At 37.7% G+C, this 72,089-nt stretch overlaps 3 protein-coding genes across 5 annotated transcripts; 1 reads left to right on the forward strand and 2 right to left on the reverse strand.

Moving 5' to 3' along the window:
- Positions 1 to 15,277: 15,277 nt before the first annotated feature.
- LOC137731741 (xylose isomerase-like) lies at positions 15,278 to 20,867 on the reverse strand. The gene is made up of 21 exons (XM_068470935.1): positions 20,742 to 20,867; positions 20,124 to 20,209; positions 19,885 to 19,992; positions 19,482 to 19,556; positions 19,276 to 19,405; positions 19,064 to 19,155; positions 18,868 to 18,918; positions 18,452 to 18,528; positions 18,330 to 18,384; positions 18,149 to 18,250; positions 17,855 to 17,906; positions 17,684 to 17,729; positions 17,540 to 17,595; positions 17,185 to 17,236; positions 16,983 to 17,062; positions 16,839 to 16,909; positions 16,683 to 16,723; positions 16,459 to 16,558; positions 16,280 to 16,351; positions 16,120 to 16,197; positions 15,278 to 15,616 (listed from the first exon to the last, which is right to left on the reverse strand). The coding sequence occupies exons 2-21, from the start codon at positions 20,181 to 20,183 to the stop codon at positions 15,581 to 15,583; spliced, it is 1,434 nt and encodes a 477-aa protein (XP_068327036.1). The 5' UTR covers positions 20,184 to 20,209; positions 20,742 to 20,867; the 3' UTR covers positions 15,278 to 15,580.
- Positions 20,868 to 46,645: 25,778 nt separating this feature from the next.
- LOC137731877 (putative lipase YDL109C) lies at positions 46,646 to 51,281 on the reverse strand. Of its 3 annotated transcripts, none has more exons than XR_011068295.1 (10): positions 50,839 to 51,281; positions 49,502 to 49,569; positions 49,093 to 49,166; positions 48,609 to 48,887; positions 48,226 to 48,389; positions 48,071 to 48,126; positions 47,909 to 47,961; positions 47,663 to 47,783; positions 47,377 to 47,507; positions 46,646 to 46,990 (listed from the first exon to the last, which is right to left on the reverse strand). XR_011068295.1 is itself a non-coding variant. In XM_068471121.1 (10 exons), the coding sequence occupies exons 1-10, from the start codon at positions 51,156 to 51,158 to the stop codon at positions 46,919 to 46,921; spliced, it is 1,302 nt and encodes a 433-aa protein (XP_068327222.1). In that variant the 5' UTR covers positions 51,159 to 51,281; the 3' UTR covers positions 46,646 to 46,918. The 3 variants fall into 3 exon arrangements, 2 of the variants coding, with proteins under 2 accessions (XP_068327222.1, XP_068327221.1); XM_068471121.1 differs by having other exon boundaries at positions 47,377 to 47,474; positions 49,093 to 49,163; XM_068471120.1 differs by having other exon boundaries at positions 47,377 to 47,474.
- A 15,264-nt stretch (positions 51,282 to 66,545) lies between these two features.
- Positions 66,546 to 67,226, forward strand: LOC137730615 (pathogenesis-related protein PR-1-like). Its single transcript, XM_068469597.1, has one exon. It carries the CDS (start codon positions 66,546 to 66,548, stop codon positions 67,059 to 67,061), a length of 516 nt encoding a protein of 171 aa, XP_068325698.1. The 3' UTR covers positions 67,062 to 67,226.
- The last annotated feature ends 4,863 nt before the right edge of the window (positions 67,227 to 72,089 follow it).

Below are 72,089 nucleotides of genomic sequence, written 5' to 3' on the forward strand. Positions count from 1 at the left end.
CGACGAAGTGCACCATCCGGACTGGGTAGCCAATGTTGTTTTGGTACATAAGAAGAACAAAAAATGAAAGGTGTGTGTGGACTTCACAGATTTAAATAAGACGTGTCCTAAATATTTGTATCCTTTCCCACGGATCGACGTATTGGTAGATTCAACTGCAACCACGAGCTGCTGAGCTTCATGGACATTTACTCCGGATACAATCAAATAAAAATGCATGAGCCGGACATGAAAGCAACTTCCTTTGTTATTGATTGAGGTACGTATTGTTACAAAGTCATGTCCTCTATTCTTCAAAATGCACAAGTAACCTATCAAAGGCTTGTCAATCGAATTTTCAAAGAAAAGATTAGAGAAACGATGGAAGTTTACATAGAAGACATGGTCATCAAGAGCAAAGAGAAGAAAGACTACTTGACCTGCCTCCAGGACTCGTTCGACCTACTCTGGAAGTACAACTTGAAGTTAAATTTGAAGAAATGCATATTCGGAGTAACATCAGGCTACCTGGTACTAAACACGGAATCGAAGCCAACCTAGATAAGATTAGGGCAATCATGGAGATGAAGTAGCCCAAAACCGTTAAAGAGAAAAAAAGCTTGACAGGAAGAGCGGCAGCCCTCAGTTGATTCCTCTCACAGTCCACCCATAAGTGTAAGCCTTTCTTCTCCATAATAAAGAAAAGTAAAAACCTGCTATGGATAGATGAGTGGGAAGAGGCTTTTACAAAATTAAAAGAATAACTGTTCACCCCCTACTAGTGTCCAAGATGGTCGACAGAGAAGACTTGTACCTGTATTTGGCGGTGTCAAATTGCACAGTTAATGCATCTTTGGTTCGAGAAAACTCGAGGGAGCAGAAACCGATGTACTATCTATCAAAAACTCTTCTCAAACTAGAGCCTAGATACCAGAAGATGGAAAAGTTCATCCTTGCATTGGTTACTGTAGCTTGGAAACTTCAACCGTACTTCCAATTATTCAGAGTAATCTAAATGACGGGGTATCCCTTGGGATTCATCCTGCACAATCTCGATACGTCATCTAGAGTTACCAAATGAGCCATTAAGTTAGGGCAACGCAAGATCAACTATCAACCTAGAGCTTCGATCAGACCCCAGACACTAGCAAACTTCATAGCAGAATTCACTATGGCAGCCCAAGATACATTGAGTATTGCAGATTCCCAAGAAGTGCCCCAGAACTCCCTCTTTGGAACTTTATGTAGATGATTCGTTAAAAATTCATAATAGTTAATGAACAAATTGAAAAATGTGAAGAATATATAAATGTTCATGATTGCATCCTGCGCTTAGACAATAATTACATCGTAGTTTTAGATTTTTAAAACCCTCCAAACCCTCATAAATAGTTTTTTTTTTTTTTTGAGTGCAAAATTTATAAAAATTCATAATTATTAATGTAGATGTGTGAAAAATGTTAAAAAAAAATAATCGCTCTTAATGACAAACTTTACAACTTTGACGAAAGGCTCCACTCCAAAATCTGGCACCATAATCCATGAACCCTAGATTTATATTTAACTGTCGATTGTTGTTTATGCTCTATTTTTATAACCGGATTTCATTTTTCAAATTTTCTTTTTTTGAAAGTATGATCTTTTACCTAATGGAGAAAAATGAACAATTCGGATTGTTGATGTATATCATATTTCTGTGTTTACAATTAACTGAAATGTGAATCGATGTTATCTAGTTTCTAGAGTCTTTATAAATTATGAGCAATATTTTCACTAACCGTAAAAAACTAAACGTGATATCAACGATCCAAACTATTCATTTTTTTGCATCTGCTAAAAGATCATGTTATCAAAAAAGAAAATCTGAAAGAACGAAATTCAGTGAGAAGAATGGAGTGTAAACGTAAACGTAAATGACAATCAATAGTTAAATTTAAATCTAAGGTTTATGGGATTATAGTAGCGAGTTTCAGAGTTGACCTCTTCACAAAACTTGTAGATCTTGTCATTATGAGCGTTTATAATTTTTTTTTTATATATATTTTTACACTTCTAGATTAATTAAAAGACTATTTTGTAGTAATGTACTCATATTTTTTTTTATTAGGCTCTTATTTTGGGGAGTGTAATACTTCAAAGACAAAATGTTTCTACGTTTAGAAATAATATTTATGTGACAATGTGGTATGTGGATACTAATTTAGTATTATGTTGTTCATTTGATTATTTATTGATTTAAAATATATTTTCTTTAGTGGGTAATAGGTCGAGTCATATTATCCCTTATTAATATTAACGGATCGATACAAGTTTGATCATTTTACCCGTTTATTTTAACGGGTGTTACATGACATGACCCGTTAAACTATCATCACGAAAACGACACGAACACATAAAACACAACTGAAATGCCAAATCTACCTGTCTATATGTGTTTGAACAAAGTGACAATTATGGTCACTAGTAAAACCATTTTTCGATAAAACATCAATTTTTTTTTATTCATTTGAATAACTAAATGGTTTCATATTAAATGAATTCTTTGATTTCTATAGATAGCTAAACAGTTTCCATCTCCAATGAACTTTTGTAGAGGTCATTTTTTTAAAAATTGTTGTAGAAATCATCTTTAGATAATAATAATAATAAAAATGAATGGTTATGATTACGAGGTTTATATGATAATATAATGCCACTTCATTCCTGAAAAATGAGTCCACAGATAAGAAGCCAAAGAGTCATAAACATGTATACATAGGAATAATTCAACCGACCGACACCATGTTTAAAACATGCATATTCTACTAGTCAACGATCGTATATGATTACACAATAATGAGTAAATGGCAAGGGATGTTTTGATACATAGACTGACACACCCCGACCGAGATCGGAGCGTGCTGGCCGTCACACGAAGGTGACGTAGCCATGTGCACGTGCGGAAGCTAATAGGGTAGTAATATAAAAGTACGAATAATTAGAAACTAGCATACAAAGTACTAAAATAAGTGCTAGTAAGTGAGATACAATTTCAGAGCAGGTCTATAGCAGCCCAAACAAAAACGACAACAGTAGTACGCCCGAAGGCGACCCTACAATGTGGAGTGTCTGTCAGAACGCCGGAAAGCTCTCAAGGGAAACCACCGCAACGGCTAAGCAACTAGAACCTGGAGGGGCGCAAAACAAAAGCGTGAGTGGGCAAAAACAAAGCTTTTTGAAAACCATTTAGCAAAATACATTCTAACCCCTCGCCGTAAAACCTGTATACTTCCTAGAAAATAAACATATAAACGTATGTATAAATATGCCAAACATGCTCAAGGGTATATCATTCATGCTCAAGAATATGCCATGCCAAAGCCTCATAATGAATGTAAGTGCCCAGGTATACATCATATCCCATCATAACATCTGGCAGCCGGAGTCACCTAACGTGACATGTACGGCTGCATCTAGAGCTCAAATCTCAACTCTATAACTGAACCTGCCCACGAGTCGGAACCACTAAAGGTGGTCTGTACGACAGGCCTGGGTGTAACATATATATACGCTCTAGTTCTACGATCACGTGAAGACTGTTCGAATAATCGCGAGTCACCTACGAGTCGGAACCACCTAATGTGGTCTGTACGACAGGCCTATGCACCTAACTTGGATCCAAGCTGAGCGTGTGGTGCGGGAGGTGAACATCACGTGAAGGACTGTGCCCTACTCTGGGCGGGAGCACTAACACCGGGGGTGCAGGTTATGAGCTCTCTAGGCATCTCAAACCACTACTGAAACATAAACGTGAATAACCCTCACCTGGCACTTACTTGTGCGTCCACGGCACCTAATATGCATATGTATATGTATGCCACTAATAATGCATGCAATGATGCGTAAACGATAATAATAAGGTGCATGGCATAATGTAAATAACCCTTTTTAATCAATTTCTGGGAATATAAATGTATATAGGTATATACGGAAAACAAAAGCCCACTCACTGGTATGTAGAAGGGTCGTAGCCCCCCTGTCTCGCGTGTGCACGCTCGCCCTCGAGGTACGTGTCACCTAAATGCGAAACAACTATAAAAACGTTAACTTTAAAGCACATAACCCATTTCTCGTAATAACTTCTCATACATTGCTCAAAATAGACAAATGAATATACCAACGTGCTCTACACAACCTCAGGATCACAACTATATTTTTAAAATAATTTTTGGACCCCGCACGTGCCCCCACGCGCCAGAACAGGCACGAACCCACGCGCCCCCACGCGCGGCCACGTGCCAGGCACACTGACGGTGTCAACAGACGCCGTCAGGAATATTCCGTTAAACTGACAGAATATTCCGTTAAACTTAACCCCTGCCGTTAGGAATATTCCGTTAAACTTAACGGAATATTCCTGCTTCTTCTCGGCCAGTCCCCGACGCCGTCGCCGGCACCGTCGCCGGAAAACCTGCAAATCGCGATATCTCGCTCGTTTTTCCACCTTTTTCCACGTTTCTTGCACCAAAATCAACCCTAGAGCTAGTAGAACATGTCCCAACAAGTTTTAAGGCCTAAAATTAAGAGATTATACCTATCCAAATCTCCAAAACTCGGCCAACTCCACATCCAACGATCCTGACGTCCAAATTCAACCAACGAGCCACTCCTAAGCTCCTGGGAACCTCACAAACACAACTACAAGCTCAGAAATCCCAAAAACTCAGTGTATAACTTTTGCATGAACAGTACTCGAATCGGCCATTGTCGAAACGACGTGAAAACGAAGGATTTCTCACCTGAAAAGGGTATGGCTGAGCTTGCCTCGACCTCACTAGCTCAAATATGTCCTTGGTTTCCTCGATCTGTGAACATTCGAGTGGGTGTGTGTTGGTCCGTACGTTTTAGGAAGAAGAAGAAGGATAGAGGACTCGGGGGAGAGAGAAAAGACAGAGGGAGAGAGAGAAGGCAGTGTCTGTGTGTGTGTGGGAGTGTGTGAGGTTCCAAACACATGCCACAACACACCAAACAACCCACAACGTGACAAAAACGAACTAGGGGCAATAAAGTAATTTCACACGTGCGTTCTAGTAATCCCGGGACGGGATGTCACAACCTTCCCACCTTAAAAGAATTTCGTCCCGAAATTCAAAACAACTAAGTAACAACCCCTAGTAGTCGAAGAACAATCGAGGATACAAATCCCTCATCCGATCTTCTGTCTCCCACGTAGCTTCCTCAACTGAATGATTCCTCCACAAAACTTTCACCAAATTCACCGTCTTGTTCCTCAGAACCTTCTCTTTCCAATCAATGATCGTCACCGGTTCTTCGTCATACGTCAAATCTGGGTTAATCTCTAACGGTTGAGGAGGTATCACATGAGATGGATCAGCAACATAGTGTCAGAGCATAGACACGTGAAAAACATTATGCACTCTAGCCAACTCCGGAGGCAACTCCAACCTGTAAGCTACCTCACCAACTCGTTCTGTGACCACGTATGGTCCGATGTACCTGGGACTTAATTTCCCCTTCTTTCCGAACCGCACAACACCTCTCCACGGTGAAAGCTTCAGAAATACCCAATCTCCGACCTCATATGTTCTGTCCGTAGCATGCCGATCCGCTAAACTCTTCTGCCTGTCCTGAGCTGCTTTCAGGTTAGACTTGATTACCTGAACATTCAGAGTAGTCTCCTCGACAATCTCTGGACCTACTAAGACTCTCTCGCCAACCTCTGACCAACACAACGGTGTGCGACAAGCTCTGCCATACAAGGCCTCAAATGGCGCCATGCCAATGCTCGAATGAAAACTATTGTTGTAGGCAAATTCCATTAAATCCAACCGCTGGTGCCAAGCGTCACCAAACTGCAACACCGAAGCTCGCAGCATATCCTCCAAAGTCTGAATAGTTCTCTCTGACTGTCCGTCTGTCTGTGGATGATACATCGTACTGTAAAGTAATCTCGTGCCCAAAGCTTCCTGAAAAGGCACCCAAAACTTCGATGTAAATCGTGGATCACGATCCGAGACAATAGTCACAAGGACACCATGATACTTCACAACCTTCGAGATGAATAACTCCGCTAAACGGCTCAAAGAATACTTCTCTCTCACTAGAATAAAATGAGCCGACTTAGTGAGTCGATCAACGATCACCCAAATGCCGTCAAAGCCATTATGTGTACGCGGGAGCTTGTACACAAAATCCATGGTGATATTTTCCCATTTCCACTCCGGAACGGGAAGTGGCTGCAACAACCCAAACGGCTTCTTTCTTTCTGCTTTAACTTGCTGACAAACAGCACATCTGCTCACATACTCGGCTATCTCCCTCTTCATACCCGGCCAATAATAAAACGGTTGAATGGTATGATACATTTTAGTAGCTCCTAGATGCATGGCATAAGCCGAGATATATGCTTCATCGAGAATTTCTTTCTTCAACTCCACACTATTAGGCACGAACATTCTACCCTTTAGCATCAACATGCCATCTGAATCACGAACTCTGAGGTCTCGCCTCCTTCCTTGCTCTCTAGCTTGAATAAGTTCTTGAGTCTCCTGATCAGCTACCTGAACCTCAAGCACCCAATCAACAAGTATTGGCCTAACTTGAAAATTAGCAAGTAGAGCCACATCTCGGTCTTCCGCTTCTAACCTTACTCCCGTAGCACGCAAGTCCGCCAAAAGAGGAATACGACTAGCGTACAATGCATTAATGCGACCCTGAGACTTCCTGCTAAGTGCATCAGCCACTACGTTCGCACGACCAGGATGATAATCAATCGTGCAATCGTAATCGCTGAGCAACTCCAACCACCTCCGCTGGCGAAGATTAAGCTCCTTCTGAGTAAAAAGATATTGGAGGCTCTTGTGATCCGTAAAGATTCTACACTTCTCTCCAAAAAGATAGTGTCTCCACAACTTCAACGCAAAGATGATAGCAGCCAACTCCAAATCATGTGTAGGGTAATTCGACTCATGAGGTTTCAACTGCCGTGAAGCATAAGCAATCACCCTACCATGCTGCATCAATACACATCCCAGACCATTCAAGGAAGCATCGCTAAAAACCTCGAAATCACCACTATCATCTGGGAGTGCCAAAACAGGTGCATGAGTGAGACAATGCTTTAACTGCTGGAAACTCTGCTCACACCTATCATCCCACTCAAATTTAACATACTTCCTCGTTAACCTCGTCAGTGGCAAGGCAATCACTAAAAAATCCTTAACGAATCTCCGATAATACCCCGCCAAGCCAAGAAAACTTCTCACCTCGGTGACGGTTCGCGGTTGCTCCCAACTCTCTACCGCTGCAATCTTCTGAGGATCAACCAAAATACCCTGAGCAGAAATGACGTGCCCCAAGAACGCAACTTGGTCTAACCAGAACTGGCACTTGCTAAACTTAGCATATAGCTGGTGTTCCCTCAACCGCTTCAACACTAAAGTAAGATGTCGAACATGCTCCGCTTTCGACTTAGAATACACCAGAATATCGTCAATGAAGACAATGACAAATCTATCCAAGTAAGGCTGGAATACTCGGTTCATCAAATCCATAAAGGCGGCTAGTGCATTCGTCAACCCAAATGGCATAACCAGAAACTCGTAATGACCATAACGAGTCCTGAACGCCGTCTTAAGGACATCATCCCTACTGATCTTCAGCTGATAGTAACCAGACCTCAAGTCTATCTTAGAGAACACACAAGCATCTCAGCTGATCGAACAAATCATCGATACGAGGTAATGGATAACGGTTTTTAATCGTCACCCGATTGAGTTGCCTGTAGTCGATGCACAGCCTCAAAGTTCCATCCTTTTTCTTCACAAACAACACTGGAGCACCCCAAGGCGAAGTACTAGGCTGGATAAATCCCTTATCCACTAACTCCTGCAGCTGAACCTTCAATTCTCTTAACTCCGCGGGAGCCATACGATAAGGAGTTAAAGAAATGGGATTAGTACCTGGAAGTAATTCAATAGTGAACTCTACGTCTCGATCTGGGGGTAAACCAGGTAAATCCTCGGGAAAAACATCAGGGAAGTGTCTGACCACTCTCACATCCTCCACTCTGCTAGTAACAGCCTCATCTAGCACCACATGTGCTAGGTACCCCTGGCAACCTTTAGACAATAACTTTTTCGCTCGCAAAGCTGAGATAACGCCATGTCTCACCCCACTCTGCTCACCCACGAAAGTAACCACAGGTAGTCCAGGTCGGTGAAACGTAACTACTTTCCCGTAACAGTCAATGTTGGCACGATAGAAGTGCAACCAATCCGTGCCCAGAATCACATTAAAGTCCACAATATCTAACGGGATAAGATCGGCTGACAAGGCAACACCCTCTACGATCACTGGACATCCTGGGTACACACAATCTACAACGCAACTCTCTCCTCTAGGCATAACAAACTCTAAATCATACCCTAGAGGTGTGGGGCGAGGTTGCGTCACTTGAGCAAACGTATGAGAAATTACGGAATGCGTAACTCCACAATCAATTAAGACTCTAGTGAAACAACCAAGAATGTTCAACGTACCCATAATCAAGTCTGGGTTGTTCTGAGCGTCCTGCAGAGAAATATTGTGAAGACGCCCCTATCCCTGCTGACGCCCGCCGCGGCCTCTGCTCGCCTGAACGTCGCGGCCCTGAGCACCACGCCCCTGACTGGGCTGGCCCGACTGTCTAGAAGACCCTGCACTGCTAGTGGCAATCTCCCCCTGCTGATACTGTCCTCCCTGATACCACTGAGAACCACCCGCTGGAGCTGGAGGATACGGCATATAGCCGCCTGAATACTGGGGATAGCCACCCTGGGAATAAGGATCCTGAGGGTACTGATACTGCCCCGGAGCATAAGGGACAGCATCACCCTGATAGTGGTAAGCACCACCTCGACCCGTCTGGCCGTAACTACTAGGACCCTGGATCTGCTGGAGTGGTGCAGGTGGCGGCATAAAGGTCTGCTGTGGTTTCTGCTGCTCCTGACCCTGGGGACAATTCGCCGCTCTATGTCCCACCTGTCCGCATGTGAAGCAACCATTGCTACCACGTCTACACTCGCCGAAATGCCTGTTGTTACACCTGCGGCAAATAGGGGCTCTGCCTCGACCACCATCGCCCTGCCTCTGGCCTCTAGCGCCACCAGAAAATCTACCTCCACGACCCTGTCCAGTGGCACTGAAGCCACCACTCGAAGAACTCGAGCTAGCACCACCCCTCTTGAAGTTCTGAGTTTGACGGGGCCCGAGCGATACCTGACCTTTGCCTTTGTCATCTTTCTTCTGGTTGCTGTCCTTCTCTTCATCAGTGTCGCTCGACATATTCTCAGAATCCTCGATCCTCAGTAATATCTCATAGAAGTCCCGGTAAGTCTCGCTGTGGACAGTAGACGCCATAGAACGCCACTTCTTCCTGGTGCCCAAACGGAAAAGACGGAGCATCTCCGCCGGATTACCAGCGACATCAGGGTGATAACGAGACAAGTCTGTAAACTTCCGGTAGTACTCAGGGGGCACATACCTTCTCCTAAACAACTCCGTAAAAACATTCCAATCAATCCTCTGATCCGGAGTCAACCTACGAAGCTTCTGTTCCCACCAAGCTGCCGACTCCGTATCCAGAAACCACGAGGTCGTCTCGACCCACCTCTCCATAGGTAAGTTCCCCTGATTATGCAGCACACGGAAAGTCTTCTCTAAGTGTTCTAGCCAGCGCTCTGCGCCCTCGTGCCCCTCACTGCCCTTAAACTTATCCAGCTTCAGATTGTACATAGTCTCCAGAGGAGTCCTCTGGGGAGGGCGCATCACTGACTGAAGGGCTGTAGCAAAAGCTTCCCCCAACTGAGTAATATCGGGGAAACTAGGCTCAGAAGAGCGACGGGGTTCCCGACGAGGCGGCATAGTTCTGACAGAAGACACCAAAACCATTAGAATACTCACACAGACACAGGACTGCCAAACCTAGGCTCTGATACCAAACTGACACACCCCGACCGAGATCGGAGCGTGCTGGCCGTCACACGAAGGTGACGTAGCCATGTGCACGTGCGGAAGCTAATAGGGTAGTAATATAAAAGTACGAATAATTAGAAACTAGCATACAAAGTACTAAAATAAGTGTTAGTAAGTGAGATACAATTTCAGAGCAGGTCTATAGCAGCCCAAACAAAAACGACAACAGTAGTACGCCCGAAGGCGACCCTACAATGTGGAGTGTCTGTCAGAACGCCGGAAAGCTCTCAAGGGAAACCACCGCAACGGCTAAGCAACTAGAACCTGGAGGGGCGCAAAACAAAAGCGTGAGTGGGCAAAAACAAAGCTTTTTGAAAACCATTTAGCAAAATACATTCTAACCCCTCGCCGTAAAACCTGTATACTTCCCAGAAAATAAACATATAAACGTATGTATAAATATGCCAAACATGCTCAAGGGTATATCATTCATGCTCAAGAATATGCCATGCCAAAGCCTCATAATGAATGTAAGTGCCCAGGTATACATCATATCCCATCATAACATCTGGCAGCCGGAGTCACCTAACGTGACCTGTACGGCTGCATCTAGAGCTCAAATCTCAACTCTATAACTGAACCTGCCCACGAGTCGGAACCACTCAAGGTGGTCTGTACGACAAGCCTGGGTGTAACATATATATACGCTCTAGTGCTACGATCACGTGAAGACTGTGCGAATAATCGCGAATCACCTACGAGTCGGAACCACCTAATGTGGTCTGTACGACAGGCCTATGCACCTAACTTGGATCCAAGCTGAGCGTATGGTGCGGGAGGTGAACATCACGTGAAGGACTGTGCCCTACTCTGGGCGGGAGCACTAACACCGGGGGTGCAGATTATGAGCTCTCTAGGCATCTCAAACCACTACTGAAACATAAACGTGAATAACCCTCACCTGGCACTTACCTGTGCGTCCACGGCACCTAATATACATATGTATATGTATGCCACTAATAATGCATGCAATGATGCGTAAACGATAATAATAAGGTGCATGGCATAATGTAAATAACCCTTTTTAATCAATTTATGGGAATATAAATGTATATAGGTATATACGGAAAACAAAAGCCCACTCACTGGTATGTAGAAGGGTCGTAGCCCCCCTGTCTCGCGTGTGCACGCTCGCCCTCGGGGTACGTGTCACCTAAATGCGAAACAACTATAAAAACGTTAACTTTAAAGCACATAACCCATTTGTCGTAATAACTTCTCATACATTGCTCAAAATAGACAAATGAATATATCAACGTGCTCTACACAACCTCAGGATCACAACCATATTTTTAAAATAATTTTTGGACCCCGCACGTGCCCCCACGCGCCAGAACAGGCACGGACCCACGCGCCCCCACGCGCGGCCACGTGCCAGGCACACTGACGGTGTCAACATACGCCGTCAGGAATATTCCGTTAAACTGATAGAATATTCCGTTAAACTTAACCCCTGCCGTTAGGAATATTCCGTTAAACTTAACGGAATATTCCTGCTTCTTCTCCGGCCAGTCCCCGACGCCGGCGCCGTCGCCGGAAAACCTGCAAATCGCGATATCTCGCTCGTTTTTCCACCTTTTTCCACGTTTCTTGCACCAAAATCAACCCTAGAGCTAGTAGAACATGTCCCAACAAGTTTTAAGGCCTAAAATTAAGAGATTATACCTGTCCAAATCTCCAAAACTCGGCCAACTCCACATCCAACGATCCTGACGTCCAAATTCAACCAACGAGCCACTCCCAAGCTCCTGGGAACCTCACAAACACAACTACAAGCTCAGACATCCCAAAAACTCAATGTATAACTTTTGCATGAACAGTACTCGAATCGGCCATCGTCGAAACGACGTGAAAACGAAGGATTTCTCACCTGAAAAGGGTATGGCTGAGCTTGCCTCGACCTCACTAGCTCAAATATGTCCTTGGTTTCCTCGATCTGTGAACATTCGAGTGGGTGTGTGTTGGTCCGTACGTTTTAGGAAGAAGAAGATGGATAGAGGACTCGGGGGAGAGAGAGAAGACAGAGGGAGAGAGAGAAGGCAGTGTCTGTGTGTGTGTGGGAGTGTGTGAGGTTCCAAACACATGCCACAACACACCAAACAACCCACAACGTGACAAAAACGAACTAGGGGCAATAAAGTAATTTCACACGTGCGTTCTAGTAATCCCGGGACGGGATGTCACATAGACGCCTCATTTTTAAATATTATGCACTAAATATATATTGTTTTTGCAAATTTGATTAAATATTTTTCCTATAATTTGGGTACTTTAATTTTATTTCATTAGAAGTCTATTCACGTTATCACGTTAGCATTCCTTTTTTTTTTTCCTCCTATTTTTATACATCTCTTATTATGATGATTTAAGATTTTTTTTTAATTTTTTATGAAAATATTTATTTTAGTAAATTAAATAGAATGTAACAAAACTCGTTTTTAAATACGTTTGGTTATATCGATACGTTTGATTATAATGGTACATTTAATTACTTGGTACATTTGAATTTTTGGTCCATTTAGTTTCTTGGTACATTTGGATTTTTGGTACGTTTGTTTTCAAAACATAAGTTCTATTACTTTTTGTCCTAATAACGAGGAATTACTTTAATTAATTATTTTTTTATATAGAAAGAGTCATTAGTCAACAGACAATAGCCTTTTTGTTAACTCAAAATTATATGATTTATTGTTATTATTTAGCATTATCTACAATAATAAGGATTTATCTCCGATCAACTAAAAGTTGTTCTAAAGACTTATCTACCAAAAAACAAGACTATCTAAAGCATTGTGTATGAATCAAACATATTTTTAAACATTCCAAAAAGATGAATATTCATTTTAATATAGTTTATAATTGGGCACACTTTAATTCAGGGTTGATATGTTTTTGTTTGACTTTGTTACGTTTTCATTTAATGTTAGTACGTTTCCATTTGGCGTGGTGTACATTTAGATTTGAAAAGTTTAAATTTTTAGACTTAAATATAGTTGAAAATATATAACAAATTTTTAAATGTAAATTAATTTCAATTAATCTGAAGTAGTTCAAGTCTAAGTATCTTAATCAAATGTTTCAAAAGTTTAATAAAAAACTTAAAAAGCTTAAATGTTTAGTTTAAAAAGGTCTAAAATGAGGCATCGAATTCTAATTTTCTCATATTTGCTTTCAGATTGACAAAGGTTGGCTCACATATCGACATGTCCTGTCCTCCTATCCTCCGCCGCGTCGGAAGTAGGGTAGCGGGAATCCCCTTCGGATCAGAATCTCCCACCATCCCAGATCAACTTTCAAGACCATTCATTAAATTTAATTTTCAGAAATTAACGAAAGAATTAACAAATATAAATAAAATACAAATAAAAGATAAAGATCTCCACAATAAGCTATTACATAACAATTTTGATAAAACTATAAAAATAATATATAAAATCTTTACAAAAGCGTTCTAAACAAAAAAAACAATTCCCAAATGAACTCTTGATTTCTTTCCAGACAATGCTTTGATACGAAGCTTTAGGAGCCAAAAATTGTGTTTCTACGCTAAAATGAAAAGAAGCTTATTACTTGATTCTCCAAAATTAGCGTGGCTGAAAAATGTGTCAATAAGAAAGAAGACATTACTCCACTTTGAAAAACAGGCTAATTGATGAGTATTGAATTTATATTATATGTTGTAACCTATTTTTAGTATGTTTCCTTATTTATTTTCATGAAATTTTGATATCTTGATTTATATTTTTAATGTAGAACATGTGACTTCCTCTTGAGCAAAAGGTGATCGAGCGGACGATTTTTGGAGTGATTCTAATTGGAGGATGTTCGTGAGTCTTTTAACTTGTTTGTATCAAAGTTTCATATTTGTCTACCAAGTGGTTAATCTATGACGATGAAATAAAGAACTAATGCCCAGTGCTATCAAATTGATGTTTTAGGCTTATTTGGGCTTTTTGAAGTCCAAAATGGTGTCTTTTGGTGATGAATCTCTTTTGGAGCTGATTTAGGCCCCGAATTGGACTATTTAGTAAGCTGGCAAATTCTCCATGTTTGACTAGGAGATTGTTTCCTAGTTTCTCTTAATTTAATTTGTTTCTTAGTTTTTAGAAAACCTTTTTCTAGGACGGATTTTAATTGTAGTAGTATAAATAAAGGGGACGGCCCTAAGGATTCGACATAACTTTGAGAGGATTGCTGAAGGCTCTGGCAAATTGAAAATTTCAAACTACAAGGTGTTTTCACTCTTTTTCTATTCAATAAAAATTTCTTTGATTTTAATTATAAATATGCGTAACTAACTTCTTTTTTCTAGGGCAAGGCCCCGAGCCTTAGTATGAATATGTAGTCTTTATTTAATTGCTTATGATATTATGCATGCATACTTTGAATTGTTAATCATTGTGTTTAAATTTTCTTTATATTTTACTGCTTAGCTACCATTAGGGTGTTTTAGATAAGTAATTAGATGCAATTTCTTGAAATGCGGCCCGAAAATTGAAGAATGCTTCTTGTGGTTAATAATTGTAAAGTTCATTTAAGGCGAATGTCATGTTTTAAAGTTGCATGGCTTTTCAAAAGGTTTTCTAAAAGTGGAATGAATCATGCATGTTTACATTTGGTTTGAATGTCACAAACGAATTGCATGTTTGATATACATTATATCTTGAATGCCAAAAATAGAATATGAAGTAGGAAAACTTAACCTTCAAAGTTGCATAGATCATTCATAAGTGATTGGTGAAACTACATACTAGTATTAAGGTGACAAGGAACCCTTGTGTCTTTTTATCTTTGTTTCAAAACCGTGTGTTTTTAAATTGGTTTCTCAAAATTTATTTTCTTGCTAGTTTCTTTAAACTTTATTTTCAATTAATTAATTAAGATTTGATTTTACATAAATTACTTTAAATAATCCTTGTGAAAACAACATTGTACTCTTGCAAGTATTTTATGAGATTTTAATCCTCTTTGTGCAGCTACTAAAAATCTTCTCACTAATCATAATACAAAAAAAGATGCTCGCTTATGATTTTATATCATGTCTTCCATTGGTAATCATTTTGTGAAAAAGTAGGACAAATTCAAAAGAGACGATTTTTACATGCTTTTTTTAGCTTCTCACGCCTCATTTATTTATTATCATCAAAATGAATAAATCAAACAAAAAATAATAAACATGATTAAACATGAACGTGCGAGAGGCAAAACCGAGTGTGTCTATCATTTCATGCCCAAAACAATTAAGACATCTTATTCTAACCAAAACAAATAGACAAAATGATACTTCAAGAAAATACTAAAATGACAAATTCGGCCGCCTTTGCCCTTTCACGATCCATTTCATGCACTACATATTGTTCAAATTTAAAAGCGAAACCTTAAACAGCAAGTTACCAAATCACAGCTCAAAAGCTCAGTGTAAACGCTGTTGTAGATAAGTAATATGTAACTCTACATGGTTACAAGGATCCACATCAACTGGTAACTTGGATGCTCCCAGAACAAAGGAAACACCGTCCTTTATTGCTAAATATTATTACATCCTATTATCTCTACCATACGACACCCAGTATCCTACTCTGCATGCTTACAAAACCGACTGGAAAAGCATCTCCGCAAGTTCCTGAAACGAAGCTCACAACTTGACATTAGAACGTATCTTAAACAAAAATAAAGAATCACTAGGACAGCAGCAAGTGAATGTCATCATCCGTATTTTCATGTTCTCTTCATAACTAGCAGCAAGCATAATGCTACACATGTTCTACGAATCCTTTTATTCGTCCAAAAAGGATGCAAATGAATCTTTTTTTTTTTCCTCTATCGTTTCTCAAGGAAGCTGAAACACTGAGTAAAACTCCAGGAATTTTTTTTTTCTTTTTCGCACTTCTCGGATCTTCCATCCCATATTTAGATTTTCATCACTAGTTATAGAAATATGTATGGTCACTCAGAATGCAGAGCACGAGACAGGCATAACAAGAGCAATTTCATCTTATTATTCCAGAGGCGTCCACTGTTTTGTTTCAATTATTTATACGCATTTGCAGTGCCAGTTTTGAAGCAAAATTATCCGTGATTGTTGGATCTTTGATGCTAGGAGCTCAAATGAACGTTAAGTATTACCTGCTTGGCAGAAGGAACTGTTGGTTCACCCCATTCTATTGCCTTCTTCTCAAGATACTCAAAATCAGCCTTACCAGCCTGTTGAAGGTGCATTACCATGCATTAGACATCTAGACCGTTTAAAACCACGAAACCAGACAAAGTGTTTGAAAGTGGTTACCTCTATAAGGGCCCCAACTTCAGTATCGAAACTCTTGTATCGTTTGCGAACAAGGTCAGGCAGAGAACCATCCTTAATGTTGTAATTCAGAAATGAAGAGACATGGTATCATGATTAGCAAGCAGAAAACAAAATCATAATCTGTTGAGAAGTAAATAGATGAGAGTCGAGCGCACTACCTCAACCAACTTTGCAACATTACGGAGGCCACGGGCCAGGGTATCCATTCCGCCGATATGAGCAATGAACAAATCCTCAACATCTGTGCTTTCTCTTCGTCTATATATCATTAATAAAAAGGGTAAAAAAGAAAAAAACAATATAAGAAAAATTAGCTATCAGCTTAAAAATATGACAATGTATGCATTCACAATAAAATGGAAAGTCAACATAAGGAACTGACAATTTGGCATCAAAGTTGAATCCTCCAGGTGCTATTCCTCCCTGAGATAAAGAGAGGAAAGAAATAGATCAACTCATGAAATTGCATGCCCGACCAATCACAAGTTTTTTTAAATCTTAAAACAAGAAGCCGAAATAGATGTCATTTGTGACATACATTCTTTACTACACTGTGCATAACCAGAGTTGCCTCTGCAATATCTGTGAGAAACTGATCTGTATCCCATCCTGCGACAGTGACAAAATCACAGTATTACAACTTTATTCATATATAGTTTCAGTTCCAAAGAGATAATCCTACCAGTCTGAGGATCTCCAGTGTTTGCATCAACGTTTCCTAGTAGACCATTGAGTCTTGCAGTTTCAAGCTCATGATAACAGCTGCAAAGTTTTACAGGTTTGGTGGAGGAGTTTAAATTTTCTGATGTGCTCACACAAATCGAGGGAGAAATATAAAGTGAGCATTAGCTTAAGAAGAGCTTAAGGCACAAGCTGTGATTTACCTGTGACCAGATAGTGTTGCATGATTGCACTCAATGTTAAGCTTAAATTCTCCTACAAAAGAAATGGGATGACGCTGTTAAGTATGACTCATTAAAAGTAAAGAATACTTTATGAAGTTTATATGATTGAAAAATAGTTCTCAATGTCTCAAAACTTTTGCGTAAGGAATTCAAATAAAGGGAGTACAAAATGACATGTCCACATGAATACAAAAACCAAATATAAAACACTTACTGTATTGTATAAAATTTCACAACTCAACTCATTCATATAACCAACTTTGGAGCTTAACCAAAAACTAATAGTAACAAAGTCAAGTGACTCGTGAATATAGAGGGTACGTGTAAAATTCACCTATAAGGCCATATTTTCGCAGGAAGTTTGCTGATGTTGCAGCATCCCAGTCATACCTAACAAAATCATCTCACAGGTAAACAAACAGATGAGTGAAAACCATATTAAATTACTAATAGTCTAATAATCAAGCAAATAGCTTACTGGTGTTTGGTAGGTTCTTGAGGCTTGGGTTCAATCAACAATGTCCCTGAGTAGTGGGTACCAAAATTGAAAAGAAATGTTGAGAAACTAATCACTCTGGTATAAAAGTCGAAGTCAAAGTTATAAAACTATCTGGTATAAAGCTTAGGTATAAATTTAACGCAAGTATACCATTGTATCCGATTTTCTTCTTGTAGGCAACAGCAGCTTCAAGAAACCTTGCCTATAAATATACCCACAAAAGATCATGCTATGTAATAAGGCAGGCCTCATTATGAAACCGATGGATAGGTTACACTGCTACAGAAATATGGTAGCATAAATACTGCGTATTCCTTGATAGGTTTCAACTACAGTTGCTAAAGGAGGGTTTTTACAAGACAGGAAAAGAAAAAAGAAAACAAAAAAAATGAAATATATCACTGAAAGGAAGCTTATTTTGAAATAACTGCAAACGAAACACACCAGATGATCAAGCTCTCTTCCCATGTCAGTATTCAAGAGACTCTGGTAACCTTCACGGCCACCCCAGAAAACATAATTTTCGCCCCCTAAATAATGTGTAACCTGCAGAATGTGTAAAGAATTACATATACATAAATGCAAACAAGATTATTCGTTTGGGATTACATGTACCAACACCAACCTCAATGGCTTTCTTAACTTGAGCAGCAGCATATGCATATACACCTACTTCAGGGCTGTAAAGCATTTTGAGTATTAGTCCATGCAAAAAGGAGTATATTAATTATTTGTTACAAAGATTACCTAGTCGCACCACCATGCATGTAACGAGGATGCAAAAACAGCTGAGCTGTGCCCCATAAAGGTCGAATTTTGGTTCCCTACAGGGCATACCAAAGAACTTAATAAGAATGTGGTTTCATAAATACTTGGACATTTGACATTTTCCACTTGACTTTGTTGGGATATCAGAAACAACATTGATTAGCATGGGGTTTTGGAGGCTGGGTATGATTGATTGACCTCTTTTTCCTAAAGTGACTGAAAAGAACCATCAGACACCCTATAAGCTACGCCTAAAATGGGAGAACTAAGTATGACTGCATATGTCACATCTTAAACCGATGTAACAGAACTTTTATTTGCATGAAAATAATTGCCTTCACATATTCTATCAACTTATCGTATCATTGTGTGCTGGTAAACTGATGCAAAATTACCTGAAGGTCTTTAGCAAGGGCCACCACTTCATCCAAGTTTTTATTAGATTCCTGCAACAAGCAAAACAAGGTCAATGAACAATTTCCAGCTTCATATGATCTTATACTTTCCTTGAGAGAGCAACGCAATTCCTATCTCCCAATTTGCTTTTCTCATTCTAAGACAATTATATAAGCAAACTGGAAAGTGCATCACCTCCAAGGTTTCGCCATCAGGAGCGATATCCCTGTCATGGAAACACCACCTATCAACTCCAAGCTTGTTTATGAACTCAAAGTTGGCTCGCACTGCATCGTCATTTATACAAGAATATGTATTACATTAGCTCAATAATCATCAACCCATTACATTAACTCAATAATCATCAATCCAAATGCAGAGGGTAGAAGTAACAGTCAAAATCTCACTTCTTCTCTTTGCCATAGCCACAGAATTAGTTCCATCCTCCCATGGCCAATTCTTTGTAGGTGCACCAAATGGGTCACCTCCTGTTCCACGGAATGTGTGCCAAAATGCAACACTAAACCTCATCCAATCCTATGTAGTAAAGAAACATCAGTCACAAGCCATTAACTGCTTGATAATTCAAATTTTATTATACAGAACAACCAACCTTCATTTTTTTCCCAAGAATCTCCTCATCCGCATTATACCACTTGAATGCAAGGGGGTTCTTGGTAGAAGGGCCCTGAAAGAAGGACAATACAAGGTCATATATTTGGGCGAAGATAATCGAGAAAGTTGAACATTTCCATACGAAGATTTTTGTAAAGAAAACTTTCTTCAATTAATAAGAATAAAAAGTTCTGAAATTTTGGCCAAACAGAAACAATAAAGATATTCAAATGCAATCGGTCTTCCAAATCAAATTAACTGAAAGTTTGTTAATCTTAAGAATGCCAAGAGTAACATAGTAGGAGGAAAATATTCCAGAAATTCAATTCTATTCCTACTAGGAATTAAACAATATAAAATGGGAAAGGTCTATCATGATAAGAGAGGTTTTCACCCTTTACCTCATACTTAATTTTGGGAATGCCGGCGAAAAATTCCCCTTCCCATTCATCAGAATCACCACACCCACTTCCAAGATCTGATGCAGGGCATGTTGGCAAATCAGCAATCTGCGTTCAAGACAAAACCAATGATAATAAGAAAAGAAAATCAAAATTTAGCTGGAATTAATTGTTAAACATTATATATATGTATGTACGTATGTATATGGAAATATTGTAGGTAGAGGAAGATTCGTTACCACTCCAAACGTAACCACATTCAAACAAAGAAGAAGCAACAAAATCCTTCCAGCCTTCATTTTCAGTGTCTCAAGCCAGTATTCCCCTGCAATACAACAAAAATTGATCATATACATCAAACCCGTAATCAAATTCCACATGATACCTCTCTCTCACACTCAGCAGCAACATGAGCACTATGAGGAGAGCTCAGCTATAAAATACCTCACAAAGGATCAGTGATCACCGCCATTAAATGAATTCATACACTTTTCATGAGCAATTACAAATAAAGTAACACAGAGACACAGAGAAATACAATTTTAAGCCATACCCAATTACCCATCATCAAAATTTACAAATATAAAAATGGGTTTCCACCAACACATCCAAATATTCAATCATCAAAGAAGGAAGTTCAAAAATTCAAATTAGCCAAAGCTTAATCACCACTCACTTTTACTAATTACAACATCCAAAAAAGATCATCAGCCTCATAAAAAACAAAAACAAAAGCAAAAAATTAGGAAAATAAATAATCAAAAATAAAAAAATGACAACGTATCAAGGACAAAAATTAAATTAAAAAAAAAATCGCAGATAAGATTACAGAAGGGAAGAGATGGAAGGAAACTTACAGAACGAAATGAGCTCTCTCCGGAGGCTGATGATATGAAATTGAGATTCCCAGTGCCTATTTCGAACTAATCAGGTGCGAAATATACAAAAGCGATCAAGGATTATCCGTTTATAAATGATAACATTATGCGCGAGGAGGTAAAGTATCTCACAGGCAGAGTTTTATTGCAAGATGGTGCAGCTTAGAGCCGTTTGATTGTTTGACTCCGTCTTCAGGACAGTGTTATTGGCGGGTGATTCTTTGTTATCTCACTGCGGGAGACGTAAGTGATCTTCCTTAGATAGGAGGACACACGTGGCAATGACTCAGCGGTGACGATTATCAAATGATCAATAACCAACACTTTCACTCACCCAATTGCGTTTAGTTCGGCTGTGAGAGAATTGAAATTGTCTCAATGCTTGAGAGCCTTTCTCACCGTCTTGTGTGAGTAGTTGCAATTTCGTCAATATTCTTTGTCATAGATTTCAGTTCTGGTTGGAGTCAGCGGCAATTTCTTCTTTTTCCGTTCTGCTTTTTCCTTTGTGTTTCTCTTCTGCATTTTCCCTTTCCTCTTAATGATGTTGTAGTTTGTTCTCCACAATCATTTGACATCCCTTTTTTTTGGGTCAATTTCAATTTAATATGTAGCCACTTTTACCTCACCGGTTCGGGGGTTATCAACACCATCACCTTCTCTCTATTTGCCCTTGGCATCGTTGCGTGTAGATTTCCACGGGCTTCATGGCTGGTTTTTTCCAGCTTGAGGTTGCGATTGAAGAGTTGTTCTTAGCTAGTGGGGCTGATCAGAGTGGGATGTGTCATACCTTGGACCCAAGGTCGGCGAAAAAAATAACCTTGAACCCGAAGCGAATATAAATAATAACATAAAAAAAAAAAAAACAAACTTCTCTAATAGAAAATAACTGCAAAATCTTTACAAGGTGTACAAATTAAAATCAAATTCTTAAATCTCTTCTGTAACACAACCTCAGCTCGTCTAACACTAGTCTTGCCAAGTAACTCATCTGAAAAATAACAGGGTGAGGGGTGAGTAACATCTACTGTTGCTCAGTGTGTAAAATATGCAATACGCCAGTCCAGCTTGCCTTTGGCACACACTACAAAATATGATAATAATATCACAGCCTTAGTCACATAATCCCTTCACATGTTGGTTATTCTTCATAATAAGTAGCTCACCACGTGACCCCTAAAATGGCATTTTATCCCTAATGTCCCTATGTGCCATACATTTATCCTTCAGATAACCAAACGCTAAAGTTCTCATGCTTCATGAACATATCTAAATAATCCACATATCACCATATATAATAATTTCGAAAACATTTCAACAAATCTAACATGCTTGACTTGAAATAGAGAAAGATTTGAAAAATAGAGTATATCCTGCAATAACTCATGATTTTCAGTTATCAGAAAATAAGATATTTCAACACATTACATAAACCACTCACCTCAATAATCCAAGCTTCGACAAGACACCCCAGCTAGTACAATTTCTAGTCAAACTCACTAAGCCTAAACTCATTCTTTTGTCTTCTTAACTCTCTCCATGTACATCCATACATTATACCTATACTAAAACCCAACACAAAAATACTGTTCACCAGCAGTAAACTGGCAAAAATTCCCAAAAATTCCTTTGTTATCAACCATTTTTATCACTTTTTACACAGTGAAGGGACATATTTACGCTGCTTGCTCACGCGTTATCATCGTTGCACCTTCTGCTTGGACAAATCGCTGTTCACCTGTTTTGCACGTGTCGACCATCTTGGAGTAGGAGGAGGATTCTCTACCCTCTTAATATCTCTACCCTTCCATCCCGTCCTATTTGAACGGTCACGGTTAAGCCACTTCAACATCTTATATTGATTTTTTTATAAAGATAATAAGACAAAAAATAATGTGTGAGAGAAGAGGATGGAAGAGAATAGGAATAGGAGGGTATAAAATCCTCTTCCCTTGGAGTGGGAATTTTCTTGACTTCTCCTTCTGTTTCCATTTCTCTCTCTCACACAAATCTATTGCTTTCAAACCTTGACTTCGACTACGTTGTCTGGCCTCAAGTAGTCTTGCTAACAAAAAAAGGAACCTCGCATGTAATCCCTTTTCTCTTTTTGCAAGAAATAAAAAACGTGAATCCCGTCCCGGTTAAAAGAAAATTACTGAAGCAGCTTTAATTTCACGGTGAGTCCTCTCTCTTTCTCTAGAATTTTATTTGGGATTCTCTCTTTCTCTTCTCTGCTCAATCTCTATGGTCATATGTTGTTTCAGATATTTGGAATGTTTGAATTTCTTTCTGGGTTTATGTGGCTCTGCCTTTGAGTGAATTTGTTTCTTGCTTCATGAAATCATATGGGTTTATTGATTTGATTGTATTTCATAAAATTAGGGAATTTTGCTTTTTATTTTTTATTTTTTAATTTTTTTGGGGTGTGGGAATTGTTGAGAGCAGCTCCAGCGGGAGCAATTGCTTGATGGACATGCCTCAGCATAGGGTTTGATTGCTCGAGGGAGGAAGTCCAACGTTAGTTGGCGAGGGAGCCCGAGCAAGCCCAAGCGCCAGGCCTGTGGATTCGTGCCAGCCCGAGCGCCTGAGGTGAGTTTGACATCAGCTGACGTCAGACGCTTGTTATATAAAACCACAGATTCAGCAAAGCCCAGTTTCTATTTTTCATTTTTTTTTTGTTGGGTTTTTCAGAAACAAATTCACAAACCCAACAAATTATGAAGAATTGAGAAACAAAACTAGCTTTATCTGTGTGTGTTCAGTAAATTCGATTCAAAAATTCCCTTTTTTTTTTTTTTTTTTTCTTTTTTCTGCTATCTTGTGGAATGATGGAGCTACAGAGATCAGCAGCGCTGAGATTCTTTCTAAGGTTTCTGCTGCTGTCTATGGCGAATGGGAGATTCGTGGTGGAGAAGAACAGCTTGAGGGTCACATCCCCGGATAAAATCGAGGGCACGTACGACAGTGCCATTCATGGTGGAGTTACGTTTTTTGTTGTTTTGGATAATTTGAGAATGGTATTGCGAGTTTTTCGGTTCGAATGTCGTGTTTCGGTTCATTTTGGGGTTAACTTTTTGTAATTCTGACTCCTGTTCTGAGTAGTTTGTGTGCTATTGAAAAATATACGCTTCAATTGGTCTGTTTTGGTTGGATTTGGAGATGTCATTTTTGCCAATTCTGATCAATTTGCCTTGTTTAGTTCTTCTTTTGTTTAGTCAGTGCAGGCAATCGATTCTTAAGTCTGATTAATTTGCTTCTTGTTAGATGTATCTGTAAAAGTTTCGTATATTAAATTTATGATCCTACTTCGGTATTTTTAATATACACGTGTTGCAACGAGAATGATTAAAAATCTTATCCGAAATTATAAATAAAATTATTTTGTATTATTTTATAAATAAAAAAAATAGTAATATTTTATTGCCAATTGCCAGGGTTATTCAAGTGTAGGGATGGAGATGCAAAATGCGATTACTATTCATTAAGGGCGGTTATTGTTCATTGAGTGGATATCATAGTGTATTGCATGGGGGAGGGTTCCTACGTTGGAACTGCTTTGAAAAGAAGAAAGTGAATCCCGTGAGGGAGATCAAGGTCCAGAAGCCAGTCCTCAACATCTACATCGATGAGAGCGGAGATCGACTCACGAGAGCTGCCAAGGTACCCCTTTTGCTATCCTCACCATCCATCTCACACAAATTATGTACTACTATCATATAGTAGAGGAATTTATATTTGTTATTAGGGTATTTTGAGGTATCCAAAATGTGTAATTCACGAGAGCCACCAAGGTACCCCATTTGCTATCCTCACCATCCATCTCACACATCTTGAACATTAATTATTTTTTGTTCGAAGGTGTTGCAGCAACTTAGTGGCCAAACACCTGTTTTCTCCAAAGGTAATAATTTTTTAGCTCTTTGGATCTTTATTGGTAATTCATTTTTTGCATCATTTTATCTGTCTGCTACTAGAAATTCCAAAATGTGTAATTCACAACCAAATTGATGTTCAAGACATGTTCAAGTCCATATGGATTTTGAAGTGTACTCAATTTATAATTTTAGCTAATAAGACAATATTATGTTCATTCGTCTATATTCGAGTTCACATCGTTCTATTTTCAGTTTTGTAAGAGATGACCTTTTACTGATTGTCAAGGTGCTTCCAACCATAAATTGATATATTACGTACCTTTATTTTTTCTCTTAATTTATCAGGAATTTATTTGCATATGTGTAGTGTAGACAATTTTAACCAATGAGTTTTAACTTTAATTGGAATTGATCTTTGTCTTACTTATGGCATATACAATGAAAATATGATATGTGTCTACTTTTTTTTCTTTTCATTTGTCGTTATTTTTCATACATTTGTGTTGATATAGGGAAGCAATGTGATAGCTAACTTTGTGTGTCACATTTTTGTGTAGAATTTTTATTTTTATTTGAGACGTGGATATAAAGAGATGGATTGTGTTTATCCGGTTTATATTAATTCAAAGGAAATTGTGGCTCAAGGGAACAATTAATGATCCACAGGGCATCAAAGTATCTTACTCAATTGTATATTACACGTGTGTACTACATTATGTATGTGCGAATACCTCTTTTCATTGTCAATCTATGTTAGTTTTGAATTCTAAGTTGATTTAACAAATAGGTCTCTTTTTATTTCAAATTAATTTGGTTCTCGCTAAATGAATCAAAGATCACAAGACTAGAACCAATGGTTTCCAAAAATGGTTGGTTCTTGAATATTTTCATTTATGTTTTTTTCAGTTCTTTGAATGGACTTCCTATAATCCAAAATGAGCTATTGAACAGCTCTTTTGCTACATTGTGTTTGCAAATCAATATTTAGACTAATAATTGAAGGCTAATTCTTTTTTGTTGAAAAATGTAATTTGGTTTTGTAGGTAAAGATTGCAAATTTGATGCAGGTATGAATACTTACACTTATTCGTCTTTGCGTTTTCTCCTTCTTTCAAGAAATTACATTTCCTTTCACAACTTCAGCCAAAACCATTCAACAAACAAACATATTCACGAAGGAGGTTGTTAGTTCAAGTGCCAATTTCAGGCATTGATACACTGACTTTATATCAACATTTTTTGGATTGCATAGGTTATTTTTAGGAGTTGACAGAAATGAAAAATTTGTTTAGTTTCATATGTTTCTACTAAATTTTTCGGGCTAAAAAGGATGACAAGAATATTAGTGGTCAATTGTATTCTAGTTTAATGAGGGGAAGAACAAGTAAACTTATTCTACGTTTTCTTTCGTTTTTAGTTGAGCATTTATTTGTATTTTTCAAAAATTTTGGATTGTTTTTGTTCGACATTGATGATTGTGGCATTTTAGAAAAATGTATATCCCAAATAATAATTTTGTTTGGTTTTTTATTCCTTTTCCGCTTCTCTTCTTTTGATTCCCTGTTTATATATTCTGTGTTTTCTTATGGCAGTTTTGAAACCTTATCTTTTCTGAATTTGTATGCTTTATGGGTTGTCATTTAATCTACTTAATTATCATCGTGAGCATAGGAGGATGTTCGTGGCACAATACAAGAAGTTTTCTTTTTGGCAAGTTAATTCATATTCATGATTCCGTTATCAGTTGCATTTGCTTTCCCATGATTTCTCATGAATTGGACGTGAATGTATTTTTATTGAGCAACAGATGCTTCAACCGTATATTATTATAATTGTACGAAGCCTCAGCATTACAAGGTTTTGAAATTATCTCTTTCTTTGTCTAATTTGGTTTTTGACAAATTATATGAAATTTTATTGCTGTTAATTTTGAGGAAGTTCTCAAATTCAAGACCATATATTTTTTCAATTTCTACCATTGGTTTCTGTTGACTTTAACTTTGAGTTGTAGTGGTGTTTGTGTTTTCTAAATTTCTTCCAATAACCTAGTTTTGTTGTAAAATCGATGATGTGTGCAGTGGAATAAAAGAAACAAGACACAAAATTTACGAGGTTCCTCTACAGTCAGTGTGACTGGAGTACGTCCTCGGAGCGGCGGTGATGCTTTCATTATAAATTAGAATAATAGGAGTACAAAAGTAACTCTCTCTATTATCTCCTCTCCTCTTCCTCTCTTTTCTCTCTTCCTCTTCCGTGAACTTCATTTTTCTCATTTTGTGTGTTGTGTTCCACTTGCTTTTGTAGAAGCAAATCACAAGCAACATAGTGATTAGTGGCTAGCCATCTAGTCACCTCTACAACACTCCCCTTTGGATGATTGACTCGTTAAAATTTTGATCTGTTTTTGGATGCTCCCGCGGATGAGTATCTCCCCCTGATTTCAAATCATTTAGGCTGATCGTTGATCATTCCGCTTCAGTATCTTAGCGAGAAGAGTTGCCTAAAGATGTGCTTTACTTGTTAATTTTCCACAGACTTGTTCTTGAACTGGGTTGGAGGGTCTTCTGATTTCCTCCAGAGGTCTGAATTTACTTCTTTTATCTGGAGTTGAATTTGATTCAAGGGTGGTGGACATTTGATCTTGAATTGGACTTGTGATTTCTTCAAGGGTCGTCTAAACTTGATCTTGAATGAAATTGGACCATGAGGAGCTTCACGTGACAAGTGATCTTAGGCTTTGTTGGGGATAAACTGGCAAGTGTTTTGTTGTGCTTGTCTCCACATGTTTCAATGTATCATTTTCACTTGCCTTATTTGTTCCCCTTGCAGAAGTGGTATTTTCCCTATGTAGGTTTGGCATCTTCTCTTATAGTATTTGTCTTCTAATGCAAGAGTGGAATGCAAACCTTGCATTTGGATGGTCCATCACTTCTTGGTGACTCATCCATGCGTGGCAGCTTCAGTGTTAAAAGCCAACGACGAGCCAATTATTCTGCGGTGTTGATGACTTGAGACCCAGCTCCATCAATAGTTGAAGATGAGTACTCGAGAGCAATTCTAGGTAAGCAATCAGGAAAGGTTCTAGGCAATTGGTTCCTTACCAGAAGTTTGAGTAGAAGTTTCGACATATTGCTTTCTTTATCCTTGTCTTTGCAGGTAAAAACAAGGACAAATGAAAGGACAGGGAAATTGCATGATATGAGATACTCTTGCTCTCGTCCTTGATGATATGAGATAATCTTGCTCTGGTGTGACTGGTTTGAAGAGGTATTCTCAGAGAGGAAGAAAATTGAATATTTCGAGATGCTTTGTTGAAGATGCATTCTCGAAGATGAGAAAGAGTTGGGTACTCTTGCAAGTCTGTCTTGTTATGGAGAACGAAGGTTGACATTTATAGAGATTTTTCAATAGCAAGGAGTGATGATGTGCCTTTACACTTGTCAGCAACTGTGGTATAATTAGAACAGTAAGATTTACGCGTTTTCAACTTTGTCAGAGATCTTTGACAAAGTTGCATGCAATATCCAAAAAAACTGAGATTGCGTCTGAAAAATGCCAACGAACTTTATTCAGGAAAATCTGGCTTTCGAAATTCAGAGAGCGGTGCCTCTTCGATTCTGAACAAGTAGCTCTGTTGCCTCTTCTTTTATAGAGACATCAATTGTGTTCAAAAGTATGCTCAGAAAGTTGCTGCCTGTAGAAATTTTCCCTTTCTTGCACTTCTAAGATTTTATTTGACCTCCTTTTTCCTTCATCATTTTTGAAAATGGCTTGCCCATCTAACATTTACTTAGATTTGAGTCTTAGGAGTGATATAGACGAGCTACGTCAAGATAATATATGACGCCCGTCCTTCTTATCTTCTAATGGTCCTCTTACAGTTGGGGGCTCTGTGATGAAGAATAACATTACTGCTACAGTGGTAGTTAGGAATCTTCTCACTCCAATGGATAACAAAATCCTTTCAAAACGATCTGATGAGTCGGTCGTTTAAGACTCCTTGGCTCTCAGCGTTCAATATGCGAGCTCTGTACCCAATATGGGCCAACGCTTACTTGCTCGAACTCACCAAGTTGAATCATTGATGGCTAAGGTGGCAAGCCTTAAACAAGATGTCAGAGGACTCAAGCACAAGAATAGAGTGTTACACATGCTTGCAAATAATTACTCGACGAGCATGAAAAGAGATCTCAACCAGCTACAAGAATCCAAAAGTCGGATTCAAAGTGATCACCAAAGGTTCGTTGCTAGATTCCGAAGGCAACTGATGTCTTCTCCTTCTGGTGTTTTGTCAAGTACTGGGGTGACACATGATCAATCTCCAGTGCCTCCCCCTTCTGGTGTATTGCCGAGTACTGAGGCTTCACATGAGCAACCTTTGTGAAGGCTTCATTCTGTTTGTTTGTTTTAACTCATGTGTATGTACATATCTGTAATTTCTCAGAGATATCAATAGATAAGCTTTATTTCATTCAATGTATTGTGCCAAATACAATAAAGCATATACTTCACTAAGATGTGGTACTTCTGGACCAAATATCAATTTATCTTTACCCTCACGAAGATAAATGATCATTCTTAGTGTCTACATCATTTGAGTATTCAACTTATAATCTTCAATCCATATGATTATTTAATATCATAAATATCATGGGTAAAATTCGTGTTGGTAAATTGTTCGATCTGCAGCTTGAGACAATATTCCTCTCAACACTTTATAATCTTTCTTGACTCTTCAGGAGTCCCAATTTAATATCAACAACTCTTCAGGAGTTCTAATTTAATGGTATTGACTCTTACAAGAGATTTTAGTATGTTGCAACAATATCATAATGAAAGTACTCTCTAAGGCAATTTATACCATCCATTCGTATTGAGTACATATTTTATGATTTACTCTTCTAGGGCTTACTTCAAGCAATTTGAATCCTTCAGGGATTTTCTACACTTTATGACATATTTTTTTTTTCTTTGGAATTTGTACAGAGCAATTTGCTCCCATGTATACTTGAGGGATTTACTTATGGAGATATGATGTGGACGACTCATAGCCCTTCGTATATAATTCTCCATTCATATGAACTTGTTTATAATCTTGTATCATATAATGTGAGTGTATTTCACGGTATTACAAATGCCCATATGTAACCTTCTAGGTTCAACATCTTTTGGCTATTTGTATTGTATTCAAGTACATAGGTCTATTTTTCCACATTCTTACAAAATTGTAATGGAATTGCCTTTCTCCATTTTGGCCAATAATTTTGTTAACGGAAAAAGAACGGGACTCAATATCAACACAGCTCATTGATGAATTTAGTAGCTACTTGTAAAAACCAAAATTACCATTGGTTATCATCAATCTGTGATCCCATATTCTCATGTGCATGCGCATGCATAAAAGCTTTTCATTTCTTTGGATATCCATTGCCTCTTCAAAGGCATTACACCATCTCTTCTAGGATAGTCATAGTTTAGAGAATGAGGATCATAACCTCCTCTTAAGCATTATAGAGCTTGGATTTTAATCTCCACTTTGAGAGTTGAGTCATTGGAACCTATATGTCTATCATGCCTCATGCATGAGACATCAACATTCCCATGTCCATGGATTATCCTTTCTGGGATGTGTATCCATGCAGCGAATGTCATGCTTCCGGCATGTTGCAGTTATGCTTCGGAAATGCAATAGTTCAGTAGTGTCATATTCTTCTTCTTTCAAATGATTAAACCTTTTGAGTCCAAAGGTTTGCCACGCTTCAGGCGTGCAATAGATAAATCATTTACTGCATCATTATTTTTGTCCAACAGGAACATCAATTCATGTAAGCACATTTGCAACAAGTATATGTGATTTCATCACTTTCATTGCATCATTAAATGCATCTGGCATTTGATTTGCGTAATGTTGCATCATTCAATTATTCTCAATTCGTTTTTATATTGATTGCTTCATGAATTAAAATAAGACAAATTCTCTTCGTTCTTCTGGAACGGTATTTTCTCATCATTCTTCTGGAATGATATTTTCTCATCGTTCTTCTGAAACGATGTTATTTTCTCCCCCTCACTATGGGAAAATTGTCTTATCAAAATGACAATCCGCAAACCACGCGGTAAACATATCCTCAGTCAAGGGTTCCAAATATTGAATGATAGATGGTGTTCAACGTCAATGCCCAATCCGCGATGATGCCTCATTTCAGTACGTTGTGGCAGTGCAGTAGGCACAAAGATAATACAACCAAAAACTCGTGGATGTGTAATGTTTGGCTTGTGTCCAAACACGAGTTGTACTAAAAAGTATTGATGGTTGGCAACAGGTCTCAACCGAATTAATATTGCATCATGCAAAATAGCATGTACCCATGTAACAATTGGCAATTTTATTTTCATTAGCAGAGCGCGGGTAATCAATTTCATCCGCTTAATAAATACTTCTGCTAAACCATTTTGAGTATGGACATGAGAAACTTCTAGTCCTTATTTAATAGTCTGTAGACTGAGACTCTTATGGCTTTTATTACAATTAAGTTGAGGCACTTTAGCTCTTCAAACTTAAGGTACTCAACAAGGAACTTCATGTCTTGATCTTGAAGATCTAGGGACTTCATGCCCAATCTTTTTGCATGATGGACCTTCAAGTTTAATCATTTTTATATGATGAGGATCAAGAAATTGCAGGTTTTGATCTGATTAAGGAACTTCAGGTCCTGTTGTAGACATTGAAATTTCAGTCAAATAAATGTTGACTAATGTATTAAAATTACAACCTTTATTCGTTTCACCTACATCACACACTCATTTCACCTACAACTTCCACTTACTTCACCAACCTCACACACTTATTTCACCTACATCACAACACTCATTTCACCTACAACTTCCACTTACTTCACTAACCTCACACACTTACTTCACCTACCAACTCCATTTATTTCACCTACAACATCCACTCACTTCACCAAAAAAATAGATGGTGGTGATTCATTCTCAAAGCCTATAAATAGGCCTCTCCATCAAGAGAAAAAGGGGAGGAATTTACATTACACCAAAACCTTGAAGCCTTGAAACTCTAAAGCTCTCAAGCAAATCCCGAAGGATCAAGAAAGCACTCTTTGTTCTTCGTCAAATCCTTCTTCAAGATCAAGCTCCAACGGCCCTTGAAGAACTTCCACCAACTCAAGATCAAGCCTCGACGACCCTTGAAGAAAATGTTCATCGTTCATCATCCGTTCATCCTAAGATCAAGCCCCAACGGCCCTTTGGATCAACAACCTCAACAAATCCACATATCCAATCGTTCTTCAAGATTAAGCCTAAAAGCCCTTAAAGATCCGCTCATCCATCAACCTTCAAGATCAAGCCCAAAAGCCCTTTGAAGAAATCCGCACAACCATTATTCAAGATCAAGCCCAAAAGCCCCCTTGAAGACCTGTTCAGCAACCTTCAAAGATCAAGCCCTGAAGGGGGCCCTTGAAGAAACTTCCCTCAACCTTCAAGATCAAGCCCCAACGGCCCTTGAAGAAACTTCAAACCATTCATCCAAGATCAAGCCTCGACGGCCCTTGGATCAATCGCACATCCACAAATCAACACCTTACGGAGATCGAATCAAAGGATCAAATTACAAAGAGATTGTAACCCTAAATTCATTAATTAATACAAAATATATTTTTGTACACGTGTTCTTGTTTTAGGAAAATTCGTGTTTAAAAATTTGGCACGCCCGGTGGGACAATCTCTACCTCTTATCTCTTTCTCCGTTCAAGAAAACCAAAGCACACCTCCAAAATCAATGACATCAAGCAAGGGATAAGCCGTTCTTGCAACCACCAAGGGAAGAAGCATGAGCACTTCCGCCACGAATAGAGCATCCATTTGTGCCACAACCACTCCTCAACATGCCGCTGCAAAGTTAATACCGCTAAGCAAGCAAGATGAGCATCAAAGGCGCGAGTCGATCATCAACCTGACCTTGCTGAGGGCACCAAAGCATGCTGCTAAGGCGCACAAGATGACATCCCAAAATGGCCAATGGGGTTCTTCATCAGCACCCTGGATGTCTGAAGGAAAGTCGTGTCTATTGGTTGCACAAGTTATGACCATCGGCGTCACCTCTGTTGAAGAACAATTGGCTCAAATGAGTGAAGCAATTGCAAAGCTCACACGGACTGTGGAAGAGAAGGATTTGCAGATCGTCACACTCATCAACCAACTAGATGCGCGGCTCGACATGAAAGTCGACCCAAATGTTGGTTCATTAAAGAAAGAAGTCGACGAAGAAGAGGAGCCTCCAGCGGAGAAAGTTGAAGAGAAGCTGAAGCTAGACCAAGCAACGGCGTTCATGGGATCTCTCTCTATCCAGCAGCTACAAGAGATGACCGCAAGCACCATCAAGACATAATACGAAGGAAGCTCACATGACTCCGTACTGTACTCAAAGCCTTACTCCAAGAAGATTGATGCTTTGAAGATGCCAAAGGGTTATCAGCCCCCAAAATTCATACAGTTCGATGGAAAAGGCAACCCAAAGCAACATGTCGCCCATTTCATTGAAACTTGCAACAATGCTAGGACAGAGGGAGACTACCTTGTCAAACAGTTCATGCGCTCTTTGAAAGGTAACGCCTTTGACTGGTACACCGACCTCGAACCCGAGTCTATGAACAGTTGGGATTAGCTAGAAAGGGAATTTCTCAACCGCTTCTATAACATTCGTCGCACTGTGAGCATGCTGGAGCTGACCAGTACGAAACAGTGGAATGATGAACTTTTCGTCGACTACATCAATAGGTGGCGTTCATTAAGCTTGGATTGCAAAGATCAGCTTTCTAAAACCTCCGCCATTGAGATGTGTGTTCAAGGCATGCAGTGGGGACTACACTACATCCTTCAAGGCATCAAACCACGAACATTTGAGGAGTTAGCCACCCGCGCCCATGATATGGAGTTAAGCATCGCCCGTCATGGGAAGAAAGAACCGATCCCCGACTACAAGAACGACAAAGTTTTGGGGCCACAGATGGATAAGGCTGCGTGGAAACCCACCAAGGAAGCAATGACGGTCAACACAACTCCAGTCAAAATCCATACACGAGACAAGGCGATTCAAACCGAAGCTTTTCGTGATCAAGAGATGCGTAAACGCACTTTGAAAGAGCTTGAGGAGAAGACTTATCCATTAACCGACTCTGATGTGGTTGCCATGTTGAAAGACTTGCTTGACAAAAAGGTGATCGACCTACCTGAGTGCAAATGGCTGGAAGATATGAATCGTACTGATAGTCCAAGGTATTGTAAATTCCACCGCTTCATCAGTCATTCGACGGAAAAGTGCTTTGTGCTAAAAGATCTCATCATGAAGTTGGCTCAGAAATGGATCATCGAGCTAGATCTTAATGATGTGGTGAAGTCAAACTATACCACCGTTACTTCTGGCTCTTTCAACTCAAAATCTTCACCTCAACCGCTGGGGGCATGCTTCAAAACCATGTCGGTCAAGTCAAGTGAAGTTGAAGGATGGACTTATGTCACTCCAAAGAAAATGCACAAGAAACATACGTCTCCTCCATAAGTTCACCAATCGGAAAGGGGGCAAAGCAGCTACCGTCAACCTTCAAAGCTACATGAAAGTGTTGAGGATGATGAAATTATGACACGAAGATCGTCCGTTGCCATCACGTGCGCGATTTCTTCCCCAAAGACTTCTTCAATCACTCAGTCAAGACTCCTTGCTATGAAGATTGCAAGGAATGCCTCTCTAAGATCGTTTGACAAATTCAAAAAGCTCCTCGTTCGCACGAGCCTAAAAGGCGACAACCAAACGCTCCTGGCCCGCAAGAGCATAAACTGTGTACGGCAAAATCATCATCAAAATCACCATTAAAATCATTAAAAAAAATAAATAAAAAAAACCATCACTCATTTGAACTACGTCATGACTTGATCCCTCCTCAACCAAGGGTACGTAGGCAACTTAAAACTTCAAAACTTCAAGTACAGTCACATCATCAACAAAAACATAAACACTTTGAAGAATAAAGAGCAAATTCAAGAATGCAAACAATTCATTTCTTTAAAGGAAAAAAGTCGGCCCTAAAACCTGATTACAAAAAAAACAGAAGACACTACTTAAAAACTATGTCCCTAAAACTACGGAGGTGATCTTCAAGCAAGCCTTCCAAAGTCTTCAAAGTCTTTACCTCGGTGGGAGACAAGATGGGCAATTCCATAGCCATGCCTTTCTCTTGTTCTAGGCGTCAAATCTCCTCTTAGCATCGAGAAAGTGTAGCTCCCTGCTCCCCGAGAACACTTTCAAGTCGTGATGCTTCGATGCCCAGCTGTTCTTGCTCTCGTATCAACGTATCTAGACACACCTGGACGGAAGCTAAAGAAGTCTCTGTGGCTTGATAATCTCCCGAATCAGCTTGCTGAGAAGACCAGACTTGGGTTAGTGACAAGTCTATTGCTGCAAGTTGGTGAGCTCTAATATATGGACTCAACTTCTTCGAGAAAATAGCATTAAAAAGACACCAGCTGCTGGGTGGCTTTGACTTCAATAAAGGGCTGCCTGATTTAAGTGATGCCTTCTCTCCTTCCTCCACCACAAGACAGCAAATATTGCAGCGACTGTGCAATGGTTGCGCAGCGATGATGCGATCCCATATATATATATATATATATATGTACAAGAACCCAGAGAAGTAGATGGAGTACAGCGACTTTGCAAATAATGGTGCGGTGACTATGCAAACAGCAATTCGCATGTAGTGAAGGATGTAATAAGATGACTGTGCAAATAAATAAAAAAAGAAAAGAAAAAAAAGCTCCGCATGCGGTGCAGCAAGGAACCTAACAGTGCCAATCTACCATACTCGTCATTAGAACAATGTACAAACACACAAAAAGAAGGCGCAAGCTACTGTTAACAAGTCAAGAAGAAAAAGGAAAAGAGATGGTGGCGACAGAATTATTGAAAAGAAGAAAATAGGGGGAAGGATGGTGCACGGCACCAACTTGCAAAAGTATCATTTAAAAAAAAAAAAAAAAAAAGGAAGTAACACATCTTAATATGTTTTGTTTGTACTTAACACAATACGCTGAATGAAATAAAGCATGTCTATTGATATCTTCAAGAAATTACAAATGCGTACAAAAAAAAAAAAAAAAAAAGAAAAAAAGGAGGGAGCCTTCACAAAAGTTGCTCACGTGAAGCCCCACTACTTGGCGAAACCCCAGGAACGGGAGGCATTGAAGATAGATTATTCGAAGCCTCAATACTTGGTTGAACGCTACATGACGAAGAATGTAAGAACCATGTAGGTCTTTTGTTTTTGGTCATATGTAGGTCTTTTGTTTCTTATTTTACCCTGAGTTCCAAATAGAATGTAAGAACCAAAATATTAAAGAAATAAATATGACTTTGAAATCATTGCAAATGATTGGATGATTACTTATGTGTTGATTAACGTGCTTATTTTTTGTTAGTGACACATCATATGATTTGCATATTTGGTTCAAAAAGTTTGTTTACCTAACATTACTCTTAGGTGAGACCCACATGCAATGTACGAGCTCACATCTTCTATGTATAAAGCCAACACAAAGGTGAATGGTGTTTTTGGTGTCATCAAACTTCAACAAAAATATTTGGACAAAAATGGCCCCAAGACAAAAAAAATTTCAAAGGCATCCCAAAATAATGCATCAAATAAGGCAGGGGTATTTTTGTCATTTTAATAGTGTTTTTTAAATAATTAATTTTTTGTGCTGTTTTTGTTTTTTAATTAGCACCTCACAATAGGTTAGCAATATTGTGATTCAATTTCTCTATTTTTTAAATACGTTCAAAACATCTTAAGAGGTGTGTAATCCTGGTTATAAAAAAGGTCTTTCAAATGTGGATAATATTGTGATTAAATTAGTTGTCAAATGATTGTTTTTTTCTTCTAACAAATGATATTATCTACACTAAGGGGGATGAATGGTGGACTTAGCCTCACAATGGACTAGCAATAATGTGATTCAATTAGTTGTTTATTAAATATTATTTTCTTTATTCTTAATGTAAATTCTATAGAGACCGATTTTATTATGTGGATTCAACTGCTTTAATAGGTTTATGATGGGTTTCTTCTAGCATAATCTAAGATTATTCATTTACTTCAAATATTTGACTTTTCTTTTGTCAATTTACACATATAAATACATCTAAAACGTGTAAGTCGCGAATAGCACGCAGTGATTCAAAAAATGCCATCTGCACGTCCATGAGCACTTGCATGAAGGCTAGTATGTTAGAAAATGTGTGAACAAGTATGTTAATTTTTCTGTTCAAATAGTTTTATTGTACTATTATATAATAGAACGATTCTTACATGACACACCCCGACCTAAATCAAGGCGTGCTAGCCGTCACGTGAGAATGACGTAACCATGTGCACAGTGCGGAAGCAAAATGATATAGGGAAATACAAATAAATAAAAATCAAACTGCTAAAAGTACTGGCTAAAATAAGGTGTTACTGCGAGATTAAGTGTGAAATACACAATCAGAGTATAAATAGCCTAAGTGCAGTCAGATTGGACAAGTACTAATTAAACAACACCCAAAGGTGATCCCACATTTGTGAAATCTGTCATAACCACCACTAGAATCCTCGTATGCCACCAACGATAACTCCTACCTAGAACCTGGAGAGGCGCAAAACAGAAAGTGTGAGTGGGCAAAAACAAAGTTTTTCAAAATCATTTCATTTCTCAAAAGTTCTAACCCCTCGCCGTAAAACTTGTATAATTTCCCAGAAAATAGAATATATATATATACACACACACACACACACATACATATACCACAACCATACTCAGAATAGCAAAATTCACCAAAATGTCATGTCAAATATCTCAGCATAACAATATATGTAAGCCAGGTGATATAAATCAATGCAAATGATATGTCAGCTGGAGTCACCTAACGTGACCTGTACGGCTCAAATCCACATCTCAACAAATATACCTGCACACGAGTCGGAACCACCAAAAGTGGTCTGTAAGACTAGACTAGGTGTAAATAAATACGCTCTCAAATGCTACGATCACGTGAAGACTGTGCGAATAATCGAGGGTCACTTACGAGTCGGAACTACCTATAGTGGTCTGTACGATAGGACTGTGCACCTAACTTGGATCCAAGATGAGCGTATGGTGCGGAAGGTGAACATCACGTGAAGGACTATACCCAAACTCTGGGCGGGAGCACTAACACCGGGGTGCAGGTTTATGAGCTCTCAATGCATCACATCGTATCTCGCATAACTAAAGCAATCTCATATATTTAATTTATGAACTTACCTGGCACTTACCTATGCGTCCGCATCACCAATCATAAATATATCCAACTACTAAAGCATAAATAAAATAGGCGGATACTTTGCATAGCATTTCAAGACATATAATCATTCAATTTCATTTTCTGGGAAAAATCTCAAGTATATAGGTATATACAAAAAACCAAAAACCCACTCACTAATATGTGGAAGGGTCGTAGCCCCCAAGCCTCGATTGACTGCGCTCGTATTGAGGATAGGTCTCACCTATATGCGAAACAACTATATAAACGTTAATTTAAAGCACATAAATGAAACTAGCTAATAACTTCTCAAACATTGCTCAAATGGGGTAATTGAATATACCAACGTGATCTACTCAACCCCACGAACATCCCTATATTTTTAGAAAAATTTTCCGACATCCCACGCGGCGCCACGCGCCGGCCAAGGCACTGCCAGACGCACCCCCACGCGCGGCCACGTGTATGGCATGCTTAACGGTAACCATTAACGCTGTTAGGAATATTCCGTTAAAACTAACCTGACGCCGCTAGAATATTCCGTCAAACTTGACGGAATATTCCGTCAAACTTGACGGAATATTCCGTCATCTTTAACCTTGGTTTGCCAGTGACCGTCGCCGTCGCCGAAAACTAGAAAAACTCCAATTCATCATTTCTCTTCCATTTCTCAACCAAAATTCATGAACTTTGCAACAAAATGAAGCTTATCACAAGTAAAAAAAAACCTTACCACTTTCAAGCCCTAAAATTCACAGGATCTCACCGAAGAAGCCTTGATAATCCGGCCAAAACTTGAAACTCGCTAAACTCGACTTCCCGACGTCCAAAACACCTTGTTTTTCTTCTCTGAGCTTCGGGAGAGTGTTCTAAAGCTTTCTAGCATCTTAGAATCTCCCAAAAACTTCACATTTACGTGTGCATGAACAGTACCTCAAACCGGAGATTATGGTTCTTGGGTTTTCCGACGACTTCACGTCCTAAAAATGGTATAGATGTACTTAGGCGCTTGCAAGGAACATGAAATCCACCTTCAAGGTCTCGATCCGTGCAAAAAATGGCTGATTCGAAGGTTGTTCGTACAACTTGTACGGAATTTGCAGAAAAATTTGAGAGGGAGGAGAGATAGAGTCAACAGGGTTGTTTGGGTGTATGAGTCTGTGGTCTAGTTTGCAGCCAATCAAAACAAAGAAAACTTACTTCTAATTGGGTCCAACATAAAAGGAACAAAATGAATTGATCCCAATCCAAAGCTTAAACCGCATAACACCAGACAACGCTCAAGGGTAAATTCGTCATTTCACACCATCGATAATATAATTCAGGATGGGCTATCACATTACATCTTGATGAAAATAAACAAACAAAAATTGAAAGAGTAATATGATTTGGATACACAAAATTAACACATTTGTTGACATTCTCTAATACAGGTGCAGTTCATATACAGTGGTAAGACTTAGGCCTGGCAATTCCTGACATGACCTGATAACCCAACACGACACGACACGACACGAAATTAACAGGTGTTCGGGTCGACACGATAACGAATCGGGTCGTTATCGGGTAACCCGATAAGCACCTGTTAAGATAACGGGTTGGTTCGGGTATACACGTGGGTAACACGATACACGATAAGCAGAATATTAATTTAATAATTTTATAACCCTACAAAAATACTATAATAATTATATATATTAATTTAACAATTTTATACCCCTAAAAACTATAATAAATATATATATATATATTAAATTAACTATAATAATTATACCCCCAAAATATTAACTATAATAATTATATTTATATATATATATATATATATATTAAATTTTAAATTAAATTTTATACCCTAAAAACTATAATAATTAATATGCATCATGTCGTCCTTTGAAGAAAAAGGGAGGGAAAAATGAAAATTATAAGAAAAGCTAAAAAGGAAACAAAAAAGAGAGGGAAATATGGGACCTAGTGGTATTTTCAATTTTGCTTGCTACTAGTAGGGTGGGTTTTTCTACCGTGGTCTCTCAAGTGTGCACTTGTTATTGTTAAGATAAGATCCGACAACTGTATTCCTAACATTTGTACGTCATTTACCTCTCTCTTCCTCCTTTTTTTCTTGAGAAATTTTTCATTGTGACGGGAATACAAATAGTACACCATGTGTTTTAATAGAAGTGGTGAGAACTTTTATTTTTTTAAGTTATTAACTTCTTATCACACATATCCCACTATTTTTATAATGACACGTAATGTACTACTCCGTGTGCCGGTCAATTATACGTACAAAATAAATAGATTTAAATCTACTTAATAAATATATATATACACACACACCATTGAACTTGATGGGATACGCATTCTACGAAACTAGTTTCAATGATCTAACTGTCAAACATGTTTGTATGTACTTCGAGATCGCATACGCCAAAATTTGAAAAAAACAAACATTATGAGATCAAGTAATAGGACAAAATTTTTCGACGGTTATAAAACAAATCACGATTTAACGGTTATTTTAACTCCGATTTTGATGATTTTTTACAGGTACACTCCTTGACCCTATATGAATACAATGATTGAATTCGATCTTCAATTTAAAATATTTACACTAGTGGATACCACAAAATCTTATGTTATACTTAATGAAAGTATAAATAAACTCTTAAGTTTTAGCGAATCTATTGTTTTGATCGGATACACATTCTACGAAGATAGTTTCAATGATCCAACCGTCAAACATGTTTGTATATACTACGAGATTGCATGCACCAAAAATTGCAAAAAACAAACATTCTGAGATCAAGTAACGAGACAAAACTTTTCGACGGTTATAAAAAGAAAAATCACGATTTAACGGTTATTTTAACTCCAATTTTGATGATTTTTTACAGTTACTGTGACAGCCTGTTCCGGATTTTCGAACCGTATGGGGTGAAATGACGATTTTGCCCCTATTATGGTTGTTTCGTTGTGTGGTTGTTTTTGGGTGTTGCTTGGCTGGTTTTGGACCACACACACTCTCCCACACCCCCCTCACCCTTTTCCCTGTCCTGCATCCCTGTCCCGAGCCCTTTCTCTCTCCCATTTCTATCCTTCTTGTACAGACGACAATCAAAACCATTCAAACCTTCGAAGATCGAGGAAACAAATTACATATTCGTGCTCGTGAGGTCCGTAAGAGTTTAACCATACCCATTTCAGGTAAGAATACCTTCGTTTTCACGTCGAACTCGGGATGCCTCGATTTGGTCACTGTACATGCACACGTTAATTCTTGTGTTTTTGGGAATTTCAAGCTTGTAGGAAGCTTGGTGAGGTCCTTAGGAGGCTCGGGATGGTTCGTTTGAAGGTTTTGGACATCGGGATCGTGAGTTACAAGCTTGGCCGGAGTTGGTGGTGTTTTCCTGGTGAGATTCTGTGTGTTTTAGTGCTTGAAAGTGGTATGGATTTGTTCATCTTGTTGTAAGCTTCATTTTGGTACCAATTTTGTGAAATTTGGTTGAAAAACGAGTGAGATACAAGGTTTTAAAGTTTCCCCGATTTTTCGGCGCCGGCGACGGCGCCGGAGCTTCGCCGGAGAAGATGACGGAATATTCCATCATTTTGGACGGAATATTCCTAAAAGCGTTAACGGAATCCGTCAGAGTTAACGGAATATTCCTGACGGCGTTAACTGACGCCGTCAGTGTGCCAGGCACGTGCTTGCGCGTGGGGGGGCGTGCGGCGGTGGAAAATTTTTCTAAAAATATGGGTATGTTCCTGAGGTTGAGTAGATCACGTTGGCATATTCATACACCCCATTTGAGCATTGTATGAGAAGTTATTTCATAAGGTTGGTTATGTGTTTTAAAATTAATGTTTTTATAGTTGTTTCGCATATAGGTGAGACCTATCCCGAGGACGAGCGCGGTCACTCGAGGCAAGGGGGTTACGACCCTTCTACATACCAATGAGTGGGTTTTTGGTTTTCCGTATATACCTATATACTTATGCTTTTCCCAGAAAATGAATTGAAACGTTTATACGTTTTTATGCCATGCATTATGTTTGCCGTTTGTTTATGCATTGTTAGTAGCCTATATATATATATATATATATATATATATATATATATATATGTATGTTGGTGCTGCGGACGCACAGGTAAGTGTCAGGTGAGTATGGTTTATGCTTATGTTCAATAGTGATTTGAGATGCATAGAGAGCTCATAACCTGCACTCCCGGTGTTAGTGCTCCCACCTAGAGTTGGGTATAGTCCTTCACGTGATGTTCACCTCCCGCACCACACACTCATCTTGGATCCAAGTTAGGTGCACAGTCCTGTCGTACATACCACTTTAGGTGGTTCTGACTCGTACGTGACCTGCGATTATTCGCCCAGCCTTCACGTGATCGTAGCAATTGAGCGTACTTATAATACACCCAGTCCTGTCGTACAGACCACTCTAGGTGGTTCCGACTCGTGTGCAGGTATAGTTAGTGAGATGAAGATCTGAGCTCTAGATTCAGCCGTACAGGTCACGTTAGGTGACTCCAGCTGACAGATTCATGGCGTTGATTTTGACATTTTCCTGAACACTTGCATTTATTCGAGGCATTTGGCATGGCATATTTCTGAGCATGACTTATATATATATATATATATATATATATATATATATATATATATATATGTATATTCTACTTTTCTGGGAAGTATACAGGATTTACGGCCAGAGGTTAGAACTTGTTTATGAAATGGTTTTTGAAAAGCTTTGTTTTTGCCCACTCACACTTTTTGTTTTGCGCCCCTCCAGGTTCTAGTTGGATAGCACTTCTGGTGGCTCCCCAGAGGATTTCCTCGGCACATCTGACAGATTATCACCTGTATAGGACCACCTTTGGGTGTGTTTTGTAGTGTTGTTTCTTCCGAACTGCATTAGGTCTTCGTGCTCTGAACTTGTTTTTCACGCTTGCACATGTAGGTTCTTACGTTGTATATAGCTGGTTTTTATTTATTCGTACTTTTATTATTATTTTATTAGCTTCCGCACTGTGCACATGTTTACGTCACTTCCACGTGACGGCCAGCATGCCCTGACCTCGATCGAGGTGTGTCAGTTACACTCCTTGACCTTATATGAATACAATGAATGAACTCGATCTTCAATTTAACATATTTACACTTGTGGATACCACAAAATCTTATGTTATTCTTAATGAAAGTATAAACAAACTCTTAAGTGTTAGTGAATCAATTGTTTTGATGGGATACACATTCTACGAAATTAATTTCAACGATCCAGCTGTCAAACATGTTTGTATATACTTCGAGATCTAATATGCCAAAAATTGCAAAAAACAAGCATTTAGAGATCAAGTAATGGGACAAAACTTTTCGACGGTTATCAATGAAAAATCACAATTTAACGATTATTTTAACTCCGATTTTGATGATTTTTTACAGCTACACTCCTTAACCCTTTACGAATACATTGAATCAACTCAATCTTCAATTTAAAATATTTACACTGGTGGATACCACAAAATCTTATGTTATACTTAATGAAAGTATAAATAAACTCTTAAGTGTTAGTGAATCTATTATTTTGATGGGATACGCATTCTACGAAATTAATTTCAACAATCCAACCGTCAAACATATTTGTATATACTTCGAGATTGCATACACCAAAAATTGAAAAAAAATCAAACATTTAGAGATCAAGTAACAGGACAAAACTTTTCGACGGTTATCAACGAAAAATCACGATTTAACGGTTTTTTTAACTCCGATTTTGATGATTTTTTACAGCTGCACTCCTTGACCCTATATGAATACAATGAATGAATTCGATCTTCAATTTAAAATATTTACGCTAGTGGATACCACAAAATCTTATGTTATACTTAATGAAAGTATAAATAAACTATAAGTGTTAGTGAATCTATCATTTTGATGGGATACGCATTCTACGAAACTAATTTCAACTATCCAACCGTCAAACTTGTTTGTATATACTTCGAGATCGAATACGCCAAATTTAAAAAAAACAAACATTCAGAGATCAAGTAACAGGAGAAAAGTTTTCGACATTTATCATTGAAAAATCATGATTTAACGGTTATTTTAACTCCGATTTTGATGATTTTTTACAATCACACTCCTTGACCCTATGTGAATACAATGAATGAACTCGATCTTCAATTTAAAATATTTACACTAGTGGATACTACAAAATCTTATGTTATACTTAATAAAAGTATGAATAAACTCTTAAGAGTTAGTTAATCTATTGTTTTGATGGGATACGCATCCTATGAAATTAATTTCAACGATCTAACCGTAAAAATTGTTTGTATATGCTTCGAGATCGCATACACTAAAAATCACCAAAAACAAACATTCAGAGATCAAGTAAAGGGACAAAACTTTTCGACGGTTATCAATGAAAAATAACGATTTAATGGTTATTTTAACTCTGATTTTGACGATTTTTTACGGCTACACTCCTTGACCCTATATGAATACAATGAATGAACTCGATCTTCAATTAAAATATTTACACTAGTGGATACTGCAAAATCTTATGTTATACTTAATGAAAGTATGAATAAACTCTAAAGTGTTAGTGAATCTATTATTTTGATGGGATACACATTCTACAAAACTAGTTTCAAAGATCAAACCGTCAAACATGTTTGTATATACTTCAAGATCGCATACGCCAAAAATTGCAAAAAACAAACATTCAAAGATCAAGTAATGGGACAAAACTTTTCGACGGTTATCAACGAAAAATCACGATTTAACGGTTATTTTAACTCTAATTTTGATGACTTTTTACAACTACACTCTTTGACCCTATATGAATACAATGAATGAATTCGATCTTCAATTTAAAATATTTACCCTAGTGGATACCACAAAATCTTATGTTATACTTAATGAAAGTATAAATAATTCTAAGTGTTAGTGAATCTATCATTTTAATGGGATATGCATTCTACGAAAATAATTTCAACGATCCAACCATCAAACTTGTTTGTATATGCTTCAAGATCGCATACACAAAAAATCGCAAAAAAAACAAACATTCAGAGATTAAGTAACGAGACAAAACTTTTCAACGGTTATTTTAAATCCGATTTTGATGATTTTTTTACAGGTACACTCCTTGACCCTATATGAATACAATGAATGAATTCGATCTTCAATTTAAAATATTTACACTAGTGGATACCACAAAATCTTATGTCATGATGATCGATGAAAATTGAGGATTTTTTAAAAGGAATAATATGCAAGCTTTGAGTTCCATTGGCAAGGTTTAAACTTTTGAGAAAGGCTTCACAACCTTGAAAACAAAAGCTCTTTCATTTTGCATATCCTTGCACATTTAATATTTTATAATAGACTAGTAGTGTATAGATGTTTGTTTATTAGGCTCTTATTTTCAAGTGTAGATGTAGTACTTAAACGACAAATGTGTTTTAATATTTTGAAATAATATTTATGTGGCAATGTGTGGTATGTGAAAATTTAAGAAAAAAAATATATTTTTCTTAATGGGTCATAGCGGGTCATAACGGGTTGGTTCACTTTATCCGTTGGGTAAAGTGACCCGACCTGTTAAGGACCCGTTAAGATAACGGATGTGACACAACACGACCCATTAAGATAACAGGTGTTACACGAAAACGACACGAACACGACAGATATGATCCGTTTGCCAGGCCTAGTAAGACTATCTCTATTGAGGACTGCGTCACTAAGTGTGTTTTTAATTTTTCCTGATCAAACTATTCTACAATGTACAAGATAACAACATACTAAAGATTGCTGCAGCTGGCTAACTAGTTATTTTTTTTTATAATTATATGCAGCTCCGAGGAGACAAATTCCAGAACAATAAAAGACCACCGTGGTTATTCATCGTCTTGTGTTGCAAATCTTTTACCATTCGGACAGAAAACAAAAAAGAAAAAAGAGGAAAGATTTTTGCTTGCTTCAAAATGTTAGTGTATTCAAATATACAATAAGGCCATCAATGCATTATGGTACGGAATATTGGACGGTCAAATATCAACACATGTACAAAGTGAGTGTGAGATGAGAATGCTTCATTGAATGTGCAAGTACACAAAAAATGATAGGATTAAGAATGAGGATATCCGAGGTAACTTAGGAGTAGCTAAAATTGAAGATAAGATGAGAGAAAATCGATTAAGGTGGCTTGGACATGTGAAATGAAGACCTACATACGCTTCGGTTAGAAGATACGATTACGAGACAAAAGCTCAGGGGCAAAGGGGTACACAAACACAAAATCACGTTGTCTTGAAAATTCAAGCATATAACATATTTGGGTGGACTAAATTGCAATTCTATGACACTAAATTCTACATTTTCTTCGGCATGCACTTGAACTTCCTTTAAATTCTCAATCGAGTACACCTAATTTCCAAGATTTCTGTGTACGGCATAAAATTCCGACTTCAATTTTCACCTAATTTCCAAGATTTCTATGTGAACGGTACAAAATTCCTACTTCAATTATCTCATCCAAACACATTGATTTTGTAACTTTTAGGTACTCTCATATTGCCTAAAAATTGAATGTGAAATCTTGATCCTCACCAGAATACCAGACAATAAAGTAAGGTGGAGCATCCCTCAGGCTATAAACCATGTAGATGCACTCATTTGGAAAGTAACAATTCAGGGAAATGGCTTGGAACGATAACGAAAAATTACACATCTCTGCATTTACATTTGACAACAAATATACATCCCAGTATCTTCATAGGAAACAATATACATGATAAGCTTTTTTTTTTTTTTTTTTTATTTAATCCGCACACAATAAGCTTTAAAATTGATAAATAACATAGCAGTCGTATCCATTGCTGAATCACCTATTGGAAAAAAATCGAACTTACACACGACTTAGAGAAGGAAGCAATCTATCATATGGAAAACCACATCCGCACCATCAGAATTGAACCAATAACTCTTCACCTGTATGCATGAAGGAGTAGATAGACGTAAGAAAAAGAAAGCGCAAAACACAACACGATTCGTTATGAAAATAACTTGTTACTACTACTTACTGGTACAGTTCGTTGGGAACTTCACGTGTATAAAAGGGCTTAAAACCTATGAACTAACTTCAACTCAGTAGCATTCTGCCTATAGACTATCTCTGAGTTAAAATGCCGTCCTTCAATTTTTGGTATAAAACAAAATTATGGGTCTACCGCGAAAAGGAAGTGTTTGGACCTTTGAAAAATTTATAAGTTTAAAAAATGAGCTCACAACAAAGCATTTTATGTGTTTGTATATTCCACTAATAAAATCATACAAAGTGTAGAAAAGCCATAGGAACAGAGCCAACCAAAACTTGCCTGAATGGTATTATGAGCAATATATCGTTGTGTGCTTTTCTTAAAGCTAACATCCACTCGTTCCCAAGGTATCTGAGTAAGACCTCTAATCATCTCCTCTACACGCAGGAAGGGACAAATGCAATTTCAAACTGAAAGTAAATTTTGAATATATGAAATCATAAAAAACAGTATTCTGTCATGAAGTCTTAACCATCCCCGCCCAACCCTCATCACCATCTGGGAGAAAGCCCAGGTCCTGAGATTTTTCAATAGTAAGGAACTCAGCAGAGAAAGTTTGACAAACCTTCCAAGTCTATGTTTAAGTCTTGAGCACTTGATGATGCTTTAATATGAATATGATCAGAAGTTTCTCGCTTGATATATACGATATGTGGATATCTCTCATCGGTTACAAGGAGGTTGGACTGCAAATAGAATTGAACAAAAAAAAAAAAAGAAAAAGAAAAAAGATCGAAGTGAGTTTGGAACCATAACAGATAGGTAACAGGCATGCAAGACATGAAGTGAAGAGTAAACAAGCAAAACCTACCTTTGGAAGTTCATATTGACGCCGGATTGATGATGTCCTCCACCCAACCATATCTTGAAAATAAGTGTACATAAACAAGATTTCCTCTGGTTCCAAAATGAAAATACGCAAATATACCATAGATCCAAATTTTAATAGCAAATTAAACAGGAAAAAGGATACAATCATAATTTACATTAGCATATGCCACACGACGCTTAAATGCACGTAATGCTGATCTGTACAGGCAAGGAAAAGATTATATTACCATCTACAAAATGATTATAATTCAAATCTTTCATGAAATCGAGAAGTATTATGGACATACTAATACTAACATGAATTTTAGGTCATCACAGTCATTAACCATTCGAAGAAGAAGAGGAGGTCTGCCATCATCATCGTCTGTTAGGAAGAGATGCTTCCCAGATCTCCCAGCAATAAAGTGCGCAGTTTGAGAAGCTCTTCTCTCGAGAAAAGGAAGACCACAGAGAAATGGGAGCTGCGAAAACAAAGTTAACAAATCAGATTCACGTTCACAAGACTCACATATTTTCTGAGAAGATTCTCTAATGTAGAATGGAAGTAACAAAAACATTAGGAATTCTTCAATTCACAGTTACTTTTCATCACTACATACTCTATTACTCATCATTTGTGTGCGTAAATTGCTCAATTTTGTTTATCCATAGAAAATATAAAGAAAATAAACATATCCTACCTGTTTATTTCCCCTTGAACCAAGATGTGGTGTTGCGACCGTTATAAAGTTCATTGCTTCCAGTCCAGCAATTGTACCATGGTGAGGCTGGTCAATGGATTGTGTCAAATTATTTGTATGCCCATCAATTACGCAATAACCATTTTGACCCGAGGGTTCTGATTTTGGAAAAGGTTCATACAGCCTTCCAATGGCATACCTTGCAACCAACCCACCTAAGGAATGAGCCACAAAGGATATTTTCCGCACCTCAGACCTCTTTCTGATGACAGCTAATACCTGCATTCCTTTTAACTCTGTAATTTATGATTTGCCCATAGTTTCAAATAAATAACATTATAAAATTAAGATTTACCTTCGTAGTTTTCTTATACATTGTGAGTACCATAAGCATTATTATGATTAAAAAAAATGCCCACTTTAGTATCATAAACCAAGGCATGCTATGTTAAAATATGCGGATTAATATGCTATTACCAAATACCTCTTCAGCTAGCCTCTCACCCATCAAGTCAACACCATCAAATGTCAATCTTGAAGAGTTACATTCACTACCTGCTGGAAAAATTCCAAGTCAGAAACAATCATGTATTCTGGAAATAATATGATTCCAGAAGTAAATTTGCAGCAAACAAGGAGGAGCATGCATATTTGCAAGTTTGATCACTAACAGATATCAGATACAGAAGAGACTTGGAAAGGGGTTTTTTTAAACATCTTTTATACTAAAGTCTATATAGGATTATAGCTTATGAAGCCAAATTCAAACTTGACCCTCCCCAATTACATAAATGTTTACAAATTGAAAGGACACTAAGATACTTAGGTACTTAGTGAATAAGATTCTTCAGTGCACATGTAAGAAGAAATCATAAGCGAAAAGAGGCACTCACGGTGCACAACTACTTTATCAGGAAGCTTTTTCACAAACTGATCTGCAGCGTATCTCCAGTCTGAAGCACTGAAATCATGGAAAAATAATTTCACATGAAATGCAAGAAAAAAAAAATGGTTTACAAAATGGCAAAAAGACAAAAATAAGAATTTAGGCCTCATTTGGTCTCTAGGATTGCATTGGAATACATAACTCATTATATTCAAGGTATATTGAAGATAGAGGCAATTGATTTTTCATTTTGAGGGATTAGACATGAAAAAAACTTATCCCTTCTAAACTTACCATTTGGTGGGGATTGGAATAGAGAAGTTTCCTTAATAAGTGATCCACCTACCTTCAAGTTGGACACAATTCTATCATTTCTTCCTTCAACATAGCTTCAATATTTTGGGTTATCCAATCCAATCAAGTCCTAGACACCAAACAAGGCCTTAAAATGAGAATATCTTCAATTAAATAGAGGGCGATATTTGAAGAGAAGTCTGTCAAAAGCTCAAACATAGGAAGAAGAAATATTTGAAATCACAGAATGGCAGACAGAGTAGAGGGTACAAAAGTGATTTAAGGGATGAGATTCAACTCTTGTTCATCTGTACATCCTCTTTGAGGGCAGGTTTTGAGCGCTACACATTTTATGTAGTCTTTGTTTTTACACAAGGCTGTACATAAGTTAAAGAAATGAGATTCCCAAAGAGGTAATCAGACTTTAGGAGTGTAAATGAGCTAAATCAAGCCATACATTAGGGTGCTTAGGGTTTAGGCTTGGCTTGACATAAGTATTAAGCCTGAATCAAGCTTGGCTAAAATATTTCTTTCTGAAGTTGAGCTTGGTTTGGTTTGTATCTGGGACGGGCGAATCTTGAGCTCATCCTGGCTTGGTGTGAACACGAGAAAGTGAGTCTTACATGTCAAGCTCAAATGAACTATCCAGCACTCAAGCTGAAGTCAAGTGATCTCGAAGTGATGAAACTTGAGCTGCTTATACAAAAGTTGAGCCTGATTTTTAACAAGCTCAATATTTTGTTCGATTTTGGTTTATCTCTTTTATGCGTCCAAGCACAATGTGAATCCAAGTTTCTCTAGCCTAGTCAATAACCTACCTAAATCATCTTGCCATTAGACTTACTTCACTCCCATCCAATCCAATGTAAGCATTGGCCTGCATTCCAAAACCCCATTTTCTCCCTATCTCCACAAACCCACTTCCCTAGTGAAATGGCAGTTCAATATTATCATACAATCACATTATAATTTAACTATGTTTTTACACATTATCAAGTATATTGAAAAAATAAGAAAGTCCCACAAACTAAAATGGGGAAGATGATGTACCTGCCGATGATCCCATTGACCATAATGACAAGATGTTCCGGGGCGGCGCTGCCCTTGGGGTTGGCCGCAAAGACATCTTCCCCCCCGCTGTCGATCTCCACCTTAATCCCCTGGTGACCGGGGTCCCGGAAGCATCCTCCGGCTACAAATCGGCGGAGCAAGTCCATCCGAGTCCGAGTGACCCACAGCCCACGCTTGGAGGAGCTAAAGCCTAGGTGGTTGCTGGAGCACAGCGCCTCGAAACAGCGATGCTTTCGGGTCGGGTTGGCGGAACGGAGGACGGGGATTGCGGAATTGAGCGGAGGATTGGCCGCGATCATGTGTTTTTAGAGAGAGAGATTTGGTCGAAAAAGTGTTGGGGCAAAGTATGATGAACAGTGCAAGAATCCTATTTTGCAAATAACAAACTTCTATGAGAGTTAAGATGTACTGAAGAAAGTCAGAATAGAACGATCTTGAACTAACTGTGATATTTGATATTTCAATCATTTCTATAACGAAACACTTTTGGTATTGTTCACTTTTAACAAAAAATATATTTTTACTTTAAAAAGTCACTCATGGTACAATTCACTTACAACACCTTTTTGTTCTTTTGATTAAAACCCAAAGTTTTCAAGTCATTTTCATTAGTTTTTCTTTTCTATTATGATATTATTGGACCGTGTTCCCAAACTGAATAAGTCTCCTATTAGTGATGGAGCTAGTTTTCTTTAAAGCAGTTCCACTGGGGAACTGATAGGCCGGCACCTAGCCAAAATAATGGCCCGGCACCCAGCCCATCAGATAGGCTGGCACTTAGCCCAAGCTGGTCTCTACGCTAGCTCAAAATTGACAAAGGCATGGACCGGCCCGATTGACGTCATCTCACGCTTACACCCTCAACCTCCGCCTCTGAAGGCAATCATGTCGTCCCTCTCCCCAACCTCCCTCTCCAAATCCCGAATCCTGGCGCTGGAATCATCCTGGGTTTTCTCTAGCTCCAGAATCCTGGCATGGAGGTGGCCAATGTCTTGATGGGCAGCATCGATCTGATGTAGCAGCCGCTTCTCCTTGACTTGCTAAGCATTGCAGTGGTTGGCGAAGATCTCGACGACCCTGGCCTTGGCTTTGGAGTCTTCTTTCTGACGAGAAGTCATGAGCCTGACTTGCTCTTCTGCCTACCAAAGCTGGGCAGAGAGCTCGCCCACTTGGGTCTGGAGCTCCTGAAAGTTGTCGGGAGCTAAAGCCAGGAAAAGGCCCAGGCTCTGGCTAAGGTATGAGCACAATAGCTTCTTTTGGCTGGTGTTGTCGTAGTTTGTGCCCGTTTTCAGCCATGACTGACTGGAGAGACATCGAGAGAGAGAGAGAGAGAGAAAGAGAGAGAGCTTTTGGGATTGTGTTGGATTGGTAAGTGAGTCGCTTTTAGGTGTCCGTGCGTGTTTGTGACTGAGAGGAAAAATAATAATATTTTAATAAAATTGACTAGGCAATTTTTTGTTAGGGGTGGAGATGCATTTGGTCTATTACTGTTCATTGGGCTATATCACTGTTCACTGAGTGGATAAATGTGCTGGGTGCTGGCGCATTTGTGTTAGGGGTGGAAGTGCTCTTATAAAACTTGTATTTATCATATGAGCATGGACATTCTTTTATATATACACAAACTATAACCAACTCTCACAACTATATTAACCATTGTATTCACGTTCAAAATATAAATACCGTTAACCATATTACCATTTTTTTAATGACGTAATGCTAAAGAGACTAAATTTTACAATGGGAACAAAAAAAATTTTTGCTTTAGTGCAGTTCATCTACAATTTTAATTGAAAACAAATTATCTATAAAGTGGACCTTAGTTTTGTTATGTGGCACTGATATCACAGGTAGAACATATTTTGAAAGCATAAAAACAGCAAGACACTAGGATCAACAATATGAAGTGAGTCAATATAAATAAGAGATGAAACTTACCTCTAGAGTACGGAGAAAGGTTGGGATTGGAGACCTTTTGATTGTCTTCTACCAAGGTTCTAAAAATCGTTAGGCGTTAGTCAGGCAGTGGGCAGGGGCCTAGTGTGTGACAACCCATCCCTACTTTTACAATTTTATTAATTTTAAATGAGTGAATTGACGAAAATGCCCTAGAGGAGAGGGTATTGACTTTTGTTGACTAGCTTATAGTGAGACTTACAAAATGTTCTTTTAGCATATCCCTGTAGCATTCGATAATACGAACGTGTAAAGGTAAGCAGAATCGAAACCGGATTTATGATAGGGTTTTACGTAACTATAAATTCGAAAAGTACTTTTGTAAAGATTACTATTCATTATTTTATATATTTCTCATAATTATTATGTTATTATTTTAAAATTATTTTGTGAGAAATGAGGGAAGAGAGAGTAATGGACAAAGGAAATAAGGGAGAAAGTAGGGGGCTGCTGCCCAATTAGAGGGGAAAAAGGAAGGGGGTTGGCCGAATCGGGAGAGGGGAGAGAAAAGAGGGTGACCAATGGAGAAAGAAGAAAGGAGAGGAAGGGAGAGCGGAGAGAAGCACGGAATCATGGATCCCTTATCGGTTCTTTGTGACCCGACCCGCGGAAATGTGGAACCCGATGGATTCCGATAGTCCCTCCGGCCAAATTTTGACGATTTAAGTCAAGCCACCACCTGGGAATCACTCCACGACCTTCCCTCTACCCATTCCACCCAAAATTGATGAAATTTGGCCTTGAAATTGTGAAACCCGCATGGTCGATGCAACATGGTTTGTGACAGCGATCCACCAATCCTGAAGCTAACTCTGTCAACCACCACCACCAATAGACTCCTCTCAACCTCAGGAGCAAAGCCGAAGCAATGGAGGAGGCATTGGAGCTAGTATGGAGGTCAAATCAAGGACACCCAAATTCTAGGGTTCTAGTATATTTGAGGAAATTCTGAACACTTCCTGGCCAAATTGGACTTGGCCACAGGTATGAAACTTTCTCCACTCGTTGAGATCTTCATTCTTGTAAAATTTGAGAATTTTTGGAAATAGTTGATTTTTCCTGCGAGTTAAGACGGTCGGCCGTCGCGTGCAGTGGTGCATGGCGGCGGCGCGTGGGCAGAGACACCACTTGACCTCCCTAGGCTAAATTGGGTGCCCCAATTCCATATTAGACATCCGATTGACAAAATTCCGTTGTTTGGTTATATTTCCAGTAAGGGCTGCCACTTGGTTATTATATGATTCAACGATCTGACCATTTGGATCGTCACCAAACTTTAATATGTTATATTACGTAATATTTCAAGACAATAGGAACTTACAAATTTGGAATCCGACATACAAATCTTCCCGAATTGGATTTCTAAGTTTGTAAAATCAAACGTCGCCCGCCACTTAATTTTAGCATTTGGCAGAGATCCGACCGTTGGATCGTTCTGAAACTTTAGGATGTTGTTCTAGAAACTTATTGAAACTCTTGGGAAATTATATATCGGAAATATGAGGTGTGGATCTTCCGGATCGAGTTACGTAAGGTTGTGGACCCTATCGTCGACCTATGACTGATGGTTGACCTTTGGTCAATGGATTGCAAATCATTCTAGAACATCCTTGGGGATGTGTTTTATGTAAGTTACGTGTTCTATCGATAAGAATTTTGAGACGTGATTTGATATTTGTTCTAGGCGACGATCGTTCGTGACGCCGCGATATTCGTGTTAGGGAGTTGTAGTGTGGACTTCAGGTGAATGGGTCTTTTCTTTTATATAGTATATACGTATTTTTTTAGTTTCCATTTATACATTGAAAGAGAATTTACTAAAGATTCCTATCTTAGACTAATGCTTATAAGAATTAGCGAAATAACGAAAAATTATGAAGTGATCATAAATCCTACAGGATGCACATGTATACATATGTTTATTGATGCCATGATTATACCTTTGGCTATGAATGATATTATGTTGATTGTGTTGGAAATGTGCCCTAAAACCAATCATATGATGATACTTTATGGACATTTCACATGTTAAACTAATCTAGTTTAATATTAAGGGCAAACATTATTGTTTGAGCCGTCTCATATAAATGTTATATGCTTAAACGATAAGTCCAAGGAATATGTGATTGGAAGAATGCGATCTAAAGAAGTTAGATTCATGAGACCATTCTTTCGTTGACACATCCTAAACGTTCCTGATCATAGGATTGTCAATTGGGCATTGACAGTCCGTTAAGATCAGTACGTGCTATGTCTTCTCTCAGGGAGAGTGACTAGTCTCGAGTCATTGGTGTGTGTGACATCAAGACAAGTACGTAGGTGCTCAATAGAGAATGAGTTCACTGAACACGATCAACGAAGAGTTCTCATATTCATGTCACATGAGAACTCATGGTTGGGATAATGCAAATTAGTCTTTTGACCTGAGGCATCACAGTTGTCTTGTGGTTAGGTCCTTAATCTTTGATTATGTCAAAGTCACTCCATCAGGAGGGTGTCCACGGCATCGTTGGGGTTAAGCCACTTAGCCATGGAGGCAAGTGAATGCACAACAAGAGATCTCTAACCTTCAAACTGTTTGAGGGAGAATACTCTATGATATGATTAAGAATCTTTGGCCAAAGTATGAATGAGATTTAGGAATGTGTTCCAAATCACATTCAAGGTAATCATATAAGCACAAGACTCACATTGGATAATAGACATGAATAAACTATCAAACCAAACAATGTGGTCAAGAGTATTGTATTAGAGAAAGACCGTATTGCATTTGTAATCTTAAAACTGAATAGGTTCTCCACCTCTTCTGATTAGCTTGGGTAACCATGACATGTTGCTAGGCGTCAACCATGGTTTGTGGAAGCCCTAAAAGTGTATTATCACTAACGGGAGAATTGAAAGTAAGTTCCAATTCACAATCGATTTGAAAGAGTTTGAATCGCCCACTGCCTCGCTAAAAGGAACCTAATGGATCGTACACCGTGTAAGGTAGAGATTGAAGATTCAACGGAGATGAGTAAGAATAATTAAATAGTTTAATTATTTATGGCAAGGATTAATTAATATGATTATTAATCAAACGAATAAGTTCGTTAAAAGACCTCGGGATAGTTTTGGACCTTAAGGCCCAATGGGCTTCGAACGTCAAGTCCATTGACTTAAGTTGTGTGACAACTTAATGAATAATGATTCACAAAGGCCCAAATAGCCCAATAAATCCCATGTTAAAGAAGGAGTGGTTTTGGACTTATTTACAAGTTTGCCACTCAAATGAATTAAGGAATAAGTATGACTTTATAGCTAAAATTCATTAAGGGTAATTTTTGGGGAAAGGATGAGAACAAAAGCTCTCCTTTCTCTCTAAAATTTCAGCCACCTTGGAGGGATCATCTAGCAATCAAACTCCTCCAAGGTCACTCATTTCTTCTACAATATGCCTTGGTGTGGAGACTTAGAGGTTTTCAATTTTGGGAACTTGGAGAAACCTTTTCATCCATCCAAATCCATGGATCTAAGATGCAAGGAATGAAGGCCCTCTCTTTGGGTGATTAGCCTTTGCTTATGCAAAGAGGAATCTACAAAGGTATTGATTTCTCAACTCACTTTGTTTTGAGTTGAGTCTTGGTTCACCTATCTACTAGGCTTTGAAGTTCATGGGTTAAGTTTTGTTTTTGAGTGCATATAAACATGATTCCGCCTTTTAATTGTTAATTGCATGTTGTTGATGTTGCTCAAATGAACTTGTTTTTCACAAATTTTCCTTCAAGTGGTATCAAGAGCCTAAGTCTAGTAGTTGGTGAATCCTTTTGGGTTTTGTAGTTCATAGTTTGTGATTTGAATGTTGTAATTGTTACAAGCTTTATTCTTGCTTTTTTGAATGTAAATTTTGTTAGAAAATTTGCCATCTCAAATGTTGTAGATGTAGTTCATATAAGCATGAATTTTGGAGCTAAAATTTGGTGCCATGTTTTTGGGGAAATTCGGCCAAATCCAAAGGGTGGATTTTTGGGTTCTTGTTTGACTTGTTAAAAGTGTTTTAAAGTGACTTTTGGAACCCCTATGTATCCTAGTATGGTTGTATGTTATTTCCCTTAAGTTTGAGTGGTTTTGGGATGTTTTTTGGTGAAGAATGTTCATGGAGCTCTTATGGGTTTTCATGGATGTTCTTCATTGTTCTTGATATGTTCTTGCCAAGAACAAAAGGTTTGGTGTTTTGATTCAAAGTTTTGATTTATTTCATAAAGTTTTTGTTTTGAAATATTTCTTATGTTTAAATATCTTAGATATTTGTTTTGAAAAATTAAAGAAATTTTAGTGGGTAGGTGTGTAATGATTTATTCCATTTCACCCACCCCACTTACAAAAACTTTGAAATTTTTTTTATTACTTTGCTTCAAAACCGGCCACCCTACTCAATTAGGGTCCTTGTGGGGCTTTTATGCAATTACATAAAGTTTTGATACTTTGTGTATTTGTACTTTGACCCAAAAGTTTACGTTTTTACGTAAAGGTCCAAAATCACTAAAAGGACAAATTGTTTTGCTCCTTTAATGATGTTTTAACAAAGTGACCCAAATTGTTGTGGTCATTGTTTTTGGCCCAAAACAAAATGAGAACAAAATGGTTTTGTCTCTTTAAATGAGAATTGGATTTTCATTTCATTTAACTCCATTTAAATCAATTCTATGGATACAAAAACCAAATGAAAATGTTGCATTCAAGTTTAATTAGTTAAAGCGTTAATTAATTAAAGAAAGGGTGATTATGAACCTAAGCCTACTATAATTGAGCTATGTGAAATACCGTTTCAAATTTGTTTGAACCATGGGAATGTGTAGATTAAATTTTGGTTGTAATTTGATATGATCAATTGTTGTAAAAGAGCATAAGCTCTTCTTTACTTTAAAGTAATTTGATTTGATCAATTGTTGTAAAAGAGCATAAGCTCTTATTTACTTTGAAGTACTCCTTTCTTATTTTATTCGATATGCATGAAATTGGAGTAGTTGGGTCCAACGCCCAATAAGACAACACGCCTTAATGTGATTAAACGCGTAACTAAAATCAATCACCATCCCTAGACCGAGATTCAACACTAGGCTCGTGTTGAATCGAATCAAAGGTTCATAGTCATCCTAAGGCCCTAAGGCAACTATATAGTCCATCAATGAATGCAAACCTTATGTTAGTAGTATCATATACTCTTGCTTTAAAAACCGTTTTAAAAGCTTAGTGGGAGTATTATATACAACTAAATCAATCAAATGGACCAATAGTTGTAATAGGATCAAAATTGTTTTAATTAGATTAAAATGAATATTTATGTGATGAGACCTAAAACCCTCAACCAAACCATTATTAAGTTGATAAGCGAGAGATGCTTTGAATATCTCTTCGTGGCCTTCCACCGTGGTAGGCTCCAATCGTTTGTGACTTGTACACCGGCTTCACCCTATCATGGGGGAGTACAAAGTGCATGCTTACACTCAAGAGGAGTCTATACGCATATGATGAGGTGAGTGTAGGCAACGAGGATGACCAACATCATATCATTGTGAGGCTATTCTTGAACCCCTTCATGAACTAAGCATGGTGGGAATAACTTAACTAAGTGCAATGGCGCCGATATCATATCATTGTGAGGCAACATTCTCTAGAGGCCAAATAAGATGGGTACTTGCAAGAGATGCAAATGAGTAAACGTACTCTCTCATTATTATTAATGCTAGCCAATATCGTATCATCGTGAGGTGGGCTTGGTAATAGTGAGCCTCCCATACCCTACTAAGAGTTTCCTTCAAAACTCTCGAATTCCGATGAGGGATATGGAATTTGCCAAAAATAGTGGGTGGTGCTATTTGATTTAAAGACCCAAATCAAATGGCTTAAAATCAATCAATTTATATTCGTTATGTATTTGTTTACCAATATATTTGCAAACGCTATCCAAAACTTGACAAAGAAAAGCCGAATGCTTTAATTTCCGGACTTAGTTCTACAATCCCATAGATTGTCTTTAATGGCTTGTAGATGTAACTAAGTAGTCTCATCCTCACAATCTTCCTATTGATAATGTATCATTGGAAGAATATGTTAGATATGTCTATCATAAAGAGGACAACACTTTTAATGTCATAATTCTTCAAATACAAATTGTTGTATGAAGAAATAAGAGTTGCTTTGAACAACCCTTAATCAATGCAAACATTAGTGCTTGTTTCTTTGTTACATAAACAAGGAACTTTTGAAGTAAGCACAAGGGCATGGACACTTTATGTGCCATGATTCTTCACTTACAAATTGTTGTATGAAGAAATGAGAGTTGCCTTGAACAACTCTTGAAAGTTTGTAATTGTGTTTAGAACATAATGGTTGGTTGACAAAAATAGTCCATCAACATGGACTTATAATGATTTTGAATCATTGAGTGTTGAAGTGTTAAACCACTTAACGAGACGGAAACTAGGCAAGGACTTCACCTTTGTGTCCCTATCCTAATGGTTCACTAAGTTTATTGTAAACTATATAATGAACGATAACCACACGCTCTCCAAATTGTTTGATGTGTATAACACAATTGAAATAAGTTTCAAGAGAGATAGTGGGAGTTTAGGGTCCATGACTATTGTAGTCAAAGGAGAAGTCAAATGAAGAAGGCAAGATAACTCCAAGGGAACAAACTTTCTTTATGAAAGGATGGACATTTGAAGGGGTATTTGCAAGAAATGTCTTGCAAGTGTCAAGAACGCACCTTTCGAAGGTGTTGTAAAATGTTCTTGAATAGTTCAAAACAGTTGGTTCTTCTACTTGAATGTTTGATTCTGTATTAGTAACTATGTTTTACAATTGTTGTAAAAGTGTGCTAATAAAAAGTAGAAGATTAATGAGAGAAGAGAAAGTACTTCACATTCGGAAAGTGAATAAAATATAGATCTCTGCGAAAGCGGATTGTACTTACTTCCTCATATGAACTACCAAATAAATTGGAAAATACTAAAGATTGTCTTTACATTCCAATTTTAAGGAACTTAAATCCGTCACTATAGTAGAGATGGATAAATGTTTTGTTTGACAAAACATTGTTCTTTATTAATCAATAATTAGATTATTGTAATTGGTTGTCTCTATAGTAGAGATGATGTGGTAGTTTAACTGTTTAGAATACGATGATGCTTAAAACCCAAAAGGTTGCAAGGTAGTGACTAATCTCAACTGAGTTGTGATACCTCTAAAACATAAGTTACGAGTTGGTCATAGATGGATGCTTTGGATCGTTAGATCCGGATCCAATACCTTCTTGTTAAAATTGTATAGAGGCGAAATGTTCGAATCTTTATTCTTTTGGAAAGAAGAAAGAATCACAAAGTTGTTGAGGTTAATTCACTTAGATGTTAGTTGCACTTGTCCACAACATAATACTACTCATGTTGTATGACATTCACCGAAGATCACTCTCGGTTGGACTATAGTTTATTTTGAATAAACACAAGTCCAAATACTTTGCAAAAGGTTTCAAAGAATTCAAGAAATGTAAGTAGATGAGTAAGACGTCTAAAGTATTTACCTCCTTAGATTTGATCCAAGGAAAAAGTAACACTTTAGATTAATTTCCTTGAAAAATATCAAGGAAAGTAGCATCGTAAGATAATGAATTTCTCCATTAGGAGAAGAATGAACATGAATAAGATTTAGTTCGTTGGACATTATCAATTACCCATATATATATGATATATACTTCTAAGACAACCTAGTTCCTATACCACAAGCTCCAAGGTAGTCCAGAAGGATTTATAAACCGTCTCAGTTGAATGGTTTGAACTTTATGACTATGTCATAGAGTTGCACCTCTTAATTTGAAAGAAATAAGAATGAAAATCCTTATGACTACATTGAGTGTATATACGATATATACTCAAGGAAATGGTAAAGTACCATTTGACCCGAAATAATGAAACCTTCACAGCTAATTGGTAGCTTAAGGTGACTACACTCAAAGAGAATGGTTGACTTTGAAGAAACCATCTTTGACGTAGTCTTGGTTTCAATTAATTCGAAAATTGCTAGCTACAACTAAATGGTGATTTAATGTTTGGACATAATATGGGTTTCCGAAACCATTATTAAGATAGTCTTGATAATATATGTCTAAAACTATAAATCACAAGACAGGTTAGTTGTAGAGATCCATCCATCATGGATCTTAGCAAGCTAGTGGGAGCTATAAGCGTCTTATGAGAAAAGATCAATTGTTTGATTTCTCATAAAGATGTAAATGAATCTTTTGTTTACTAGGTTTACAAAAGATTAGTGGGAATTAATCGTATTCCTAAATTTAAATATATATATATGATATATTAATTTTTGGAAATGAAAAGAGTACTTCTTCGTTAAAGTTATTCTATAACGATAGAATGTATATGGGAGATATAGTCTATATAATGGAATGGAAATCTATAATGATATATTTCAAGATATAATTGGATTATATCAATCCCTAAAATAGACAAGAGATGCTAGGAAGTTTCTCATTTGATGATAAACTTCAATTAGAATGACAATTCTAGTGAGACTAGGAAGTTGTTCTTCTCAAAGGGAATGTACCCTTTGACTCCCAAAGAAATAATGCGTAAATAGAATCCTTTATGCATAAGCAGAAAGGTGATTTATGTATTTCATATTGTATGAAAAACATTGATATAAGATGTACCTAGAAAGGTACAAGACAATATCAGTGCAAGCCCAGGATCAGAACCATGGCAACTGTCAAGTGAGTCCTTAAGTATTTGAGAAATACTAAAGGATATATTACTCAATAATTGAGAAAGAATTAGAGTAACGTAATGGAAGCGTAAATGTATTAGATTATGAATCTAATCCATCATTGGATATTTCTTCATTATGAATGAAGAGATAAACAGATATCTCTTTATTATGAATAAAAAGATATTTGGATGGAAACATTAAAGTAATGACTTTAGTGTGTTCCATTATGATTGCAAAATATATTGCCATATAGAAGTTTACAACAATGTTGTTTGGATGGGAAAGTTCATTTATGAACTCTCTATTCGGTTCCAACCAGAAAGTGTATGACACTAATGGGGCGATAGCTCAAGCCAGGGAATCAAGGTCTCATCAAGGTCCGAACTCAAATGAGAGACTGAACCACATGATTGAGAATCATGTATAATGGTGACGTCGTTATTCTCAAGGTTGCTTCTATGGATAACATATAGATATCCATTGTCTAGGCCTACTACTCAGCCATTTATGAAATGACTACAGAAGAGGTATCATCACTGATGACTAAGCTGATTGGCTCTAGTGCAAGTGGGAGATTGTTGGAAATGTGCCCTAAAACCAATCATATGATGATACTTTATGGACATTTCACATGTTAAACTAATCTAGTTTAATATTAAGGGCAAACATTATTGTTTGAGCCGTCTCATATAAATGTTATATGCTTAAACGATAAGTCCAAGGAATATGTGATTGGAAGAATGCGATCTAAAGAAGTTAGATTCATGAGACCATTCTTTCGTTGACACATCCTAAACGTTCCTGATCATAGGATTGTCAATTGGGCATTGACAGTCCGTTAAGATCAGTACGTGCTATGTCTTCTCTCAGGGAGAGTGACTAGTCTCGAGTCATTGGTGTGTGTGACATCAAGACAAGTACGTAGGTGCTCAATAGAGAATGAGTTCACTGAACACGATCAACGAAGAGTTCTCATATTCATGTCACATGAGAACTCATGGTTGGGATAATGCAAATTAGTCTTTTGACCTGAGGCATCACAGTTGTCTTGTGGTTAGGTCCTTAATCTTTGATTATGTCAAAGTCACTCCATCAGGAGGGTGTCCACGGCATCGTTGGGGTGAAGCCACTTAGCCATGGAGGCAAGTGAATGCGCAACAAGGGATCTCTAACCTTCAAACTGTTTGAGGGAGAATACTCTATGATATGATTAAGAATCTTTGGCCAAAGTATGAATGAGATTTAAGAATGTGTTCCAAATCACATTCAAGGTAATCATATAAGCACAAGACTCACATTGGATAGTAGACATTAATAAACTATCAAACCAAACAATGTGGTCAAGAGTATTGTATTAGAGAAAGACCGTATTGCATTTGTAATCCTAAAACTGAATAGGTTCTCCACCTCTTCTGATTAGCTTGGGTAACCATGACATGCTGCTAGGCGTCAACCATGGTTTGTGGAAGCCCTAAAAGTGTATTATCATTAACGGGAGAATTGAAAGTAAGTTCCAATTCACAATCGATTTGAAAGAGTTTGAATCGCCCACTGCCTCGCTAAAAGGAACCTAATGGATCGTACACCGTGTAAGGTAGAGATTGAAGATTCAACGGAGATGAGTAAGAATAATTAAATGGTTTAATTATTTATGGCAAGGATTAATTAATATGATTATTAATCAAACGAATAAGTTCGTTAAAAGACCTCGGGATAGTTTTGGACCTTAAGGCCCAATGGGCTTCGAACGTCAAGTCCATTGACTTAAGTTGTGTGACAACTTAATGAATAATGATTCACAAAGGCCCAAATAGCCCAATAAATCCCATGTTAAAGAAGGAGTGGTTTTGGACTTATTTACAAGTTTGCCACTCAAATGAATTAAGGAATAAGTATGACTTTATAGTTAAAATTCATTAAGGGTAATTTTTGGGGAAAGGATGAGAACAAAAGCTCTCCTTTCTCTCTAAAATTTCAGCCACCTTGGAGGGATCATCTAGCAATCAAACTCCTCCAAGGTCACTCATTTCTTCTACAATATGCCTTGGTGTGGAGACTTAGAGGTTTTCAATTTTGGGAACTTGGAGAAACCTTTTCATCCATCCAAATCCATGGATCTAAGATGCAAGGAATGAAGGCCCTCTCTTTGGGTGATTAGCCTTTGCTTATGCAAAGAGGAATCTACAAAGGTATTGATTTCTCAACTCACTTTGTTTTGAGTTGAGTCTTGGTTCACCTATCTACTAGGCTTTGAAGTTCATGGGTTAAGTTTTGTTTTTTAGTGCATATAAACATGATTCCGCCTTTTAATTGTTAATTGCATGTTGTTGATGTTGCTCAAATGAACTTGTTTTTCACAAATTTTCCTTAAGATTGAAACTATTGAACCACTATGGCATGACTATATTTATGTTTTATGCTAATCGTTTAATGCACCGGTGTTAGTGCTCGCCCAGGACCAAGGCTAGTCTTTCACATGTATGTTTACATCTACACCGCATGCTCGCCTTGGATCCAAGGAGGTGCCAATCCTGTCATACAGGTTGCAATAGGCAACTCCAACTTGTATGTGACCGCGAATAGCGCTAGTTTTTACGTGATTGTAGCACTAGAGCGTATATCATTATTACACCTAGTTCTATTCATGTCAGAATAACTCTGCATGAACTCGTGTGTCAGCATGTGTTGATGATCACTTGGTTTGATATGTTTACTTATGCAAAAGTATATGATTACTGACGTCATGCACTTATATATGAACTATTGTGCCATATTGATATCTTGATATTTTGCAGGCTACGGTGAGTATTTCCATACTATATGTAGTATGTGTATCTTGGAAACTATACATGTTTTATGGCGAGGGGTTATAACGTTTTCAAAGATTTTTATTAAAAATTTATTTTCAGGCCCACTCATCCTTGTTTTTCACCCCTCCAAGTTTTAGTAGCTGAGCTTTCTTATCGACGAGGATTCTTGGCAAATCTTGGTGTAGACAATTACCTTCGATGGTATAATTCTCACCCTATCTTATTGTACTATACTTATGGTCTGACATCACGTGTGAAATGAGTTCATTCCCGTTCACAGCGCACTCTTATATTTAGGCACTTTTATGTTTAAATTTATTCACAAATTCCACCACACTATATTTTATGGCTTCGTCACCTTCCAGGTGTCGGCTAGCACAACTCGATTCTGAGTCCAAGTGGACACTTCGGGTCGGGGTGTGTCATAGCGCCTAGGCGGTTAGGCGGGCACCTAGACGGCCTAGGCCCCTAGGCGGATTTATGTAAATTTATTATATATCTTGTAAATAAGTGCCTATTTACACCTAAAAAAAAACTATACTTGTATGGATAATAAAAGAATGATAAAATGCAAAAATAGAAGTAGAAGAATACACAAATTATATACATCCAAAAAGTTCAATATTTAAAAAACAGTAAGCATATAATCATAATGAGGAGGATTTGGATGATAGACTAAATTCTTCTTGTTCATGAATGATGATCCTTGCATTGGATTGGACATAGACTAAATTATTTAACCTTGATGTATCTAGTTTATTTCTTTTCTTTGTATGTATCCCCTCAAAAGTGCTCCAATTCGTTTCACTATTGGATGAACTTATAGTAAATCCATCATTTGCAAATTAGGTACATCATTTCCATAAGTATATCACCATGAAACCAAAAAAGAAAAAGCACACAATTAATAAAAAAAATATAAAAAAACTGCCTAGGTGCCACCTAGTTCTCCACCTAGGAGCCGCCTAGCCCGCCTAGGACTGCCTAGGTGGCTGCTAGCTCCAGATTGATTTTTCGAAACAATTTGCCCAAAATCGGGGCGGGCCTTCACCGTCTAGCACCTAAGCGCCGCCTTGGCCAATTTTTAGAATACTGTCTTCTACTCTCTACAATCTAAAATGGTCTTGCTAGTGAATATCGCTTAGCATTGGGATATGACCTGTATTGCGAAAACATGAACAATCTATCATTAAATGAAGAATCAGAATCATATAATTTATGTCCTATCTTAATAAGTCTTACCAAATAGGGATTATGTAATTGGTTGATAAGAGTTTAGCCTCAATTATTTTAACCATATTGGGGCTGCAGGATCACTAAATACCAAGTCACTTATATAATATGTTACTCGAGAATCAAGTGATCTGATTGATAAGTCATTGGTACTCACAATATTTTTTTTACATTGCAAGCTCCAATGATGCTTCTAAACATAAGGCCTCATTATCTCTATTAATTAATAAAATCCTCGTTGTCAACCAAAAGAGGGTGAAAAGACAACTTAGTCTTCTATCACACAAAAAAAAAAAAAAAAATGATGGGCAATAATGTAATTTCACAGGTCCAAATTTTACTGTTTTTTATTGAAGCCTCATCTACAGGTGATGTTAAAATATCTCTAATATTTAAAATTTATATAAAAAAAAAACAAAAACAAAAGCCTCTCTCTATTGGAGATGACCTAAGAAAGCTGCAAGCTGTAAACCATTAACTTTTGTTCTTTAGACTTCTAGTTTCTCATTGGGAAGAAACTGCTATTCATATAAAGTATAGAGCAGAATATATCTTTGCTCTTATTTATATGTTTCCATCTCCATGGGTTTTTATAAGTAAATTTAATTGAATAAAAATAATCACACGAATTTATTCCTTCAAATGGGAGACGAATATATCATAAATTTGGAGCATAAAATAACCAGCAGCCCACCCTAAATTATGAAATTAGAGAAATTAATCATTAAATAACAGCTAAATGAGACTTTGTGGCCTAACTATAAAGAAATGTGGCAATCATTATCGAACATGGGTGCCACCCCGGAGTTTTGACACTTTATACCCCAAAATCCAACTACTACGGCAGCTCCAAATTATAAATAAACACAACGAACCATTTACACAACACTTTCCGAATCAAAAGAATATCAAGACTTTCATAAAATGCATACAACATTGTACTACTGCTTCACCATCACCATTTTTTTGCTCCTTACTATCTCAAGAATTGCAGATGCTGCAACAAGGCAAACCAAGTACCTAAGCCAGGCCAACCAATTTGTGGATCCTCAAAATGCTGCTCGGTCAGCCAGCAGAATCCCACCATTGGCGTGGGATGCAAAGTTGGCAAGGTATGCACAATGGTACGCAAGCCAAAGGCGGTTCGACTGCACGTTAAGGCACTCGAACGGGCCCTACGGGGAGAACATTTTCTGGGGGAGTGGCATCGAGTGGACGCCGGCTCAGGCGGTGACGGCTTGGGTTTCAGAGCGGAAGTCTTACAATTACTGGGCAAATTCTTGTGCTACAAGGCAGCAATGTGGGCATTATACACAGATTGTGTGGAGGTCAACAAGCAAAGTTGGCTGTGCTAGAGTCAATTGTTTTGGTGGTAGGGGTATCTTCATGGTTTGCAACTATGACCCTCCTGGGAATTACATTGGAGAAAGGCCTTACTAAAGTAATTAATTTTCCTTATATCTTTCATAAAAATTGTTTGCTACATACATATGCACTCTATACCTTCATGTGCCTTTGTGGCAATTGAGTACGTATCATTATGTGTATTTTTGTTAATCTATGTCCCGTTATAACTACTAAAATTAATAAAAGGTGCATGAACTTTGAGGATGATTGAGTTCATATTTGTATCATTTTCCTTTACATAGGTTCCTCTTGAATAACTGGTGCCATCACATGGATAAAATCTTTTTTGGTTTTGCATTGTCAGGCCATGTACACTCATTTTAACTTCTCAGACATTCTTCTTTATTTTAGATAATCAGATTGATTAAATCAAATGAAATCAACAAGCAAAATGATATTGAAGAAAAAAAACAAAATTAAATAGGAGAGGTAAGAGGCTGTTAAGGGGGCGTGTTTATTGTTTAACATTTCCCTTAGCATATTTCTTATCTGACGATTGGTCATATGACAATTTAGCAATATTATATAAGTGCATAATTTAGGAGTGTCCAATAAGTAAACAATATTTCTCTATTTCGTCACCATATAACACACACACACACACATATATAAAATAAAACACACACACACACACACACACACATAATGTTTTGTATACATACATATACATATATATTCATATACATATATATTTATTCAATTTGACCTCATAATTAATCCCATTTCAGTATTGCTATCATGAAAACTGTTTGAAATGTGCCATAAAGGCAATCATAAGATGATACTTTACAGACAGTTTACATGGTAAACTAAAGTAGTTTATTGTAAGGGCAAAGATATTGTTTAAAACCGTCTCCTTAAACGTTATACGCTTACACGATAAGTCCAAGGAATATATAAATAAGAGAATGTGATAATGAAAATGTTAGATTCATGAGGCCTTTCACTTTCGTAAACATATCCTAAATGTTCTTGATGATAGAATTGACAATTGGGCATTGACAATCTGGATATGTCTTCTCTCCCTGAAGAGTGACTGATCTCGAGTCATTGGTGTGATGACATCAAGACAAGTATGTAGGTACTCAATAGAGAGTGATTCCACTTAATGCGATCAACCAAGAGTTCTCATACTCATGTCACATGAGAACTCATAGTTGGAATAATGCAAAGTCGTCCTTTGACCTGAGACATCATATTTGTCTTGTGGTTAGGTCTTTAGTCTTTGACTATGTTAAAGGCATTCCATTTGAGAGTGCCCACGACATAGTTGGGTTAACCTCATTCTACATGATCACATCCAGTAGAATACTTTATAAGATTTGGGAAGACTCTCTGGCCATAGTATAAATGAGATTTAGGAAGTCGTTCCTAATCACATCTAAGGTAATCATATAGATAGGAGAATCACAATGGATCATAGACATGAATTAACTATCATCCAAACACTATGATCAAGAGTATTGAATTAGAAAAGGGTTGTATTGCATGTAATCCCAAGCTGAATAGGTTCTGCCATATCTTATAATTAGATTGGGTAACCATGACATACTACTAGGTGTCACTCATACTTTGTAGAAAGCCCTGAAGATGTATAATCACTAAAGGAAGAATTGAAAGTAAGTTTCAATTCACAATCAATTAGTAAGAGTTCTAATCGCTCACTGCCTCGTTAAAAGAAACCTAATGGATCACACACCATGTAAGGTAATGATGGAAGGATATAACAAAGATGAGTAAGGACAACTAAAAAGTTTAGTTGTGTATGATCAAGAATAATTAATTAGTTATTTAATCATATGAAAGGTTCTTATTGGGTTTCAGAGCCCAAATGGGTTTTGGTCCACAAAGCCCATTAAGTTTAAGTTGTATGAAAAACTAAAACAAAATGGGAACTAACCCAATAACTTCTACCAAGGCCGGCCATAGAGAGAGGGAGTGTGATGGTGGAATTATTACAAGTTTGCCACTCACTTGGAAAGAGATATAAAGGCAACTTTATAGCCTTAACCTTATTATGGTTTTCTTTAAGGAAATATGAGAGAACACAAGCCCTCTTTTTCTCTTTAGGAGGCTAGCCATGTAGGAGGGGGATACTATCATCTTCCTCCTCCTATATCACTCATGTTCTTCCCTTAATCCTTCCTTGGTGTCGAAACTTAGAGGCCTCCACGTTTGGTGGCTTTTGGAGAATCCTTTCTTCCATCCAAATCCAAGAAGATATGGAGTTAAAAAGTAAAGTTCATGCATCCATATCCATGGAGCCAAGGAGCAAGAATGCAAAGGAATAAATGCTCTGCAAAGCAAAGAGGTGCTTCAAAGGTATAAAGTATCTCAACTCATTTTTTATTTTGAGTGGAGTCTTGGTTTACCACGAATAATAGTCTTTGAATTTCATGGTTTTAGTTTTTTTTTAAAGTGCATACAAGCATGCTTCCACCACTTAATTTTTAAATGCATGTGTTATGTTGCTCAGTGAACTTAGTTTATAAAAAATTATCCTTCAAGAAGTGACTATGAGGAGAATTTATTAATAAAAAATTACGATATGTCAAGGGGACATGAAGCCAAACCCTGACCACTTAAAGAGTTCATACAAAACAAGTTAAAACCTCTTTTAGCAAAACCTATAACAAGGAAGCTGAGAAAGGTTATGAGAATAAGCAGCTACAACACAAGGAGGGCATGAAACACACCAATTAACACTGGGATCATCAACACTATATTGGCAAAACAATTAATAACTTGATTACCCTCCCTAAATATATGAGAAATATGAACCTGCATGGTGGATACCTTTCATTAAATATGTAAATTGATTGTTAGATTTGCTATTTATTTTGATATTTGGACTTTTCATATTTGTAATTAAGCTCATTCTGCATGATCAAATGATGAACATTGAAGTATGTGCATGCATTAACATGTATACCTACAATATACCTATGATTCAATTAACAAGTTACCTTCAAGCGATTACAATCACTTGTTTACCTTTCTTTAATCATTTCACACAAGCCATTAAGGCAATAATTAAGGATTGACTAGGTCACTAGGAATCCTACAATTGAAACGAAGGTACTGGGTCCAAGATATGGGCTAAAAGGATAATGAATAAAATAGACCGAAAAGTTGCAAGCGTGTCCCATAAAAATAAAGGCGTTTCTAAGGGGTGGACCTTGCGTGAGGGTTGAAATCCTATGGTCGTGATTTGACGAACTCACACGTAGAACCGGTTTGTTGTGACTCGGTGTGATTCAAAACTATTAATTTTTTTATTCACTAATATGTTTTTGTAGGAGAGAAATGGAGAGTTGAGGGATTATTCGCGCATTGAAGAGGGAAAGAGAGGCAGAGAGAGGAAGCCGGGATGAGGAATCGACTTTCAGGTGGATTGAAGCTTTGTTTCGATTGTGATTGGTAATACTATACCTTTAATTTTTCTTGGTTCACTGGGTGTGTTTTTTGGCGAGAGAGGGAGAGATTAGGGTTACCTTTGCATTGAAAGAGAGGTAGGGAAAGGAAGCTGGTGAAAGGTGGGAGTGTATGATTGTGATGTGGTTGTGGAACCATGATTTTCCAGGGCCGAAGCAAGTGGATCGGAATACAGTTACTTCAAAAGTCCGATCATGGACTCAATAACTTTGAGTGAAGCTAGATTAACGAAGCAGTGATGTCACCATCACCTTGTTCTAAGGCAACAAGAAAAGTCTAAGTGACTTCCCTGGAATGACTATACTTGTTTCGTAAGACACAAGATATGATTTGGATATGGACACAATTAGATTCTTGATAAGTCTTAGAATTCTTACAATCTGGGAATTGGCGTGAGCCATAAGTAATCACAACTCTTAAAAGGGTGCAATATTTACTTCTAGATATCCTCTAGGATTCTCCCACCGTAGAACAAGGATTATATCCTAAAAATATCTTTCTCCTGACCAGTATAAATACACCCTTCTAGGGTTCGTCTCTTGCAACGAATTCATCACACTATAATTCTCTTGCCCACTTCTTGAATTGTATACTTGCTTACTAACTTGATCGTTAGAGAGCCTTTGGCCGACACACCCTTACCTCCTGGTTTTAGGCTTGCTCACAGTTGTTTGCTGTTTTACAGGTTACTCAGATTTATACCTCTATCATTCATGGCGGTGTGCGAATTTGGTTATGACATTTGGTGCTTTCATTGAGAATGAACTTATATTTCTCTAAACTAGATCACTTTACCCATATGGAGGCTCTTCCTAAGCGATCATGTCGCAACATCATTTTAGTCTCATACGACGAGAAGCTTTCTTCATGAATGAAGTATGGGAAAACATGTTGAAGATACATGCGTCAGTAATAAACCTTGGAAGAAGTTTACAAGCTAGAGAGCGAGCAAGACTCACTAAACTTGAAGTGCGAGTGAAGGCTATCGAAAACACTGTCTCTCATTTAGAGAAGCCAAATGTCCAAGCAACACCTGCTTAGTCCCTAACAAGAATTGTTAATCTGAGCCTAGGGGCGTAGTTCGAATGACCTGCTCCTAAAACGGGATGTAGGAAGCCTCGAAAAGAACATAGCCTTTTTTGGATTAGATACCTAGGAAAAAGACCTTTCTGCAGAATCAATTGCCTAGGTGGAAAGCAAGAACACTTAAGAAGGTGACGAGAAGGAACGAAGGAAACATGCTGAAGGTCCCGAATAGTGGCCCCAATTGACGAGCCACTTCTGTTGACCTTAGCACCTTAATGTTCTCCATCTATAATTTAAAGGTTGTTAGCTTCATTGTGACAACTCTCTTGGCATCAAGCTGCAGATCTAATGTTAGGGTTGGTCAGGTTTTGATAGATAACAAATCAAATGTAAGTTTCATTTTTAAGGGAGTCACTGAAAGAATGGGCATTCTCGATGATGCCAATAAGAGAAGATCTATACTCTAGACCCTTAATGGGGCCCCAGTGTAGAATCTGAGGATAATAAAACTGGCAATTCAGGAAAAACCGTACGATCACTTGGTAGCCTTCCATGTCATAGACTGCCCAACTCCTTATAACACCATTCTCGGCTGGGACT

The sequence above is a fragment of the Pyrus communis genome, chromosome 4 (assembly GCF_963583255.1).
Source record: "Pyrus communis chromosome 4, drPyrComm1.1, whole genome shotgun sequence".
In the NCBI taxonomy this organism is placed as follows: Eukaryota; Viridiplantae; Streptophyta; class Magnoliopsida; order Rosales; family Rosaceae; genus Pyrus; species Pyrus communis.

Bases quoted from the DNA above. Each gene is read 5' to 3' on its own strand.
- LOC137731741 (XM_068470935.1), bottom strand. From the start codon at position 20,183: ATGAAGGCTGGAAGGATTTTGTTGCTTCTTCTTTGTTTGAATGTGGTT. The intron at 18,919-19,063 runs GTGATGCACTTT...TGCTTGTTGCAG, and splicing joins CTGATGGCGAAACCTTGGAG to GAATCTAATAAAAACTTGGA. The intron at 17,237-17,539 runs GTGAATTTTACA...TTTCTTTTGTAG, and splicing joins GCGAAAATATGGCCTTATAG to GAGAATTTAAGCTTAACATT.
- LOC137731877 (XM_068471120.1), bottom strand. From the start codon at position 51,158: ATGATCGCGGCCAATCCTCCGCTCAATTCCGCAATCCCCGTCCTCCGT. The intron at 49,570-50,838 runs GTACATCATCTT...CCATGATTTCAG, and splicing joins GTCAATGGGATCATCGGCAG to TGCTTCAGACTGGAGATACG. The intron at 47,962-48,070 runs GTATCCTTTTTC...CTTATTTTCAAG, and splicing joins TGCTAATGTAAATTATGATT to ATATGGTTGGGTGGAGGACA.
- LOC137730615 (XM_068469597.1), top strand. From the start codon at position 66,546: ATGCATACAACATTGTACTACTGCTTCACCATCACCATTTTTTTGCTC.